The sequence below is a fragment of the Trachurus trachurus genome (assembly GCF_905171665.1).
Source record: "Trachurus trachurus genome assembly, chromosome: 19".
Classification (NCBI taxonomy): Eukaryota; Metazoa; Chordata; class Actinopteri; order Carangiformes; family Carangidae; genus Trachurus; species Trachurus trachurus.
Window position 1 is genome coordinate 24501355 of NC_139913.1, and position 72089 is coordinate 24573443.

General features: G+C 40.3%; 2 protein-coding genes across 2 annotated transcripts in view; one reads left to right on the forward strand and one right to left on the reverse strand.

Moving 5' to 3' along the window:
* Positions 1–11698: 11698 nt before the first annotated feature.
* Positions 11699–33675, forward strand: gfra1b (gdnf family receptor alpha 1b; the record flags this gene model as incomplete). The annotated part of the gene is made up of 10 exons (XM_083993937.1): positions 11699–11738; positions 12045–12353; positions 13277–13360; positions 26507–26685; positions 27131–27303; positions 27615–27724; positions 29202–29336; positions 30340–30539; positions 33074–33121; positions 33532–33675. The coding sequence occupies 10 exons, from the start codon at positions 11699–11701 to the stop codon at positions 33673–33675; spliced, it is 1422 nt and encodes a 473-aa protein (XP_083850063.1).
* Positions 33676–43972: 10297 nt separating this feature from the next.
* atrnl1b (attractin-like 1b) overlaps positions 43973–72089 on the reverse strand; it is a 63708-nt gene continuing 35591 nt past the window's right edge. Inside the window, exons 24-29 of the mRNA XM_083994731.1 lie at positions 70398–70555; positions 67364–67425; positions 63100–63178; positions 52536–52643; positions 46332–46446; positions 43973–46032 (exon numbers count right to left, since the gene is read on the reverse strand). Coding sequence (XP_083850857.1) covers positions 45908–46032; positions 46332–46446; positions 52536–52643; positions 63100–63178; positions 67364–67425; positions 70398–70555 — 647 coding nt within the window. The 3' untranslated portion in view covers positions 43973–45907. The remainder of the gene's footprint in view (positions 46033–46331; positions 46447–52535; positions 52644–63099; positions 63179–67363; positions 67426–70397; positions 70556–72089) is intronic.

Sequence of the window (72089 nt, forward strand, 5' to 3'; positions counted from 1 at the left end):
TGCACTGCCGAAAACACCACATAAGCATATAGCAGTGAATCTGTTCTGCTCAGCTGGTAAGATCACAGCATTATCCCCCATTAGGGTTCAGAGTTCACATCCCTACAACGTGTTAGTAAATTAAATACCCCATTAAAGTCCATTTAGAGGTAGAAAACCAGGAAAAGTAAGATACAATAGAGCTGTCGCTTGCTAATGCTCATTGTTCTAAGGTTAGTGAATACACTCAGCCACTCAGCAAACAATAAAACATAGGCTACCTTCCAATCTGCAGGCTTTCTGAAATGGACAAATAGCCCACAGTGAGTTGGGTGTGTCATCTGAAGTTAATTCAAATTACTGTTTCTGATCTGTGCAAACACTTGTCACAAGTAGTACACAAACACCCTTAAATTAAGATTTTACTTAGTCTCACTTAAAGGGATAGTTCAACATTTTAGCAAATTGGCCCAACTCTGTCTGCAGTAGAGTTGAAATTGTTCCTCTATTGTGTGTCCATAAAACACCCCTTATATAACTACTATATCTTCCAAAATAAGAATCAAAAATGTTTTAAAAAAGACATTATCATTCAATGTAGTCTGCTCAGGTTTATGTCATTTTAAGTGAAGACTCCAGTCCTTTAGTATTACTGTTCGGAAGGTCCAAACACATAGACTTTTCCATTCAACCATACTTTATTTTGCAGAAATACAGATGAAATACATTCTTGAAATATTTCCAGCAGAAGTACAGTAGAGCTGTAAGAGATGGAGTGCATAGTGGAAACTGGATGCTGGAGCGGGTACCAAAGCCAACAACTCTACCAGGTAAATCAGTGTGTTTGTTCATTTGTGGACATAGCTTAGAGCAAGCAGTAAAGGTTTGTCCAGCAGTTCGAACAGCAAGTCCCTGCGATTGTGTGCAGAAAAGCTGGCTGATACAGATCCAATATGTCATTGATATAAAAGATGTTTTTATTTCAATGTTAACTGCCATACATACGTATGATCTATCTTCAAGTTAGAGTCCTGACTGCCGTCTTGAATGTGCAGTGATTTAGTGGTTTCTTGCAGTACAGAACAGTCACTGTTATTTGTCTTTAGTTAGTATGCAGGTGGGGTGGTTTGCTTCACTTTTCTGCCTTTCAATGGCATCAAATAGTCTGCCATAGGTTATTTTCAGAACTGCAGAAGCAGTCACTTTCTTGCTGTCCTGCAAAATACTTAATGAATGGTATTTCAGTATTGTAGTGTGTTGTGTGTAGACAATAATGATGCAGATATTGGAAGATCTTCTGGCTTAATGACAACTCGGACAGACTTTCAAGATACTTTCTTTTACCCAATAAGCAGAGGGAAGAGTTGGTCCGGGGGAGATCGTTTTCTAGACAGAGTAGCCGTTTGCCCTTGTGTGTCACATTATAGTGTGTTATCACGTCAAGGATAATTGGAAGTGTAGGAGGGAATACCAAGCGGGGATGCTGAGGACAAAATGATGGCGAAGGAAAATAGTGAAAGCCAAGAACAATATTCAAGCTGCCTCCACAGAAGTGACACAATGTGTTACATGATCACAATTCTAAATGCAGTATAATGCCAATATGTGATGCAATGTGTATTTCTATGACTGCTTGGAAGTGTTTTAACACTGAATTCATCTCAACATTAGAGAGGTACACTGGAGAAAAAGAACAGACTATATTGAGGGATTTATGGACACCCATAGCTTTCTCTGGAGCATTTTTACAGTATAGCCATCTAACTCCGCCTACATTCTGCCTGATCCAAAAATGGGTGGGGTTTGGTTCCACCCGTTACTCAAAGCAGCATGTACACTAAATGAGTGCCTCATATACAGTAAAAACTCATCTAATTTGCCAAGAAGGGGATTAATTGGCTATTTAGTCCAAAACTATTTTTTGCAGGCCCCAGCCTGTAAAAATGTTCATTTCTGCTAATTTGGAGACAGCAAATGGACAGTGACATCAGACATCAGACTAATGGAGTAAATTAAATAAATAAATAAAATACAATTAAATTAAATTAAATTAAATTAAATTAAAGGCAGGATCATTTCATAACCTGTTATTCAGACAGTGTTATCTGTTTCATTGGTCAGGAATGACATAAATGATTCCCAAATACAAGCAAACTCCTCCTGTTTACCTTTAACAATGTATGTCAATCGCTCCAGTCCAAGACAAGTTATCAACTCCTTCTTCCATATTGCCAGTGATGGTGGTTCTACATTTTTCCAACAAAGTGCAATCACTCTCCTTGATGGAGAAGTCCAAAGTCAATCATTTTCGATCGTTTCGTTGTTCTGATGAAGTCCTTGGGGTATATTCCAAGTAGGCTATACAGATTGTTGACGTCAAAGGAATGTTACACTTAACCTTCCATGATAAACATTTAACTACATTTTCCCAAAATACCAATATTTTAGAGCATTCCCATAGGCAGTGAATCAGAGTCCCCTTTTCAGTCAGACATTTAACACAAACATCAGGGATGTTAGGGGAGATATGGTGAAGTTTTGCAGGGGTTATATAAACTCTCATTAAAGCAGAAGTAAGCGATCCGGTCGTTTTGGGTAATGCTGCGTTCCAGGCAGGCTTTTGAAACCGTAAATTACAGCTTCAAGTCACAACTTACGACTTTGTAGCGTTCCAGGCAACCCACTCGTGTTTTTCCGACCTGTTTTACCTGTGAAAGTCACTATAACGGCCACTCGTAACTTCTGACCCGTGAACACGTACCAGATCGAACTGGTACGACTTCACAGGTCGGAAAAACATGAGTTACGAGTTGCCTTGAACGCACCATAACAGTCCTCGTCCCTACGTTACCACATTCACGGCGTCCCTTGGCTGCACACACAGCCCTGCATGCCGTTCTCTCTCCTCATTGGATAAAAACTGTAGGATACGATAAATGTTTTCTCCTCGGCTCAGAGCAGAGCAGAGGGACTGAGAGACCCGTGTTTCGGTCCAAACACTCTATGTAAGTGATTGCTGTCGGAAGATATAACTATTTAAGACTTATATTAACACAAATATATCACTTACTTCTGCTTTAACCATTTATACTGAATTAATTTTAATCTTGTGTTAATTGAATTATTTTGCGCTTTTAAACATGCCAGTCTTCTTCACTAATATCTACTTGTGTGTCTGTTCTCCAAATTTATCTGATGCTGATTCTGTTGAGTACTCCACTAAAAGGTTATAGAATCTAGATATGTGTTTTTTACCATTCAAATTATTAATCACCGTTTCCTCTATAATCAATAGCGGAGGTGTGACCATGGGGTCTCTATATTCTTGACATTTTTATATTTCCCAGAGATTGTAATTTTGCAGTCACCAATAAAACCACAACTGGTCAGAAAGATTTGAATAACAATGAATGTCAACATGAAAGGACCCAGACTCATGTTAAGGTCGGGTTGAACTTATTAAGTGCTGACACTAAGTTTAATGTTTAAAATCTGCACTGCTCAGTGCTCACTGATTTTCACCAACAAACAGCTGCATCTTTAATCAGTCCCCACTAAGAAAATTAATGTATTCTGATATGTAATTACTACAGTATACTCTTGCTGTGCTTTTGGTGGCTGTTAAGCATCGTTATACATAAATTATTGTTTAAATGATGTGACCCAGCTCTTTAAATATTGCACTATCCTTGTGAAATTGTATGCAATCCCCAGAAAATACCATCTTATATAACCGCTTTGGAAGCATCCCAAATGGGAGCAACTGCTAGCAGCTTGTTATAATTGCTCTACAAGAACGAAGCAAGTTTATAATGAACCTAAATATGTCTCACTCACTTAAAAGCTACTGGAGGCCAACACACCCAAGGCAACAGATAGGGAGGTAAAGCAGTGTTAGAAGCTCCTGTCCAAAGCCTCACACTGTAGATACAGACTCTGGCTCTGCCAGGATAAGACTGCAGGATATTTGTGGAGCATTAAAACAATAGCAGCATGGCTATGGTGCAGGAGCCACCTGGAACTGGACCATCTAAAATTAACATATACAGTCTGACAAAACTGAAATACCACTGAAGGCCTGTTCTACAATCATGAAGCTTGGTAGTGGTATTCCTCCAGGACTGTGACTCTGCCCACACACTGTCTCTGCGCATATGTGCTGAGTTAAAAAGGAATCCATAAATACGGAGCTTAGGTGGTTTATAAAAGGAGAGAGAGAAAGAGAATCAACTGTACCACAGGATCGACTGTTCTGACACCTCCACTGTTAATTTAGCTCAGTGTAACTCGGCAAGAGACAGCGCAGCTCAGAAAATGAAGCATGCAAGATGGTGGCGTGATGGCTAAATTCTCCCAGAGCGTTTGAGGCAATGACACAATGGCAGTGCAACACTCAGCACTATTTTTAAGATCATCTCCACCACGGTGTTATGAAATACAATGCTGTCTTCACTTCAAGTCTTTGCATTGTTCCTACCAGTGTTACACCACTGCCCCCTGTTGGTTATGACTGTTTATAGCAGATCCCCTACAGCATCCATGCATGCTATGCTCGCTGAGCGAACAGATCCCTTTGCCTCATGAAAGTAATAAATAATAGAATGCACTTTATAACCAGCTGACACATGAGTAATTGCCAAAGCAGCATGGCCGTGCAATGAAGCTAGTTACTCAACATCCTCGCCTGTTGGATCTGTTTAATGCCAGCTGGCTGTACATACACTTTTGGGCGTCTTTGTGTGTGCACCCATATGTTGACTGCTCATATGGTAATTTGCTGTAAATCACAGACAATACTGCAACACTTCTCAAGAAAAAAGCGAAACAGCCTGACATCTTAAACAGATGCTGCAAAGCTGCATGTAATCAATGTCACGTGTTCAGCAAATTATTTAATGTGAGCATTTCATTTTTTTTTGCCTGAATAAAATATTATCAAACATGTGGGGTCGATAAGACAAAGGTCTACAAAGTGAATCGTGGCTTGAAAAACTCAGTGACTTTACACAGAATTTTTTTTGTGTGTGTGTGTGTGATCAATTTTTTATTACCGATTTTATAAATAGAATTTCTCAATCTGGATTTTGGTCACATTTCCTTTCGATGTATGAAACAATAGGATATTCACATCAATATTTATTCTTTCCGCCTCTCACCATGAGTGGAACAATAAATCTCTGGACAAAGGAGACCATGGTTGCGTCATCCTGAAGTTTTTATCACTACTCCTCTTTTGCTGCCTTCCTTAAGAGCCACTCTTCTTCAAGCTGAAAGTAACAAATGCAGGTGAAGAGGCAGGTAGCGAGGGAGAGTGGAGGCTGTTTTAGGTAGGCTACAGTAGTTTATTTACCACTTCATCAAAAATTGATGTGTGCTACTGAGGAGATGGGCTTGTGTCCTGTGACACTATCCCAGAGTATGCTTTATAGGAGATCTAAACTTGGATTAAGGCCAAAATAAACACAGATTAACCTAAAACTGCTGACTGTAATGTCAACTATACTTACAAACTGACAGTTCTCTTGCCTGTGTTTTTTTCCAAGTTTTACCACTCATGTCATATTCTCCTTTTAGTCGGAAGTAACTGACACAAGTGCAACTTCTTCCATATCCTCCATTACCAGCTCAGCAAGAAACGTGGCAGCACAAACATGTTTTTTCTGGGTCACAGAGGAAGCGCAAGATAAGTTTTAGAGCTCTACTACGCACGTCTTGTCTGATTTTGTCCAGACAGTTGCTTCCACTGTTGCCGAACACCGGCCCCACTGCAAGTCTGTTGTTCCCATTACTTTGGCCTAATCAAAGTAACCTTTCCCCGGTGCTAATCACAACTAAACTGACCTTGTTCTTGCCTCCGGGAAGCTGCGAGTTACACATGAGGCATTTGAGCTGCTTAATGACCTGCCTTTTTTTTCCTGTGTGTATCTCTGATATGCAAATTAATGCAGCAAGGTGCTCCTAAAATCTAATCAGATCGTCAGTTCTCCAGGGGAAACCTGTGGTGAAGGTATGGAGTTTCTATTCTGAACCATACTTGAGTTATTTTGCATCTACAGTTGTAGAGAGTAATAATGAAATATGGAAATATTGTATCAGTTCTTAGACATTTTCTTTCCATATTTCTGTATGTGCAACAGTAATGTATATTTTATGCGATTCTAAATTTATTTTCTATCAGGTCTGGAGAAGAACATTGGAAATACGGCAACTTCTTGTTAGGCAATGTGATGTGTTCATCTCTGAGTAGGAAGACAGGAGGGTAGGAAGGGTTCAGTGGGGTCACTGCACAGCAAGTGACCCACTACAGGCAGATGTAGTGGGTCAGAGAAATGATCAGTGACACAGACAATACAGATCAGAGCAGGAACAAGTAAAGAAGAAGATGATTTTGACAGCGAAGAGTGAGTGAGTGTTTCATAGTCTAAAGAATTTATATGTTGTAGGTGAGCTGTGGGACAGGACTGGGGGTGTCCAGCATACATTTTTGGTAACTTAATAATGTCCACTGTAATTCCATCATTTGATTTCACTGAAGTTATACAACATTTCTGTGGCCAGGTCTGTTTAATTGTCTCTTACCAGATGTCTCGAGCATAAAATGTACTGGCTTTATTTTGATAAAGAAAGAATTCCTGACAGTAGTGATACAAACCGTGGGGACACGCTCATTGTGCCTCAACCCAAAGAAAAGAGATTCAAATTCTTTGAGGATGTATTTGAAAAGTACCAACATGAGCTAAAACTGACATTTTTCAGTCATGTCAAGTCTTTAAAGAGCAGATTATGATTCAGTACTGTTGTACAGGGTTCTATTTTCCACTAGATGGTACTGTAGTCTCTTTATTTGACCAGGGGCTATCACACCTTCTCTTTCCAAAGTGATCAGGCAACAGGGCTGTTTACAATGGAATCCCTGCTTCACAAATCGATGCTCGTCTAGTATCATTTTCAAGGCGAAGCACAAACTATCTGTTGGTCCGTTTACCGATTGCTTTTAAATTGATTCTTATGTCACAGTATGAGGGGAAATATTATCACCAGGAATTTATGAACCAAAAACACATGAGGACAATACGAAAGACAGTGAATATAGAGCTATAGAGCAATTGCCGTATTGGGGTTGTGGGATAATACTGAGGGGGTGCAAGACAATAATAAAAATAGGAAATACAAAAATCATTGTGCTACAAAAACTCAAGGTGTCCTCGCTTTTTTCTTCTTTTTTTCTCAATTTTCTGCCATTTTATTGTGAAATACAAGACAGGTGTTCTTGCCCAGGCATCTAAAAACCATTCAAATGACACAATCTGAGGAGTGAAAGTGACTTCGGTTGAACTGCTGAATTCTATAGACAGAGACGTATAAGGCTGAACAACAGAAGTATGATGGCTGAGCTATATGGTAGAAGACAATATTGCAATATTAAAATGGATGTTTTTTGCTATATTGCATATAATAGTGGTCACATTAAATGCTTGATGGTGAAAGGGCAAATGTTCATACAAAGTTCTTAAACTGCTTGTGCAGCCTCTCTCCTGCCCATCTTTTTAGTTTGGCATATTTTGGCAAAACTGAATGAACACACATATTGTCCTACCATATGCTCAGTGTGTTCACAACAAGCATACTGGATATTTGGCACAAAAAAACAGCAGTTTGGACCATACTGTGCTGAAAACATGGCTAAATACACAGCTTCCACACTTCCATTTTTGTGTTTCTCATGCACATCCATGCCACTCACATATTTGGCATATGACAGCAGTGTATTTAACCATATTTTGGCACAACTGTGGGTGTTTGGAACATAGCGAGCGTACAGATGGACAGTGTAGTAGTGGGATATGCTGCTTGAGTGCTCTGAGAAGTTTATACTGAGGTTTCCGTGTTTCTAGAACTCTTGCCAATCTGTTGTAATCAAGGTGACACACAGTTGTTCTCAGTGACAGTGTCAACAACCAGCTTGTACTGTACCAACTACTGCAAGTTTAAAGGGGTAATTGATTGAAGTAATTGATGCTAGAAAGATAAAAATTTGTTTTGCACAAAGATGAACAATCGTGCTCATTTGAGAAACACAATGCAATTTTTTTTATGTACTTTATAGAAATGATGTACAACATATTTTCACACACCTGCCAGTAATAAAGGAACAAAATGACTGACTGGGCCTTTAACAAGAAATTAATCCTTTTAACATGAAGTGAGTTATAACTTCCTGTCAGAGGTGCAGAGACTGGCCTAGGGACCCGGTAATTGGTTAGTGTTGATCTTGCGATATACACAGAACAATGATATCGATTACCCGCTAATAAATTTTATCCTGCAAGTGTTCTCGTGCAGTGAAGGCTTCAGTGTGCTTAGGGGACACATCAAATGAATGATCACCATAAAGGGGCGGAGATGGATAACGCTGAGAGGGAGCTTTTGCAAGGTAATAAAGAGTCCTGATGTGGATATGAGCGAGGTGCCTGGCAGCTTGATCCTCTTCCTGTTGCTGATTCTTTATAGATTTTCCATTTGTTTAAATAGGACGTATCATATGCAGGAAATACAACCGTAGCCACTGCCACTGGAAACTGATGCTGTCCTCACTCTTCTGTCTGGGCTTTAACCAACAGCAATCAATCACATGGTGAAGCTAGAACACCCTTCCATGTTATGGTTATTTAGATCCGTTATCAAACAGATTTGCTTTGACTGGGTGGTAACGGCATGAGCTGGTGATACTGCAACACTAAATGAATAGACCTATTGTTTGTATAATATTATATAAAAGATGTTGTTGACCTCAACTGCTTAAACAAGCGCAATCCTGTGTGTAGTAAATACATATCTAATAATTAGCCCTGTCTATGAGCTGAGGCTCTCGCACCGTGGAGCCCACACACAGAGATATTGACTTATTGGTCGACCAGCCCAGTGCATTTACAAGCGTCATTCAATAGATAGCAAACACTTAATTAGAGATGGCAAATTGCCATGTTGTTAACAATACAACTGAAAATAAACTGCAGAAGAAAACATTCTATTATAACAAGCAGCATGAGAGCTGGTCAATGTACACTGCTGACACAGAATCCTTCTCATCTTTGCATTAGTTTTTACACAGTACTGTAAATAGACAAATCAATGTCTTTAATGCATGCCTTAAACTTAATGTGACATGAGTTTTTATTATGATACTAATGTAATCTACTGGGCACTCACAACTGATTAATCAGTCCTGCTCCAATCGATTCAATTTGCTGGCAAACTCTCTCTACTTGCTATTCATATACAATATTAGATGTTTACATTTTTACTAAGCTAAAGGGGAAGAGATAAATCAATGATACACTTGTAACAATAATGACAGCAATAATGTTCTTTTTTTCCTTTTAAAACCTTTCACTGAGATGAATAAAACAATCACTATCAATAAAGATCACTTATAAATTATTTTGAACCTAATTATCAATTTGGTAAATAGGAAGTTCCCACAATCAGCCGGCTATATGTTTGTCTTTGTGCCTATGCAGGCTCAGCAGTGTGGTGGTGATCCCTCCACAAGCTTATCCTGACTCTCTGTCTGTCTGTTTCCTTTTACATTCAAACAAGTTAAAGATGCTGCTGATCTTTAGTGTTTCTAAGCTAAAACAAATGAAACAGTGAACTCGTTTTATTATTTCCACAGTTCCACATGTAAAAGAAAATGTGAGCACTGCTTTAGGGCACCAGTGGCCGAGAACAAATAGGATAATGAACAAATGAGAGTGGTTTGGAACTGAAGGGGATTTGCTCTGTAAATTTGACAGAAGGCATGACATTGTTGTAGCAACTATTTTTTAAAGCATGTTTTGCAGCCTCTAGTGGAATTGTTCAGCGGACTTTGTAAGCCACACAGACCCTGATGGGCATCAGTAAACCCTGACAGGTGGCCAAGTTAATGTTTTATTTGTTTTGATGTTAGCAGGTGGAGGGGTTTTATTTCCACTGTAAAATACAGTGTGAAACAGCTGCAGAGGTGCCCTTAAGCAAGGCAGCATACATTATAGATGTCCTCCATGCTGTGCAGTGTCTGGGCTTAAAGTCCAGTGGCATCTGGAGCGTGCAGGCTGCAGTCTCACAGATGGACATGTCCCTCTTCACTTGATTTTGTCCATGCATTAATGGGATTTCTATTACAGTAATGAGTTTTCATTGTTTCTTGCAAATCTTTTCCTACATTTTCCTATATATTTAATGGACCCAAGGAACACAAGATATTCCAAAGTGGACAAAGCACTCATTTAGATTATCTTGTATGTAACATTTCAATGTAGCAATCAAACAATATATATTCCACTGTGTGCAATCTGGGAACTGCCAATCAAGCAGCAAGATCCAAAAGCTGTCTACCAGTAAAATCCTGTGAGTGCCACCGCCTCATTTTTCATTCATTCTCTAAATCTAATGTTTTCTTTCCACTGCAGAAAAACAAACTTTGATAGAAAAAGCTCTGTCGAGTTATCACACTTTATATGGTAACTGCAATTTCAGATAAAGAAGCAATATGATTTTTGTCCCACCACATTCCACTCACCATTTGTGCTATTCAATTTCAGGAACTGAAATACCATGAAACGTCTAAACATCCTAGAAAAACAAAGAAAAGAAAACCCTGTTAAGGCTACCTACTGCTTTAAAGTTAAGAGGTAGAAATGACTGTTGGCTGAAGCAGCTGAAGAGCTGAGAGGACGAGTGAGGACTTAAACAGCCTTGAGTGAGATGTTAGGACACTTAAAAATGCTCTCATTTAGCTTTTCCATATAGGACATTTTAATCTGCTGGGCTCTCCTGTTCTGCCGGGCCTGCAGGTTACATAAATACATAATGAGCTATTATAAATGTTGATTTTCTTCATAGTTAATGAGAGCTGAAATGTTCTTACAGATGTAACCTGCTCGCCGCTGGCCATCAATTTGTTCCGACTGTCTTAGCAGTGAGATGGGAAAGTGAGGATGTTAATGACTTTATTAAGCTTATTGTGCGCATAGTCGCATGACGTCACGCCCTCACGCGCTGCATCCCCCTGCCTCAGTGTTTCATCAGAGTGGAGAGAGTCCGGATCAAACGACGTTGTTGTGTCTTTGCACCAGCTAAGACGGAGTCTATACTTTTTTGTGTCCAGCTTTTTTCTTTCTTTTGGGATGTACAGTTTAATTCCAACACGCTGCCAGTTTGTCTGGTCTGTGATGGACAATTAAAGTCATTTCCTTTTTCTTTCTTTTTTTTTAAGTTGAACAGAAAGGTGCAAAGCTGGACTCTGATTTCTACTGAGTCTTTCCGCTCTTAAAGTTTTCTCCTGACAGCTCCTGTGTCAGATCAAACACACCGCGCTGTCTCTGTGTTTTAAGTGTGTGTCAGAGAGTGCCCGCGCGCGCGCCTGTGTGTGTGACTTGGCAGCGGGCGAACAGCGGAGTGTGAGTGGGAACTGGGAAAAGCTCCATCGGCGCTTCTCCGTGTGTCACTTGTGGTTTTTCAAAACGTCCGAGAGAAGTCCGGCAGGTTCTCCTGATGTGGGTTTAGCTGGACTCAGACCAAGAGTTGGGATTCTCGCTGTTGGATCTACAGGATGCACCATCACTTGAAACCACATTATGTGCAACCAGAAGAAAAGTGGATCTGTCTGACAAGTTCTCTTGACATTTTATTTTAATCTGAGACGCATCTGTTTGGAGCCTCATACACAAGCGCGATGATTTTAACAACTTTAGTCATTATACTGACCTTCTCGGGTAAGTCACCAATTCATCTGTTGATTTTTGTAGTTTGAGGCTGTAAAATGTTAAATCTGCTCCCTAAGAGTTCACTTTAATACAGGCAGTGGGCGCATATGGAAAAGTAGATGTTTGAACATGCAGGATTGAGAAAGTTTGTCCAATGATCAGCGCTTCTTTGTTTATTAGCGAGGAAGAAAAACAAATGTACTCGACATGTTGACTATTGAGAGATGGAGGTGTTGTGTGTTCAGGGCTGTGTGTCTACAGATGAGTGGTGATGGTGGAGACAGATGTGTCCTGACTAACTTGTTGTGACTCCAGACTCAGTGTTCACCTTGAAGGGTGACAGCGGCGCAGCCTCCCGCTCCGCGCGCCTGGACTGCGTAAAGGCCAGTGAACAGTGTTTAAAGGAGTATTCCTGCAGCACCAAGTACCGGACCATGAGGCAGTGTGTGGCGGGGAGGGAGAGCAACTTCACCGCGGTCACCGGTCCGGAGGCGCAGGGCGAGTGCCGCAACGCCATCGACTCCATGAAGCAGAGCCCGCTGTACTACTGCAGGTGTAGGAGAGGCATGAAGAAGGAGAAGAACTGTCTCAGGATCTTCTGGAGCATCTTTCAGAGCTTGCAGGGTACGCAACCACCCACAGCAAAGTCAACTACTGCTCATTATGTGACTTCAGACGCTGTGCTCACTGCAACTTGAGACAACACATGCAGATAAAACACGCTGCAAATCAGCAAACATCTTCATCAATTTGACAACACACGGGATGCAAAAATTACACAACACAACTTGTGTTTTGGGGACACTAAAAGCATGAAGCGGTCTGCAACTTAACTGTGACTTTAGAACTTAAAAGTATTGACTAACAACTGTGTTCCAGATGGTTTATCTTTTTTAAGTTTTTCTTTTCTCCCGAGAGAGACAGAGAGATGGACAGAGAGACAGACAGAGACAGAGAGAGACAGACAGAGAAGGGCCAATGGTGAGACTGTCCACACCCAGGGTTGTGTGGTAGGATTTTGCATGTGTTTTCTTAAAATGCATTGTGTGGTTAAAAAAAAAAAAAAAAATTGTGGACAGATTATTATTATTACAACAGTGAACTCAGGAAGTAAAAGCTTAAAGTGAAATAAGGGGAAAAGAGGGGAAATAGTCAAGGAAAGGACATCAAATATGATTTTTTGTACATTGTTACTTTCTACCGTTTTAAACCTGAACACATCTATATTATTGCAAATCTAAGTCACATTGCAATAAACAAGTGTACTTTACAGAACCGAGTTTGAAACTCAAGCTCCACAAATGTCATTGTCGTGCCTCAGATACATTATACTGACAGATGCCATGACACCTATTCTCAGGTGTGTTAAACCCACGCAGCAGAGATAATAGTATCTTTTACGTGAACCAGTGGTCAACCCTTTTCACAGGTTCTATGCATAACATATCAATATCTGCAAGATTAGTGCTCATACTATCAATAAAAGTAAAAAGGCATTACTCATTCATATTTACTTTTCATGAAAAATCATTGTTTTTCCCATGCAGGAAATGATTTGCTGGAATACTCTCCATATGAACCAGTCAACAGCCGGCTGTCAGATATCTTCCGCCTGGCCCCCATCATAGCTGGTAAGAAGCAGCCTTTGTATTTCTGACATTCCTCGGGTTTAAGTTTGGACAGTGTGCAAAGTTAAATCACTGTAGATACGACCATTAGCGCTCTGTTATGCTTTGAACCCAGTTGAAGTCACTACACCACTACAGTTCTGTCACTATTTAACAACCACTCTTTTCTACTGCTGTCTGGTTTCAGGCTGCAGCTTTCAACGCCCATTATCCATCACAAAAGCTTTTATTTGCCACTGTGCCCCACCATACACAAAGCAGAGTCATTTAGTATATTTCAGCTCTCAAAGCGACGAGTGGTCTGCTTGTTTTTTTCCACTGTCACAGTACTAATGCTGGAAGTAGCATTTATGTGCTAGTTTTGAATAAATCATCCTTTTAGAGCGGGGCCTGTCTTGTTTAAGATCCAGTGGCTTTCTGACGCCGAGGAGAGAAAGAAAAGAAAAACATTAACAGTCCGTTGTTAACATAAATGCCTACACATCGTCCTAAATGTCAATGGAGAGTTGGACTTGGGAGCAAACACCTAGACAAAGCCATATTTAGCTTTGCTGGGATCAGACACACATCCACAGAGGAGCAATTAACCATCTGTCTGTGTTCAATGGCACTGATAAAACAAGAGCCGCATGAGTGTGTGTGTATGAGTGTGTGTACGCGCGTGTGTGTGTCAAGCGCAGCACTCGCATTGGCATTCTTCAGTGCTGAGCTTTCTGGCTGGAGGAGGGCGTCTCCTGCGCTGGCCAGCTCCACTTCAGTAAAGAAATGGTTATTTGATTCTCTCTCTCTCCCTCTCTCTCTGGCTTTTGCTGTGATTGAATCCACTTAGCGTACCACCGTGGCTCTGCTCCATATGCGATGACATAATGGTGAACTGTATTTCAAATAGAAAGTAAAGAAACATTTGGATTTTCCCTCCTACGCCGGAATGGTGCAAATGTAAGGTGAGGTGGTCTGATGGACACATCATCGCTGGTGTTTCTGAGCTCATCAAGAGTTTCAGATCTTGCTCTATACAGTCCTCTGGCTCCCAGGCAGCCCAGCAGAGGCTGGTCAGTCCCTGCTTGTGTGTTGCTGGCAACAGCTACAGTAGCCAAGAAGTTCTTCATACTTGCCCTGCTCTCCCATGAGCCTCGTGGATTTCCCTCCACAGCACCACCAGCTTCAATAGGATGTCCTGCTTAGTGGAGTTTAACCAGACAACCATGTCAAAATGGAGGGTGGTGTATATACTATAGGTGATGTGCTGCAGGAACCCGAGGGACACACACAGCCATTTCAAGTCTTTTGCTGAGGATTCCTGAAGGTTTCCTATAGTACAAGGTGTCATTTCTTAAAGCTCTGACAAAGTTGCAGCTAAGTGCAGAAGTGGCCATGCCATGTTATCTCCCTTTGGTAATGGTTTGAGCAGTGACTTTCTTAAAATGTTAATGGCACCAGTGATGCCTCCTCTCTGCTGGGGTTTCTGGAAAGTAAATCTTTATGTGCTTGAGCGTTTCACATCTTAAAGGACAATTCCAGGCAAATTCAACCTGGAGCTATAGTTTCCTAATATTTTAGGTCTAAAAGAATGAATTTTAGATTTTCTTTTTAATTGCTCCTGTTTTGTAGTAGTTCTGTCTGTCCCCACATGGCCACAGCCTATAATGGAAGCAGACCGATCTTACGCTGTGTAGGCTGTTTACATCCCACAAAACCACATTTTTTCCCACAGACAACGTCAGAAAACACACGCCGAGGGGTTTGTTTACTTCAAGAAAGCCGACATGTTTATAAACTGAGCTGTAATACAAAGTCTCACGCAAACTCGCTATGAGCGAAAGAGCGCACAAAGGGCCACTGGTTAGACTGCCCACACTAGAGTCCTGCGCGGGACTGTTTTCTTCATCCCGCTCCTGCCCACTCCCGCTGAATTTCTGACCATTACCGCCCGCGCCCGCAACGTGTGTGTTACATTCCCGCCCGCTCCCGCAATGTGCATGTCCACTCCCGCCCGCACCTGCAAAACTCTGAGAATTTATGTCCGCACAATAATAGAGATGCATTGATTTTGTGTCTTCTCCTGTCCCGCAGGAGAAAACACGTAATTCTATAGGCTATTAAAAAGAGACTCATGGGCTGCGTGTCTTTTGACGCACTGGTCTAGCGCTCCTATTTCGTTGTTTTCATTTTTCAATTCAATAAGGGCTGTTTCATATTCTATTCTCCTCTTCTGTATTTAATTTATTTTTCTACCTTTATATCTTTGTCACAAACAATTGAGAATCTTTTCCAAATATCAGACTTGCCTTGCTTATTTTTTGTGTTGTAGAGACCTTGTTTTAGCTTTTTTTCTATTTCATTTGTTGACTCTGTCATCCTGTCGCTCCCGCAGTGTTTTGTTTTACCTGCACGTTCCCGCCTGTTCCCGCCCGCAGCAAAGTTCAAACCGCCCACTCCCGCGAGATTTGGGTTGGGTCCCGCGGGACCCGGCGGGACCCAATCCCAATGCAGCCCTCTAGCCCACACCCAAGGTTGTGTAGTGGGATTTTGCATGTGTTTTCTTAAAACGCATTGTGTGGTAAATATTTTGTAGACAGATTATTACTGACCCATGAATGTGCATTAAGCAGCATTTCCATGTCATAGTTGGTCAAAATGGAGTTATTTTAGTAGTTTAGATGGTAAAGTTTTATAGATTATTTTATTAACTTGTTTTGTTTTGTTGGAAAAACTAAAAAAAAAAAAGTAAGAGCTAATACAACAGTCAAATCAAAAAGTAAAAGCTTTAAGTGACTTTAAGGGGAAATAGTAATGTACAAAAATCCATATTTGATGTCCTCTCCTTGACTGAGTAAATATAAGGTTACTTTCTACCAGTCACGAGAGTCAAGTTGACACGCTCAGTATGTTTACAGGCTGAATAAACAATATCCAGACTTACTCTTACTGCTACGAAGCAGACATTGTGGCTCTGAGTTGATGAAACAAACAGGATCACTGCAGACGACCTGTAAACGTAGTTAGCCATCAACTTGACTCTTTATTACAGCTCCGTTTACACACATGTCCGCTTGCTTGAAGTAAACTAATCCCTTGGTGTGTGTTTAGCCATCTGACGCTGTCTGTGGAGAAAAAATGCGGTTATGAGGGATGTAAACAGCCTAAACAGCGTAAGATTGGTCCACTCCCATTCATCGCTGGCATGGTGATGTGGGGACAGACAGAACTACTGCAAAACAGGAGCATTAAAAATATATATATGTATTATAATAATTAAAATAATTAAAAATAAAATCTTCAGAATCCTTCTTTTAGACCTAAAATATTAGGAAACTATAACCCCTGGTTGAATTTGCCCAGAATTGTCCTTTAATTTGGTGAGTCTATGCTGTCTGGATGAGGAACTTGGTCCACATAAAAGTGGAGATGAGTGCTGGATCTGGTCCATCGTGTCTTGTGCTGACAGCAACATGGCACATGAAGAGGTTCTGGCCAGGATTGGTTGCTGCACCTTGTAGCTCTACTGCCGATTGGCACTTCATTTAAGATTGATGGCTCTTGAGACCTGGTTGGTTCTTGCTTTAAAAAAAAAATGGTTAAGGTTTCATGGCACTTCCAGATATTGGGACTTCCAGTAAAACAAAATAGACCATATTAAAAGGAAAAAAAGAAAAAGAAAAGACATCTTAAAATGTTCTGGTTATTTTTTTTAAATGAAAAGAAAAAAAAAATCCTCAAATGTATTTTGAGGCATCAGACCCCTGGAAATCTAAGGAATCCCACTGAACAAATGGGAAATGATGATTAAGATATAATAAAAATGGCATCTGCTGATAATGTTCTCTTCCATCAAAATCAGAGACCTGGCAGCTGAAATTGTGTCTTCTTTTTTTTAATCATTATTATTAGGTGCTATTACAAGAAATCACTTGGATTAGGCAAGGAAAATAAATTGGGTGCATAGATGGAGCTGGAGCTGAGTAGCCAGTTTAATGTATAGTAGTGTGTAAACAGCCAAAGGGGCATGTAAAAAAAAATCCACTTAATGGGTTAGATATCAGTAATCCATTTGCCATAAGCAGTGTTGTGCCTGAACGCGTTCAATGAACGATCGTTCATGAACTCGTTCATATTTTGGGCGAACGTGAACTGAACGTAGGTATTTCTGCTTGATGAACGTTATTGTGAACGCGTTCATTCTGGCGTTTGTGAACGCAGCTCTCGACTTCGTTCAGGAGTGTGCCAGATTTCCATAGAAAACCCAGCTAAAACACACTGTAAACAGGCGTTAATAAGTAGCGGAAAGACCACCCAATCTGGCAACACCTATCAGCTGTTTGGATCAGCGGCGCATGGAAGAGGCGGAGTGATACAGCGTGTCGCGGAGCCTGTCTGTGTGGAGGAATACTGACCCAGTTGGTTAGTAAAAGCAAAGATACTCTATTTATCTTATAAACCGTCTTTGGTAAAAGATGACGGGGGTTACGCTGGGGCCACACCGGACGCGCGAGCCGCGGCCCTCCTGTTCACATCAGACGCTTCTCCTCGCGGTCGAGAAGCGCTTCTGCCCCTCAGCTGTGTGTGTGTGTGTGTGTGTGTGTAGCCTGTGTGTAGGTGTATGTGTGTGTGTGTGTGTGTGTGTGTGTGTGTGTGTGTGTGTGTGTGTGTGTGTGTGTGTGTCTGTGTTTCTCTCTCACGCTCTGTTTGGATTAATAAACACAAATAGGCTACAAACGTACACACATTGGACACATCTAACTCAGTTACTTTTTGGGTAAAGTAAAGTAGTAACTATAACTAATACTGGTTAAAACTGCTAAAATAATAGCTGTCTGTGGTTCGATATGGGCTGAGGCAATAATTTTGAAAAATAATAGCTTGTAGAAACATATTGGAGAAAAAAAAGAACTATGAACTAGTTCAGTTTTTGAACCGTGAACTTAGTTCAAAATTTTGAATTATGAACTATGAACTGAACTAGTTCATTTTAAAATTTGTGAACTGAACTTTGAACTAGTTCATGTAGAAAGTGAACTTTCCCAACACTGGCCATAAGTGACCTCATTCCTGTCTGCAACTAAGCCAGGCCTGAGGCAATCTACTGTGTAAAATAATGCACATGTGAGTGAGTCAGTATGGAACACTCCATAATGTATCCCATAGGTCAGCTGCTATAAGGCTGCTCACTACTGATTAGCTGAAAACAATTACATTGTTATGTACATTTAATCAAAATGAGTTTTTAGCTCATTATATTTTAAACAGATGAGGCGTTCTCATGACTAAAATAAAAAACTAAACTAAAAATAAATCTAGCAACAAGAAATCAATCAGCATCTGCTACTGTATGTTAGTAGTGTTGAGACTGTAGCAGTGTTAGCGATGTCAGCTAACCTGCTCACATTGAATGCTAATATGGGGATGTTAAAAAAGTTGTAATATTTCTCATGTTGAAAGTCTTAATTATTCTCACATTTGCGAGTATTGGACATGTTAATTGGTTTGTTTGGAGACAGAATAAGATGATAAAGCAGGGGATCACTACAGCGATTACAAATTCATCCTAAGAGACAAATAAATGTCCATCAGAGTGATATTGTTATGGACCGGTTTCCTGTTCCTCCTGCTGGAGACGTCTGTTTTGAGGACTTCATTAATTGGCTTTTCCAATTTGTGGCTACAGTAAAGCTAAAGCAATCTGTATTTATAACACTATCAATTTAAACAACATGGCGAGCAAATAACTACTATAATAGTTACTAGAAACAGCTGAAATTAAATGCTACACAATTTATTTTAAAAAATCAATGAACACGTGCCTTTTAAAGATGTAACACAATGCTGCTGTGCAGCAATAATGATTCGACAACAGGGTTGCTCTTAACAAGGAAAAAAACTGAGCTTCTGCACCACACCCCATTTTTATATATAAAGTAATTCACTGCCGTACGGACATCGACAAATAAAACTCAAGTCATTACTAAATTATTCTCTTTTTTGGATTTTGGACAATTTTGGATTATTAGAAATGTATTTGCAGCTTCTTGCTTCTACGTCTTTGCAATCCCACTGCTGCAGTTCAGATAGCAGAGTGTTGCAGTCTATCTGCTTGTACAATCACATTCTCAACTCATTACAAGTAAGATTCTTTTTAGAGACAAGATGTACCGATTCTCCTTATCCAAAGCAACTCTGACACCACTGGTATAAGAAATGATTAGATTCCAAGAGGATTATTGAAGCAGCACATACTGTACATAAGAATGAGCAAGAGAATGAATTCAGCTACTTCATTCTGCCCTTCACTATGTTCTCAATACTTACCTTTGAAAAAGAAAAACAGCCAAAATCAATTCTATATACATTTGCATTTAATCCTTGTTTGAAAGTTAGGAATGTGTCAGTGGGAATCAGTGATGCTTCTTTGCAGATACAGCACTTTAAGATACAGAGCTGGAGATGTACTGTTTTTACCTGTCCATCTGACACCTTGAGGGAACTTGGATTCAATGTTAAACAGATTAGACTTTGGTGGTTCCAGGTCACAATCATGGTGACCTCAAAAAACATGTTTTTTGGCCTTTGGAAATTTCTCCAGTTTCGGTACAAACATTGACTTGGACTCAATTTTGGTAGTCAAAGATAAAGATAACAGCGATCTTGGAAAAAAATAACACTTTTTAGCCATTCTTCAAGACTTCACTCCGCAATTTTGACAAAATCTCACACAAATGGTTAATATCTTAGATGATGCTGATGTAACCTGAAACCAGTCTGAGTGGCGGAAGCATGGCGGTAACTTAAGTTTAATCAATAAACTCCTATACCTCTCATGTTTCCATGCAATAACCACTATAACTGGGGGCACATGCTCTGAACTGCATTTACTTTCAGTTTCAAGGTGAAAAACCCTCCAGCCACTTACTCAGTTTACACCTCAGCAGCCACATTCTCAAAGGAAATGGCTCACTAGTGCTGGTCTCACCACTGAGCCCAGTATTTTTGGTTTCTCTTCCCAGTCTAGCTCATCAGTAGTCATACAGAGAACTGAGTCAGTCAACAAGACATGGGCCTTGGCATGATGATTTTCCATTGCAAAGATCTCAAGAATAATTCAGTGTGTGTCGGTGCCTGAAGCAACAGATGAATCCTCAGTAGTCTTTGTGGTCTGCCGCCGGCCCAGCCGTCCTGTAAACTTAATACATGAGCAGACTGCTCCGTCTGAACATCAGAGTAGCCATCAGTAGACTCAACACTTGAACTCTGCTGATCCTTCCTACACACAAGAGTGCTTTCGGCCATATCAGCGAATCATCTGACGGCGTTTCCTTTCACACGCTTTTCCTTTGTTTTCTTTCTGCCCCTCTGTAACCGCAGAATAATACAATTTATTCCAAATGAGTTAACCAGAGGGAGTTTAAAACTCAATAATAAACACAATTGTGGACTGTATAAATTTGAAATATGCTGAGAAATCAAATATTAAAACATAGGCATTCAGTGGCAGGAAGTAAAGCAAACAAAATGTAACTATGTTTATTAGCGAGCATACCGTATTTCAGAGTTTGGCCATTTTCATAAAAGAATGCATAATAGGTTTGTTTCATATAACATGAGATTTCTGAACAGCATAAAGCACTTGTAGTCGTGTACACAGGGGAAACTACAGGGACTGACACAATAATACCAGCAGCACATTACTCACACAGTTATATGTGGCGTACATTTACAGTGTTACTGTGTGAGGGCTCAGGTGTGTCTAGTCCCTGTGGAACACAACAGCAAAATCACTTTAATGAATGAGAAGTCCTTTTCCTGATATTAACATGCAACATGAGACTTGTTTACCTTTGATAATCTCAAGTAAATAGCTCACGCCCATGCTGGACTGCATTACAATTGGAAGCCAATGATACTTTTCAACAGGGACTCTAAAGTTTCTAAAAATCTATTAAAAAAAGGGAGAAATCTGATCTGAATCTGTTTTGCTGTAATAGTGTGCCACAGCATTAAATCTATATGGTCAGAACAATCTATGATTTGAATAAAGTCCAGCTTTATGTTGAGTCTACACGGAAAGTGGAAACTAAGTGGAAAAAGGCTTGTTTACTTTGCTACAGCGCTCTGACACTTTGAATTAGCCACATCATGCAAATCATAAATATGATGAATCATGCCCAGAATCTCATTAAGTAAATACTATCAGACACACAGAATCAGTGGCACAAACACACCATCTTTTTACTATATTCATGGAGACCCATCATGGAATAATGCATTCTAACCTTAACCTTCACAACTGAATTCCAGACCCTGGCTTAAACCAAACTTTAACCCACAAATAGCCATTCAAACTTCAGGGGTGCATCATTTTGGTCCACGTAAAGCTTTTAGACTCCACAAGCACAGTGGGCTCACAGTTTTCAGACCTCAAGAATATAGTTTAACAAGGCCAAACACACACAGTCACAGTCAATCCACATACTGTCTAAACCACTCCCAGCATTTTCTGCCACTCTGACACAAATGTTACTCTAAGACGAAGGCTCAGTAAAGCAGCTTGGGGAGTAGAAATTCTTCGCCAAGATGAGTGTACCTGATGGCTTAGCCATGGCACGTTGTGTGCAGGGAGCCAAGTGGATATGCGACCATGAGTGATGCAGGCAATGGCTAATCGTGGCTTTGAGATAAGAAATAAAACGCTGTAGGCTGCAGGTGACACAGGATCATGTTTTTGGTCGGGAATTAAATTATTTGATGCAAGTTAACCACATCCTGCACTCAAATATGCAAACAAACATATGTACGCATTGACTTGTAGTCACTCAAAATGTGATGTGACTCGTGCGCATCACTGCTGGAGACCCACATCTACATACAAATCAGCAGCACACATTCCCATACTGTGGCAGTGACGTACACATCTTCAAAATTCAAACATATCTGAGTGCCTCAGGCTTTTCCCTACACCTCAACTCAACAACTGATACACAGGTGCATAGATACTGTATATAGATCATGGTTTTACTTGCTAATGTTTGAAAGTAGGAAGCTAGAAGGAACAACAAATAAGAAAGTCTTCAACAGTGACTACATTGAAGTGCTTATCATGAGACAGCAAATTTGCATCTTATGAGAAACCTATATTTCTGATTGATTGGTCAAGTGGAATCTCCTTTGATCTGAGTGGATAGCTGACTTTTTGAAAAACAGAAAGCACAAGTGCCCCTGGGCATCCACATCTCTGACTCCCGCACTGCACTGACAGGTGCAACCACAGAGATTTGCACCCTCTTCTCCTGCTCTCTCTCCCATATCCTGCACTCACAGTAGCACCATATGTCCACTCATCTTACTTTACCTCATCTCCACAACCAGTGAGTCAGAGCTGGAGATGTCACGTAGCAAGATGTGCCCACAAAACTTTGTAGGATAGTTTGGCTTCCACGGGGTGTTGTTTGTTTGTCACCATGAGGATGAATATTTCATTAGAATTTTTAAGTAACTTTCTCAACATCTTGTAATCTCCATCATCATTACCTCATCTGTAGGGATTTCCATTCTAAGCAGAATATTTGGCACCATGAACTGAGGTTTTATGGTCCACAAAGTCTCAGGTTCCACATTAGCATCCTCGTGAGTTTATACCAGAATAATGCTGGCAACCACCAGCAATGCTCTGCTACTTTTTAAATCAATGCAGGATGAATGTCTTTCTAGAGGATTAAAATGGAGGAATGGGATGGCTGGCACAGTGGGAGCTAAGTGAGATTTTGCTAATTACATGGGTGCACTTAATAAATGGTTCTTGGGTCTGGCCATAAATACCAAGACACTGGCGTGGATTTATTGCTGCTGGAAGAAAGGCTGATAGGCGGCAGGGTGCCATGAAGGAGAGCGCCCTGACCACTGCTGTTTTCTTTCCATTACAGGAGATGACAAAGAGGCCACTAAGTGGAGGGATATGTTTAGAAGGATTGCTGTAAATAAAGCAGTGATGCATTGTGAAGAACGTTGATTTGGGATCATTATGTAGACAGCAAAGAGACTCTGTAATGTAATTATCTTATGGCTTGGAGTTTTTTGGGCTAGAGAGATGTTAGCAAGAAAAACTGATGAAACATGATGCTGAATATTCATTATACACACGTTTGGATGCACTTCAATGTGTATCTCAAATTCTATACAGCCCACTGTTTGAGGTCACTCTGATACTTTGAAGCCATACAATCTGCATGTCTTAGGCATTTTCATGTCATATACAGACCAAAAGGTCAATTACATAACTACATGTTCATGCCCCTACAGTTGAAATACATTCACAGAAAAACAAAAAGAGCAGGTTGAGCCATTTCCGGCAGAACAGTTATCCAGAACTGCTACACTAACCATGCGTTCTTTGCAACCAGCACCGCTGATTCTGACCTCACTGCCCCTGTGTTGACTGCTGGCACCAGTCCAGGAAATTTTTAGAGCTTTTATTTAATCCATGTGTCTTGTAGAAAGAGATGATTAATTTGTCTAGGTCTTGGACTGCAGAATCTGAAGCATGAGGTTCTTCTCCTGGATACTAGTGCATCCATATTGCCACAACCTAACACAGCCCGGCCCACATGGTCAGTATTGCCTTCTATGGTGACATCAGAGACCAGAACAATTGAATGAATAAATTGGCTGGTTGACAAGAAAATTAAATAGTCACTATTCTGATTAATTATTCATGTAATCTGCAACAAAACTGATGCTCAATCATCAATAATAATTTCTAAGAAAACCACCAACTGGTTCACTGATTCCTGCTTCTTAAATGTGTGTCTTCAGTGTATACTTCATTTTTGGGAAATTGTGATGGATACGACATGTTGTTTTAATTTATGCAAAGCTTAGCAGACAATACTTCAGCCACATCTCCAACACAGATAGACGTCATGACTAGTCTTTTACCAGAACTAACCCATAAATTAGACTTTGCACAAAACTTGTGGCTCCACTGTGAGTGCAGCAGCCCCCCAGGACACACAACTGACCTCCTATGAGATCCCTATTGAACCCACCTGGCAGCCGCTCCTTCTACAGGTCTTTTGTATCAGCCTGTTAGAGGTCACAGGGTCGGATTCCAGCCTTTTCTACCTTGGTTCTACAACAATGTCAACATGGTGGCCTTGCTCAGGGGGTGAAAGTTAAGAAGGCTAAGTGAGATTTGTTTTTCTTAAGATGTCCTTTTAACAAAATATGATGTTATGATTCACAAATCACATTTCTGTACCTCGTGGGCTTTGTCTGCAAATCGAATGGAATAAGACATTTCACAGTATTTTAGAGAGAATCAGACATTAAGAGGATTACAGAAACAAGCAAAGATTGTTTTCAGATGATTACCATTGTTGTGCAGCACACAAAAATGAAGCAGCACAGAACAAAGCACAAACAACTATTACCAATGATCCTCACTACGGAGGTGTTAAAATAGCTTCATAAAACTGTGGCTGGAAAAACTAATTGAGAAACAGAATCACGTTTCTGAATAACAACGCTGTTTTATGACATGATGAGGTACTCTAGGGGAGACACCAGTGAAGTAATTGTTGAACCTAATGTCATGATTCTCCTTTTAATTTGAATGTAGTCTTGGAAAAATGGTTTGTCCTGAAATTGTTCCTGAAAGCGACAATATATGACCCCAGAATGAGCTTATTAAATGCAGAAGTGCTCTTGATAGAAAAGGTTTTTCACCGCCGTGGGGTGTTACGTCTTTATGAAGTCATACTGTGACCTATACCCTCCTAACTCACTTAGCTACACGCAGACACACATACACACACACTGCCATGTTTTAACCCAACTCCTGAAAGTAATATTTTCATTTTTCTAAGTTTGCTTTTAGGGTAAATATTTTGAATGTGAAAACTGTCACACCTACTGTATGGTCCAAGAGCCACAAATGGCCACTACAGGATCACAGCCCACATCTCTGGGCACTTGTCAGATGTAAGTAATGGGTTTTGTAATATGTGATTAACCTAAGGTTCAAGAATGTATTCAGATTTAATCATGGCTCATTCTGTGGTGCATGAAAGAGTGCACTGAACTTCAATTCCACCTCAAAAGACAGAATTACAGAATTCATTCTTCCATGCCGAGACTGAGGACTCAGTTTGTGTTTCTGTGCAGGAGTCAGTGGAGCAGGAAGGACTTTAACTACAACAAATGAGAAAAATGAGATGTGAGAGTCATTATGTTGGCCACAGAGTGATTTTTCTGTGATGGGAGGAAAGGCATACTGGGTTGGCTTGGTTCATGCAAAGGAAAATTCACTGTCTGAGCAGGTGCAAACACACACCAGGACATCCTGATAGGACATGAATATTTTGGGGGAATTCTCTGAATATTAGTTTGAGCTTTTGTCTGAATCAAAGAGATGAGTCACCTTCAAGGGTTTGATCAGAGAGGCCAGACCTAATGAGGTCTGAGAGGAATCTGATAAGAACCTCAAGTACAACGTTCAGCCAGAGAATTTAGAGTTCAAATGTGTAACCAAGCTATTGCAACAAATGGAGCAACAAGGGCGACAGATTGGTGCAATACCCTACTTTATGATGAATCCACTGTGAAAGATTTTTGCATTGTGTTTGTAAAGCATGACTGTATTCAGCAGAGCTCAGATCTCTCATTCGGTTGATTTTTTGGTGTTTCAGATGCAGTAAATGATGGAATTCATGTATAATGCAGTGAGAAATTAGTTTTAAATACAATGAAAACCACAGATACCCAGGGGACAATTAGGAGTTAAGTTTTCTCCTGACCATGACTCATCATTTAGAAAGTCCATGTCCATATTGGCACAATAGCTTCTTTTTTCCCCCCAATTTTACTTTGTGTAAAGTGAAGTTGTGAGATTTCTCAGGTGTGATGGAGTCAAATATTTTACAAATAATTATATTAATCAAAATAACATTCAGAGGTAATAGAACTGTGTGTGAGACAATGAGAATTAGGAAGCGCAATGCTACAACACTTCTCCATGTTGCCATCCTTTAACTTCTTAAAAATAAAAACCAGCTCAAACATTACTGAATTATGATGCTGCAACAACAATATAACCTGCACAAGAAAGCAATAATCCTTTTATTACAAAGTATGAAATTGTGTTTCTCCCCTCTCTCTTAGTTGAGCCTCCATCAACAAAGGAGAATAACTGTCTGAATGCTGCCAAAGCCTGCAACCTGAATGACACCTGCAAGAAATACCGCTCATCTTACATCAACCCCTGCACTAGCAGGGTATCTGCCTCCGAGGTGTGCAACAAGCGCAAATGCCACAAAGCTCTGAGACAGTTCTTTGACAAGGTAATTAAACATGTTTGTTCTCAGAGATATTTGCATTTTTCTTGTATTTGATTTTGTTGTTTTGGCACTCCACCTAACACCCTACCAGGTGTCAAATGTCAAAAAGGAAAAATATTATTTTCAGTGGAGTTTTAACATTAAGCTGTTTTTTCTATCCAATTTCTATCTAGTGCTCTCATTAACCCAAAGCATAGCACTTAACTCAGTGTATTATAATACATCACAAAAGGCTAGTCACACTGGGGCGGCAGCTCAATTTGATACGTGCCCTCTATCGTCACATTTTGTCTGCAGTATATATTATAAACTGGGTAAAGATAAGTTATTCAGCCACTCTGCATATCACTGGATACCTGGGAGAAAGTGGAGGTTTTTTCTTTCCCTCATGGCTATCACACACCACCTGGGTCAACATGTGTCCTTTCTTTTGTTCCACAAAATGAAGGTTCCAGCTAAATACAGCTATGGGATGCTGTTCTGCTCCTGTCCAACGGGGGATCAGACAGCATGTGCAGAACGCAGGCGACAGACTATTGTACCCATTTGCTCCTACGAGGATAAGGACAAACCAAACTGCCTGTCCCTTCAGAGCGCATGCAAGACCAACTACATCTGCAGGTAAGATACACAGAGCCATCACCTGCAGTGGTAGTGTCATAGTCTAATAGCTTAGTATGCTGTAGGTAGAGAAAAGAACAAGTCAGTGAAGGAGTGATGCTAACAGGACTATTCATTTTACTATCATGCAGGTAATGGAAATGAAGCTGAGAGGAGTAAAGAAAAGGGAATAGTTACTATAGTCCTTGGTTCTCAATCACCTAACCGTTGTTTAAACATGACAAAGCACTTTGGTCCCAATCGGCTTTATATCCAATAAAGGCATTAGAAAAATCAGCAGCACTAACTTCTAATTTCTCCTTTGTTTGTAGGTCAAGGTTGGCCGACTTCATCAGCAACTGTCAGCCAGAAGCTCGATCCATATCCGGCTGTCTCAGAGAGAACTACGCTGATTGCCTTCTGTCTTATTCAGGTCTTATTGGTAAGTTGTTCTCTCAAAATATATTAATAGCTTTAAAATTTGCCCGATTTGTGATGTGACTAGACTCATAACCATTACTGCAATTCTAATAGCGCTTCTTTTGATTTGCTCTGTCGCTGTGTTTTTTGCTGAACAAATCAATGAAATCTATTCACATGAGCTTGCAGCATAAAAATGGAATTTATTCAAATCAATAGCATTATTTGTCAGCCAGTCTTTAAGCTATCAAACCTTGATTGTATTGGTTTGTAATCTTTTCCATTTATAGAGAAGGTGCATGAAGCTTTTGTCAGCTTGATTAGACGTGATAAAGTTTTAAATTTTGTTTTTTTCCGATACCAAAAGCAAAGAGACACCCATTCAAAGGGTTGGAGCAGCTGCACAGCGAAGCTAATGGCCTGAGACAACAAGTAGAGTGATGAGTTATACGTATGGCCACTATACAGCCATGTAGCTCTTCAGTCATGCATGTCAGAGGTTAGGGCATCTGATCAACTTGGCAGACAGGCAACCAAGCTCACAGTCAATAAAGTGCTAATCTGTACATGCCATCACAGTTCAGAGATCACAGCGCGGTGCTCATTTCCTTTTGATCAGCCTTTCCTCCATCAGCAGGTTTCATTATGTAGAAAGGAAAGATGATGTCCCACTGAGCTCTCGTAATGGGATTTAAGCGCGGGGCAACGCTGACCAATTTCAAACTCAACAGGCAGACATTTTAATCGACACCATTCATATTCTACTTCACACAGGTTACACCCTAATGGGTCCTCCCTGGGTTAACCACTCATCTCCGACTCTGCACACAATAAACTGCATGTACTTGCATGGCTAATAAGTATGGGCCTACTTAACCCCATGCTCCCTTCAGAAAGGCAACAGCTTTGTTTAGTTACATCAGGATGACACAATAGCCGAGCCTTACTGGACTCTGTGCCCCCAGCTTCTCCACCACGCTGCCTCCCAGTGGGTGGTAAGCAGCAGCAGCCCTCACAACACTTTGAACACACTGTGGGGCTGTGGTGTGCCACCTTTGTTGACATGAGCACTTCTTTGAATAATGTGTATATAGTGGAACAGACATGACCACTGGCAATGCCACATAATTAGAGGGAAGCTGTACAAGTCAGCGAGGATTATAATCAGTAGGTTGTTGTGTCACTGTCAAGGGAGAGGGTAGAGTCAATAAGCGTCAGTGAAGCCTTATTAAACATTAGAGCATTTGTGAAATAGTGTGATAGTAGCACAGCTCTTCATTGAGCCGGCCTGCAATAGCCTGCAAGGTCTATAGGCTTTGTAAAAGGGGGTAATGGCTTCCTACAATAGTGAATAAGCTTACCCTGATTGGCTGACCTGAACATTCAAATTTCAGTGTGCAGAGCGACTAAATTAAGAGCGTGCTGTTGGAGGGCTTTAACTATGATAATGGGATTACATTTATAAAGCCTCAGTGGTTTTCTTCTCTTTTATGCTGCAGGTACGGTGATGACTCCCAATTATGTGCGATCTCTGGGTATTAGCCTGTCACCGTGGTGCGACTGCAGCAGCAGTGGCAACAGCAAGCCAGACTGTGAGAAATTTGCAGAGTTTTTCACCAACAATCGATGCCTACGTGAGTTCCCATATTCAGGCATTCTGCAGAAATGAATTTCTACTGTTCTTCACCACCTGAGGTCAGATTGACCAGTTGTTCTGTCTAGACTAGAAATTGGAAGATAAAAGAATAAAGAATAGCATCAGGTTTTGACATGTTCTCCTATCAAATGTTGGATAAGCAACAGTCTCATGAGTACGAGTGGCATTCACTGGCATTTCAATAGTCTAAAGTACTCACTCAAAGTCTAGACCTCCTCAATTGCTTTGACTGTACTTAGGGCTTTTTGGTGTACATTTGTCAGAACAAAGAATAGTTTTTTCCCACGTATTTTTTTTATTAATATATATATATCTTTGGGGGCTTTTTTGCCTTTAATGGACAGGATAATTCAGAGAGAGACAGGGGGGGGGGTGACACGCAGGATAGAGCTGCTTGACACGGGATTCGAACCGGGTCCGGGGACTTTAGCCTCAACACATGGGGCAGGTGCTCTACCAACTGAGCTAAACACTGCCCCATGTTGTATGTAACTAAAGGAATGTTTTCTTCAATTAAAGATATTTTCAGAAGGAGGAAAATTAAATGATCTAAGTTATTCTTAAAGTTTCCTTGTTTCAGGCATTTAAGAAGCTCGTTTAAAACAGTTTTCTCGTAGCTATTAAAAGGCAGACGGCTTTTTTTTTTTTAAAGGCGCTTGAGAAAGGTCATGTCATTTTTTTCCTACCCAATTATCTCAAGTATCAATTATGAGAAGCTTTTAGTTGGACATTAACAAAATGTCCAACTAAAAGCAATACAAGGAGGGAAGAACCATACTAACCAATGCAGACTACATTTTTTTTAAACAGGACTTAGGGGACATTAGAGGTGAATAATGCTTCTTACATGAATTTATAACATTTTACAATTACACTGTGTCATGATATTGGATCTATATTGTCCAATACATCTGTACAGTATGTTTTCCACGTCATTCCTCCTGTTACATTCCATTGAACTAGACTTTTTCTTCATATAGGTAATGCCATCCAGGCATTTGGCAATGGTACTGATGTTGGAGTTTGGCAACCTCAACCCCCAATTCAGCCGACTGCAGCTGAGCCCAGCATCACCCGGAGGGGCAAAGAGAGAACCAGTAATGCTCTGGATGCTCTGACACACATGACCAAACTGGATCTTGATGGAGATTCACTCTATCACGTCTGTGGGACCTTACAGGTGAAGTTAGAAATGTAAAGTGTTTTAAAAGTTGGCTTTCTGTGGCTACAAGCTGCATTTTCTCTTGACTTGTCAAAATAGGTTATATTCCAAAATAGTAGAAAGGGAAGTGGATATGAAATTACTGCATAATTTTTGATAAAGTTAAAATGTCAGCCACTAAATGTGTCTTGGAAAAAAACTACTCTGAATCCAAATTTTCATAATGGATATTTACCTGAGTACATTTGAGGCAATTTTACTGAAGCCATTTAAAGGTAAAATAAAATAACAAATATGAAATCATTATGCACAATGCTGCTTTGTGGCCCTAATTCCCCTCAAACCTCAGCAAACAAGGAGTCTGAGTCCAGACTGAGATGTAAACATCAGGTAGAGATCCAGAGATTCAGACGTCTGGCTCTGTCACCTTGATGAAGCAGAGATGGTTTTATGATGGCATGCGCACAATCCCCCCTCCTGGGCAGAAAGATGAGACGTCAGTGTGGAGTCAGAGTCTCCAAAGCTGTCATGTCAAAGCTAATTGGTTGTCACAGTAACATCAGAGATGGCCCACAGGGTTGGTGTGTGTGTGTGTCTGTCTGTGCGAGTGTGCCTGAAAGTGTTTTTGTTAGCACTTTGCAACCTTTTCCGATAAAAATCACAGATCTTGTCGGGATCAGTAGATTGTATGAGGACCAAAGTCCATCCTGATGTGGCAAAACCGCATTTCTGAGGAAAGACTGAGGTTAAGGTTTACCCTCCAACTAATATTGCTGCTGATTGTTAAAGGGACAACGAGGAGTTTCTCCATCCGCAGAACGAAAAATTCCGTGACAATAAAAAAGTCTCATATTAATGTGGATGAATCTACGTTACCACTTGTTAATGGGCCCATTTTCGATAAATATATCGTTTTGTCTCTATCGTTATTTTGTTATTATTAGTGGTGGCGGAAATGCTGGGCGAGTCGACCAGCGTTTCTTTACTTTCGGTTTCGTGGCGAGTCATGAGAATAACGCCGCCGAATCTCCGTTTATGGTGGGAACTACGACGGTATGTGATCGTCTTCCAACCTCTGACTTTAATTCTTGATGAATGAAAACATGAGTCTGTCTTGCGCCGGTCAAAGAATTTCACGGTGCGCGGAGGCTCATAAATGTAGTGTGAAAACACTTTGCTTTTCCAAAACTCCTTGTTGTCCCTTTAAATAATAAATGTAGAAATCCTGACTAGTATGATACACCAACTTTAATATCCACCTCCTGCATTTATACTCAACATAATTCACTACTTTAAAAAAGTAACTTACTTAAAGTACCTGCAAACTCAGCTGCTCTAACTGAAGCATTTGAAAACTAGAAGATGTCAAAAGTTCATTGTAGACTATATATTATACACCATTGTTGATAAAAACTCACTGAAGGTGAGGTCATTTCTGCAAACCAGCTCATTTAATTCAACATTTGTCCACCTGTAAAATATTCTACCATCTGACTTTAAAAAAGTAGTGACAGATGATACGCAAATGGAGATGAGTTTTGAAAAATCAAATGCAGTTGTAGGGCATCTGTTCATTTTGCTGATTTGGAAATTCACATCATAAATTGCATGTTTTTTTAAATGTGCTTTTAGATCCTGCAGCTGCTTTGGTGTTTTTTGGCCTCACCAACACACACTTCAAACCTGTGCTATTCCCCACTGATAAATACTATAGGGCTATATTTTCAAATGAGATCATATCACGTTACTTTAAGCAAGACGATCTATCATATTGGCTTTTAATAGCGATAATATGATTTATCACCTGTGAAAACATCCTCCAGGAGGAAAGACCTCCTATAGAGCAATTAATCATTCTTCTCAGAAACCTGCCTCATACAATTCTTTCTACTTAAGAACCAATGCATGGAGTGTTTATTATGTTCCCAAACCACTGTAGAGTCACTTTATCATTTTCTGTATGCCATCTCTGTATCTGTGAGTGTGTATTTGTTTGTGTGGCTGTGTGTGTGAAAATGTATGTGGGGATTTTTTTGTGTGGCTCAAGAGGTTTGGAGTGGTCTGAGAAAAGTTCTCTGCCTGCACAAACAGAAGATCTCACAAAGACAAACAGATGCACTTGAACCTTCCACCAGTTCATTGGGGATGATTCTACAAAAGGCTTTCTGTAGGTCTACACTGAGGGAATAGGTGGGAACTGGAAGCCTATTCAAAAATTCAATTACTGTAGTGGGATTGTTTTGGCCTCACAATCGTGAGTTGGGAGTTACAGTAATGCAATAATGATTACGCTTGACCTCATCATACTTAAAAGACTCCATCCTTATTTTAACAACAGTTGAACTTCCAGGTCAAGACAATTTCTTCATCCCATCACACTGGGATTAGCTAATGACTGATAGGGTCAAAGAAGTGGTGGTCAGATTTGTATATTTCATAGAATCCTGACACGACCATGAGCCAGTGTGAGATCTTGAAATACAGGGAAACCAAATTGAAAAACAATAACAGTTAATGTTTCATTGTCATCTTTCTCTTTTTCTTCCTTCCAGGCCCAAAAGCTGGTGTCAAACCAAACTGTGGATACAACTGCATGTGTGGTAAGTACCAGGTATTCTATACATTCCTTACAAGGTTTCTACTGAAGCTCAAACAATAGTATTTGTACTGACATTTCAGAATCAAAAAAAGAAAAATATGTGCAATAAGTCTGTATGTCAATACAGAGAACATCATTAAACTGGTGTAATTCAATATAATAATATTTTACCTTTACCAATCCAATTTAATATCCAGTTTTAAAAAATAGTCACAAAAGGAAACTGACAAGAATGAAAATGAAAATAGATGAGAAATGGATTTAAATACAGGCAAAGAAGTAAAGCCAGCCAATATATACATCACTTGTCCCAATCTCAGATTAATGGCTAAACCCACAGAAAAAAATAAATGATCCATTTCAAAGCATTTCTTTCCACTCAATATAACACTCTGTGGTCTTTTCCCCCAGAACCATCAACTGGACGAGTCCAGTGATTCCAATGCGATTGCTCGAAGCTCACCAGCTGAACGCACCTGCTTACTCCCCTCAAGTCTTCTTCTTGCACTAGTCATTGGTTTCACACCCACAGTCTCACCACTACAAGGCTTCTAGCTTTTGTAGGATGCAAGGCCCATGGATCGACGCTCTTATCCCCGGAAGTGATTCAAGTCATGTACTTTAATTTAGACATTTGCCAGAGTGTGACACCTACATTTTTCTTAAAGTGGAAGAGAGCAGCGCAGTGTGGTAGAAGCTCTGAGATCATAAACAACAGTGGATTATATCTGAGGAATCCATGTTTACTGTTGCTGTGTTAAAAACAGACGTGAAGCTGGCGCTGAGATATCAGCTCATTTGCCTCCCATGCCTTGTGGGGGCAATTTGGTGACTTCAAAAATCAGATCCACACATAGAGACACAATTTTTTTGGGGAGTTAAACCCTGTGATCTGATAAGCATGTGAATAAATCCACCTGTCTGGAATGTGTGCAATCGCTGCACATCTCACCGAATGGACTGCCAACGTGCTGAACAGTGTTTTGACGATAAAATGGATCAGTCTCTGCATAACTGTGCTTTGAGTCATTCTGTTAATAAACTTGCTTTAGTTGAACAAAAAGGAAAACTAGGTGTTGATCTGTTACATGTTACTATGGACAACTAAACCACATTCAAGCCCATCACAATTTGTTGGAGTTTCCTCAAAGGACACAAGACATATCAACCTGGACATTTTCTCTGCTCCATGTTCAGTACTAGGTATAGATCAGTTTTGTTGATTGATTTGGTTGTTATGGTGTATAGTGGTTCACCTCTCAAAAGAACATTTTGTACATATGATACATGAAATGTGCACTCTGTTACAGTTTGCTGCTGTTAGCTTGTAACATATTGTTGTAATGTTTTTGAGAGTGTATGTTTTTGGTGATTGAGGCCTCAGCTTCATCTAGTGTAGCTATGATTTAGAAAATGTGCTGGGGTATGGTTCTTGCCTCATGTGGCTGCAGATATGACTTCATTGTGTAATTATATTTTGATGGCAAAGTGCATATTGTTATCTTAAACAGTATTTTTCTTGGAGGAATATCAAACTATCTGCAACAGCAATGAGAACATAAAGAATTTACAGAAGTGTCTTTCATGGATAAAAAGACAAATGTTTTCTTAGTTTGATCAACATTCTTCGTACTGCCATGATTTTGTTAAATTGTTTCACTTGTGGCCATGGCATAGAGCTGGAGGACAGGATGGTGAATAAGGAATGTGTATATACCCACATGGAGAGCAAATGCCAAAAGACAAAAGCCAGTGAACATTAATTGCTAGCAATTATTGCTGATGCAAATGGTGAAAAGATGAAAACACTTACATAGTTATTATATATTTAATGACAGCTAATTATTGAAGCCATTCAAAGAATGTACAACATAATGACAATGAACTACAAAGACTTGTTTTTAAACATCCTCATCATTTCTATTAAAAAAAATGTCAAAATTGTCTGTTAATATCAGTCCCATGTATGATCCTGTTGGCATCTTGACTAAAGCTGGTTATAATGAACTTTTTATAGATTGTCTAACATTGTTTTGTCGATTTTTGAAAAGGGTCAAAGGAAGTTTTGGTAAAACAAAGAAATACTACAGTACATACAGTACTACACTGTTCATCTCATTTGACTTATTGATATTACCAGCATTAACTTAAGACATCTGTAGGTGGACACGTTCGTGTACAAGTAGCCATGAAGAAAACTTTAAATTTTGGCTTATCTGTTCAGTGTTTGCCAAAGAGCTGAAATAAAAATAGTGAACATTGACTCATGCTGGTTTCAATCAGTAGCAAATGATATATTCTGTTTTTGGCTCATATCATTCCTTCTTCACAATGCTAGTTTATCTGCTGTTTTAGCAACTGGGAAAGATTCCTGTAAAGCAGGATTAGAAGATAGCACCTGCCAGACAGACGGCCATTGTCAGTCAGATCACATCAGTCCCGGTGCGGAGTGACACAGGCAGACAAGGACGCAGCCTACAGAGGACAGACTGTTTTGGCACAGTGATGGAATACTTGACCTAGACACAGAGCCTAAGATTTATTAGACGTGTCACAGAACCAAAAGGGCCAAAATATCCTCCTCGTGTTATGCATTAAATGGAAATGACAAGTGCCCAGTCTCACTGATATAAGAGGATAATATAGTGAATGAATGGAGGTACTCTAACACATGTTGGGTCTAACAGATTATCAGAACTTGTAGCAATATAAAACATGGAAAGTGGTCATTTCAAAGGAATTGTTTGACATTTTGGGAAATGGTCTTTATTCTCAGTGTAGTAAAGACTGAAAGACAAGAGCTGAGCTACTTAAAGAATGGATGTTATGAATCCATATCTATGGATCATGAGCTATTCTTCTATTGTCTTGTCAACAAATTTCATTTCCTACTGCATGTGCGGACAATATAACATATTATCATTATCATTATTATTATTGGGTGTCAATGACATATTTAAAGAATAGAATCTCCAAAAGCAATGGGGAAGTCAAAGTACAGAGAGACAGACATATGTAAGTAACACATACGCTGACTGTGTATCACCAGCCTTACTCTTTTATAAAAAATTTAAAAAAGGGATATGGTCACAACTTTACATTTGACACTTCTCGGAAATAAAAGTCCATGTGATCATTAATTGAATACTGTATTAGCTATCACAAAAATAATGTTTAATGAGCCATTTGTTTCTTGTTTGTCCAGTGTCCTTGTGCTTGTTTGTCTTAGTCAATGTCAAAAGTCTTGTACCTGGCATCTGATTGGAGGGTGTGAATGACATTACATTAAACTGCTCAAAATGCCAAACACATAGTTGACTGAAGCCTGGAAACAAGAATAGTTGTCATTAAACCTATGATAAATATTATTGCTCGCCAAGTTTACCGTTCCCCTGCCATAAAGCCCCAAGGCCGAGGAGATAGTGTTTAGAGACTCCCCCTCCCACAACTATAAAACCACAGCAGCTCTACTCAATCCAAATGTTCACCCTTGGCATAGATAAAAGAGAATACTGATAAAAACGGTGCAATCACAGCAGCACTGCCTGGTAGGATCACATCTAATTACTGCAACTTTGACCTCTCCTGCAACATTGTTTCACCACTTTGAAACTACAATGTCGATTTCACCTTTTCCATTAACCAGGAGAGAAGCAGCAATTCCATTTTATTACTTTCTCTTTTTTTTGTTGTGCTCAAATGTCAGGCAGTGGGTGTGCCTGAGTTTTCACAGTAAACACTCCATGGCATCAGTTACTTTGAGATGCTTCCCGTCACATCTTCTCCAGAGCAGTGCAGGGGCAAAGATAAGAGATAATAATGCAGGTCCTTGATTGCACCCCGGAGCCAAAACCATAAGCTCTATGCAACTGAAAAGATGGAAGACTTTTTAAATTCCTGGATGGATGAAGAAAACAGCCTAAAGTAAATATGACAGAGCTGAAGAGGATGACCTTTATTTGTCAGCAGGTTTCCTACTTTGTTTAAATAACTCATTAGTCTCAGTCTGTACTGCATTTTCTTAGCCCATACACTCAATCATTTGAGGACTTCTACACAGTAAGCAAGTATGAACCAGATTTGCAGAAGTATTCCAGGTGATGAAATCAAGCCGTCCCTGGCATTATTTAAGTTTGATGTATTCAGACTTCGTGGAACAGCAAACTAATGACTTATCATTTGAGGTTATGGCTACATCATAAGGTAGGACTTTTATTGCTGCCATTTGCAACAAATGAGCTGAGTAAATAGCAAGATTGTAATTGTTCTTATTATTAACTGTTTGCTAATGGGAACTTTAAGCAGGCCCACTAATTTCCTATTATTTTCTTCATTAACTAACTTACCTAAGGTTCAATTGAAGATGCTAAGAAACATCTATTACAATTTTCTAACTGAACAAATCACCCACTGTAATTGTTAATGGCCCTATAAAAGATTGCTCTTAATTTTGCAGTAGCAGTTGCTTGGCACTACATATACCTATGGTTATTCCAGTGGTTGTACATGTCTGCAAGTGAGCCTCTGTCGAGATCAAAAACAAACAGGTCTATGCTAAGACTTGCAGATACTTGTTCTTGGCCTGTGATGAAGAAGTGGCCTCTAAACTTTTCAGAATCAAAGCCCCCTTTGAGGAACCTGGGTCTCAGTCTGGCTAAGAAACAGTGGACTGTGGTGCCACTTAGCCGGTGGATCAGCACCACGGAGAGCACCATCTCCACTAAGGGCAGCCTGGGGTGAGACTGAGAGTACCACACCAGCTGTTCTCAATCAAAGTAATGACTCTCCCCATGAGAATTTGTTCCTGCTTCCTTTTAAATTGCTCAAGTCCCTTCATTTTCAAACTCTGCAGGGTCTCCTTCTGGCCGGTGTAACTGACCTCCTATCCACATGTATCCTGCAATGGTTTTCTTCTCCGTCTCCTCATCAACATCCATTTAGTCAAAAGAAAAAAAAGAAAAACGGTAAATGGCTTTCTAATTGTGCAACTATATTTGACCTTTTATTTGTTCCTTCTGAAAATGGTTATGTTGGTAATGTTCTGTGTTAAGTAGCAAAGTCGTATTATTAAAATCAGTTGCTGTTCCTCTGAGACCTTGAGGTGGTTAAAGTGAGCGTGAGCTAATAGTCAGAGAAACAGAAATATATCATGAACTGCTCTAGTTGAGAAACCTTTGTTTCAGGCTAGTTGATATCAGCAAGTTCAGATAGTCAAATCCCATGGGGCTGATCATTTATCTGAAAACAAAATACCACCTGCAGTGTTATTTTGCAACTATGCTCTGATCTTGTCCTCTTCTGCAAGCACACACACAACTATCAGCAGTGCAGAATTAGGGGGTGGTAATAAAAAGTATCCTTCTCAAAGCCAAATTAGAGTCTGAGCCAGACACCAGCCACGTGGCTCATCTCCTGCCTAAGCAAATCAGACAACAAGCAAGATATAGGCTTCTGTTTAGTTAACTGAAATGAAATCCAAATCCAGCCATCCAGCTGTGCTGTTAAAGCTTAAAATGTCAGATATGAAGCAAGCGATTACTCTTAACTCCAACATATTCAGCCAACAAAACAGACACATAGGCTACACACTGTTTGGAGCAGTCTCTTCTGAAGTGTTATGTAGCAGTGATAAGCAGCAGATGACCATCAGTACAAGCGTAGGAATGGCATTGAGTGCAAATGAGTGCAGCAGGGACATAATCCACAGAACACAGCTCAGCATTATTGATGTAATTATGATATCAGACAGAAACAGCAACTTGTCATAGAAGGACACTGATTTAAGTTGCTCAGCAGTAACAGTGAGTAGGCAAACTGATGACAACCTGATGAGACAACAGCAGTGTTGGGCTTCACCATGAAGCCAGCAGGCCGACACACAGACCAACAACCACAGCACATACAAAACTACATAACACAAGACACTGCCTGACAACCAAAGGAGAATACCAACCAAATACTGCACATACCATCATGTTCATCTAGGTGCCAACATAAAAGAATCATTTAGCAGCCAACACAACTTGAAGAGCAGACTGACAATAAAATCAACAACGTCTTACCTTGCTGAAGAGAAGCAACACAACGACCCTCCACATCTCAGCAGGACAGTCCAGAGTCCAGACGTCCACAGTCCCAGTCCCAGACCCAGACCCAGACCCAGACTCAACTGTTGCTCCTGCCTCCTGGCTTTAAAGGAAAGTTTTTGGTAGCCTAAGGAGATAAAACTTGCAGCCAGTTTATTCCTTCACCAAGTTGTCCGCGAGCGACGAAAACAGGGCTTCATGAAAGCTTCACGTGCTAACATGCTACATGTGAAATGTTGGCAACACTTCAAACAAACGGCAAACATACACAAGATAGTAGGCTAATAAAAAAAAGCCCGCCGTATCGCACATACGTTTTTTACGTGACGTCCTGGTAAAAAACAAAAACTCCACTTGAGCCGGTTGAGGGTTTGTTTTTCTTCATGCTAGCAACAGGTGAAGGTGAGCCTCAGGTGGCCTATAACGTGGCTACGTCACAGCTGTTTTTTTTTTTTTTTTTTGCCACAGCCAGTTTCGTCCTATCTGAACCTACTGTTATTAATAATTATTATTATAATAATTATAATAGCTAATTCATTCACTACAAGTAGCCTACTACAATAAGAATTTATCAATGTTAAAGGAGCATTATCGCAAATCCAAATTCTTAATTCGGCCACTAGATGGAGCCAGGCGGAGCTTATCAGATATAAAGTGGGCAGCTGTCAGAGAGAGAGAGCAGCCTCGTTTAGTCCTCCCCCTCCCCCCCTCCTCCTCCCTCACCAGGCTGAATGAACGTGCAATCGCGGGAAAAAGAAAACTCGCTAGTGGAAGCGGCAGCTCTACATCGCGCACAACCACAACAACGACAACAACAGCAACTGCAACTTCCTCCTCCTTAATAACGCTGAGAGGACAGCTGAAGAAAGACACAGGGACGTGGAGATAAAGTGTTCTACCGAGCGATTCAGTGACTGTAAGCAGCCTAACACTGCTACATTACTATTTACTGTTGCATTTTTCCGGTTCGGAGGTCTGATTTGCGAGTTCCGAGTGCAATTGAACGCAGCAAGCGCCGGGCCGGCTTGGATCATAACAAAGACAAATGCTGCATTTGCCCCACGGACACTATACTGTTGGCAATTTTTTTTGTAAATTTAGTTAAGGCTCCCCCCGACCTATCTTTTGCATATTTCAGCTTATTTTATGCTATTACTGCTGTATTTGCGATAATGCTCCTTTAACCTTAAAGCATGCAGGTTAACGTAAGCGATCCGGTGGTTTTGGCTAACTTCCTGTCAGCAGATGGAGTTAGCAGTCCCCGCCCTCGTCCCTACGTCACCACATTCACGCGCATCCCTTGGCTGCACACACAGAGAGGACCGCCCCTTTATGCCGTTTTCTCTCCTCATTGGATAAAGGTTGTAGGATACAAGGAAAGTTTTCTCCTGGGCTTACAGCAGAGCAGAGTGACTGACAGACCCGTGTTTCAGACCAAACACTCTATAGAAGTGATTGCTGTCGGAAGATAGAACTATTTAAGACTTATATTAACACAAACATTCCGCTTACTTCTGCTTTAATTTTCGTTAGTTTGTTTGCAGTGACATAAACAAATAGGCAGATTCTTACCTTCAAAAAGAAGCTTTAGGCAAAAACACATAGAGCTCTATTCCTCCTAGAAATGTGAAGTTCAGTATCTACCTAGTTAAGATGAGGTGATGGTCGCCAATAACATCACAGTGTCTGACAGAATCATACAGTTCATTTGTTTTACCCCAATGTGAAGTGCATTATAACATTAATAGCTTCTGAAGTTTAGGTCTGGACAGGTTAATTTACAATGTGCACTGAAATCCACAATTCTTCCAGCTAGGGGGATGATCCAATAGGATCATATTGGATGGTTTGGCAGATTTGCCTTCTGACACACCCTCATAATTTATGTCTGAGAGCGACAGATTAATCACCATCACTTGGTCAGACTGGAGTCGCAGCAAGACAAATGGGCATAAAAATCCATACCTCCACATCATAAGTGAATCAAGAGACTCGGGAGGCGTAATTTCTTTGTGTTTGTGAACTATTAACCTGATGTGCAGTGCAGCCTATACCAAAATCATTGATCAAACTGGTAATATTTTATTTATGTGTGTCATCTGTTTAGTGCCATCTAACACACCAACAATAGAGCAAAATGAAGAGGTCAGTGTTTGTAAAGACAGAGCACACACCAACATGGATTCACAGTGATTTGACAAACGTGTTTTTGAGGAGTGTGGTTGCATCTGTGATGATTCCAGTGAAATTGAAGGAAACATTGGCTGATTTGTTTTGTTGTTCAGCACCAACTATAAGGTCCAAACCCTAAAAACACTGGTACAAAAGGATGAAGTGTTAGGCTACTGTCACTACTGTGGTTTCTGTATGAAGCTACAGTATTCATAACAATGCAATGGGGGTAGCCTAATATTTTTATCCTATACTGTAGCTACTGCAACTGGACAGGAAGCTGAAATGAAAAAGGCATGTTCCATTCATAAATATCTTGATTAATTTGGCTAAATGCCCAAACACAATTTTTTTTAAAACAATGCAATGTGTAGCATTTGTGTAATAACTTGACAGTTATGGCTGGACCAGACCAGACATCAGTGGACCAGCAGTGACTCGGGTTCAGCACAGCCGTCACTCTGAATATTTTCAGCACATGCCTCTCCAGTGCTTAGCAGTGACCTCTGTTTGCTGACTGTCATTTTGAAAAATAACAGCCAGTCACACCTTGGAGAATCCGACAGCCTGTTTGGTCAAAGGGCCTCAGATTCCCGTGGCTCCCTGGACAATGCCACTGCATCAACCTGACCATTATTCTCACTGACTAGCTATAAATGATGTGTCCAGAAAATGTATATAAACAACTTTAAAGTTTTCCAGAGTGTGTTGCATTGAATATCTGTACAGTAAGTTCTTCATAAGTAGAGCTAAGCACTCTTGCAACTGCTGGAAAACTCCCTCCTCACTCTGAGAGCAGATCAATAAAACCCCACTGAGTCCCACAGCCACCGTCGGAATATAACATATTCCACCTTTTCCAAAACATTTTTTTTTTGTTGGGAGGGGAATGGACGGACTAGTAATGCATGATATGTCTTGCATTTTATGTTGCTGTTCAAAGGACAAAAGATGACACAGAAAACAAAATGATAGGGAAATACCAATAGGAAGTAGATTCCCAATTCCATATTAAGAAAAAGCACCATTTGAGAGAGACTACCACCCATAACCAATATTGTTAATATTGACTGACAGTGTGGCAGCCTGTTTCCTTTGTGTATTTAAAAAGTGTATGAGCTACATGTCAGCCTGGCAAAAAAAAGCTTCACTCATGTTCCATCTCCATACAATTATAGTAGAGGATTCATTTTCTCTGGCCTGAATATTTCAGTGTGATCTTCTCTTCAACACTTCTAGCAATTTCATTGTACAATGTTTCACTTATTTATCATGCATTAGTTACTTTGTGACGATCACAAAAGGCAGAAAAATTGCACTATTTCAAAAACATTTCACAGTGTTTGTTGTCAGCATCATTGAAACAGCAGGAGAGGATTTATGGGAGTCATACAGAACTTTACGTGTTCAACTGACTGTCACAAACACTGCAAAATTGCAAAGCACAATGATGCTCTAAGACCACCCGTCACCTCCAGAGCTGTCAACCCCCCCTGTTAACACAGAGCACCTATTCTCTTCTCTCAGGCAGGGGTTGAGTACAGGTCAAAAAGCACTGTTTTCAAAGTGTACAGTAGGTATTGGAGAGTTAAAAGCAGCACCTTTTATTGACTAGGCAGTGTGAAATCCCTTTCAAAATAACGGTCTGAGAGAGACATAGTGTAAAATCAGAAATATGAAGAGAAAGTACATTATAAATGTGCCCTTCACATTTAGGGCTACAAAATGGGTTTATCCTGTCAGGTTTCTTGCTATCAACAGCATCATAATAACCCACATAGTTGAGTACTCCTTCAAAGTACTAATGGCTTTTACCCACAAGCGCCTACAGCTAATAAATATACTGTTGAGTATAAGTGAGGATTATCCAGAGTAGCACTTTGGCACGGCATCCCTTTTCTTTACATCCTTGTTCAAACCACTGACGTGAAAGAACTTCACTTCAACTGCATCCTGACAGGCCACACAACAAACCTTTTCATTTCAGGCTGATGCTAATTCTTAGTTGTGAGGTGGTTAGCTTGAGATAAAATAAAATGTTAGTCAGCTTTATGTTTGTTTTATCATTATTATGTTGCACATTATAGTTCCTACGCACTAAGTCACTATAGTGTAATTTCTGAGAAAATAAAGGAAAATCTGGGAATGTATTTATAAAAAATATATAAAAATATCTAATCCAAAAACTCAGTTGTGTGACTCTTGCTTCCATTTCCATTTGACCTCTTCAAAACACAGCTGAAGCAAATGCTTTTCACTATCAATTGCTTGTGTTTACTGTACAGACACAAAATGCGCCAAAATTCATGTCTGTTTTGTTTTTCTCTCTCAGTCACTTTCAGAGGGAATAATTATCTATAGCTGAGGCAATCAACCACTGTTCAACAGTGGGCACCAGACCGCAATTACAAATTGGATGTTTAAGCTTCAGAGGCAGTGAGCAGCAGAAAGAGACAAAAGAAGCAGCAGAGAAGACAAAAAACGTCATGTGGAATTCAGTGTTTGTACTATAAATACTGCGTGTGAAAAGACTCAAGTGCACCAATCATTTTCAGGTCCGTTTTTTTATTTTCTGGCATGTTGTCCATCTTTAAAATACACTGAAGATTACTGATATGCAGTTTCTCATCTTTTTTTTTTTTTCACGGTACAGTGAGACCCTGATTCCTGTGTAATGACACTGTTATAGGATTACTCTACAAACACAAAATAAAAACACATTAGCTGGCTTACTATCCTTATGAAATGCATCAAAGTGACCACTTTGCAACGGAAAAGCAAGACAATGCCCATAAAGTCCTCAAGGATGCACAATTCAAAAAGAGTTGACAATAAAACAGATTTAAATCAAGAATAAGAATCAAGTTAAATGCGCTATTACACAGGAATCTGTTAAATATCAAAACAAAACATATAAACAAAAATGCTCTTTTTCACAAATGTAGCAAAAAGACTCATAGATATAATAGTAACAGGTGACAAGGCCTAAAATAAATGATAATCTCCTGCCATTCAGTCATAAAAACCTGACACACATGAAATCTCAAGAGATAAGAGTGACAAAGACTCACATTTGTTCCAACAAGACACTGTACAGCTCAGGATGGAGTCAGGGCAACAACAAAAAAAAACAATTCTGCAGATCAACAAGCCCCCCCTCCCTCCGTCAGAGTTCATGGAAAGCCAAGGCATTAGAAAAGGTAATGTAACTCCTTGTACTCAAAATGGAAATAAAGTTGTAGCTTCAGAGGACTCTTAAAAAAACCTTACAAAACAAACTAGTAAACAGCCAGAGGAGCACGACGTCCCCGGTCTAATTCTGTTCAGCAGACGTCGTCCTCTCAAAATGACATCCGCCCACCACATCAATCCAAGGGCATCCAAGTTCAAAAGCCTCATGACCAAGTTGCACAGCAAAATGATACACTTACAACCCACAGTAAAGGATTTACCAAAAACTTCAGTGTTTCTGTGTGTTATGCAACTTTTCCAACACACTGGGGGAAAAAATGTATAAATCGCATTTACTTTTTCTTAAAGTTCCCATGCTTTACTTTGACGGCTGATCATTTGTTCGCGCCTCTTCTCCCACGTTGCCGGCGGCGGTAGTAGATCCCGGTCTCATGTCTCTGCAGCATTTTTACATGTACTCCACACAAAATACAGACTTTAGCTTCAGCTGGGTGGATGATACATTATGTACAGGAAATGCTAAAAGAGCTCGTCAATGGGAGTCGGTGGAAGTGGTGTGAGAAAATACTGGAGCTGTCAGAACACTATCATGTGGCATTGGAAGGAGTCCTGGTCTAACAAGCAGGTAGCTTCCTTCACAAAATAAAATACAAAGAAGGCAGAATGAATTCAGTCAATACAGCAAATGCTGACTCAGGCTTATCAGATGTGAATGAAAAGGCTTTAGCACCATAGAATACCACTTGTTGGCAAGCAAAAAGAAAAGAAAAACCTCATAGGCAGCATGTGCTGGATGTCTACCAGTCATTCTCAGTTCAGTCTGTGTGTATGTCCAACACAGCAACATGAGGGAAATCAGTTCAACTTTGATATAACCTAATGTACAGACACCTTTGCTTTATTCCTCATGCTGAGCAAATGATGAGGTGTCAAAAAGATACTTATGACAGAAGCTTCAATAGCTGCAGATCTTAATAATTCATTTGTCTCTGATGTGGCCGATCAGGCAGTTTTTTGCAGACAGCGAGTTTTCTTTTGCTATGACGACTGTCCAAGCTGAAGGGAAGAGGTCAGAGCCAGGAGGTGGAGGATGCTGCTGCAGAGGTTGGAGGTGGAGTTGCTGAGGTCGACTGATGCAGAGGAGAGGAAAGTGGAGGACAGGAAGGTAACGAGGGTTGTGCTCTTGGGACGTTTGAACTTCAGTGGTAGCAGCCAAATGAACTCTCCTACATGTAGCCATCTCTCGTCTCTGGAAAGGTTTCCGACTGGGACCTTCACACGACCTCAGGCGGTGCAAATAAAAAAAAAAGGACCCAATGGGATTGAGGGGTTGAGACTCAGACGCACGTGCCCTGGTGTGCGGGAGGAAGAGCTTTTCGGTTCTTTAAAGCCTGGGACTTGTCCTTAAAATCTGTTGGTTTCTGCTGTGAAATGTCTATCAGTGCACTGGCAACGATGAGTCCTGAAGAAGAGGGAATGAAAAAACAAGAATGTGAAAAAAACAGGCAACTTCCATAAACTGCTTATGATAGATACAGACACAGACAGTATACATATTAGTTAAAAGAGGAGATTACAGACGTCAGATTTAAATGTCAAAAAATTGCAAATTCAAGTCTCTCCAATAAAAATCCAGATGTTGCATAGACATCTTTGTGCTAGCATGAAAAGACTCAATGTGTCTGGATAATAACTGAAATAAGTGTTTCACTCTTCACATTTATGATGGAGAAGTGGTTGTAGTGTGTGCTGTTGTTGTACCTGACTGTCCTGGTGGAGGTAAGCCGAGGGGCCCAGAGGGCAGACGCACCAGGACCGTCAACACAGCAGCTTTCCCTCCTGAACACGGCTCCATGGCAACAGGTTTCGGGACACCCTGAGAGGAGACAGCAGATTTTGTTGTTTTTCGTCCATTATCATAAAAAAATACCCCTAATAATGAGTCATGAGTGAATGTTCAAGACAGAATGCATTAAAAAGTACTTAATTGTCTCAGTTGGTACGAGAACCCAGGACCTTTTAGTATTCAGAACTTTATTTAAGCTCGATTGGAAAAACAGACGTGATGTGACAGTCACACTTGTAAATTCCTGATAGTTGTTTTCTGTAATGTCAATACGATGTTGAATTAGCCTTTTTTTTCTGTTTGTGTGTGTGTGTATGGGGTGGGGGACTAGACCAGCAGACCAGCATTAGCTGCTGGAGTTGCTGCATTTAAGACCAGACGCCCTCCTCCTGAGACAAATGGTTTGATTGGTCACACAACAAAAACACTTGAGTGTGTCCCTGTCAGACGGTCCACGTGTTGACGCAATGACCTACCCTCCGAGTTAATGGCCAAAACTGCTCGTCTCAAGCGTGAAAAACATGTCATCCTGATAATGAATGTCAAGGGTTTCACAGCATGGCCTGGATGAGGGGATAGAAATTGGGGAATAATAAAATGTCTGAATAGAAGTGACTTTTTTTCCCTCCCTTTGTGTCTGCTGAATCTAAAATGGAGATGAAGGAGGCAGTGAAATGGGAGAAAAATGGGGATGCACAAGCACATGCATTAAAACATGAGAGAATCAGGAGCGGGATGTAGTCATTTGTATTAACAAGTTCCACTGGAATTTGTTGTATATTTCACCCTGTGAAAACAGCAAAACACACTGAAGCTCACTTGTGTTTTTTGAATGAGTGCTGCCTCTAAAAGCCTTGATGTACTGAATATATATACACAGCGTGAACTTGAACGTGAGCTGAAGATACAGCGAGCATGTTAGATCTGGATTTGTTTCAGCTGTCAAATGAAAAATGATAGAAAACTCAGATATAAATAAACGTCAAAGGACTGTCTGGCACTTTTTGGGTGTTGCGGTCCTTTAATCAAAAGCAAGGACAATCCTGATACCTGTGCAGCATGCAGTGTGATTCCAATGCAACTGCCCATTAACTTTGCCATTTCAAATGCCATAGTTAACAACTGAAGGGAGCTCCTTGGTTACTCAGTGACATTGAGGGTGTTGTCATATGCATCAGGCTTTAGCGCCGGTATGTAGTGGTGACTGAAAAGCACAAAACTTTTCAACACAATGACCCTCATCATACAGACAAATGTTACAATTATACATGTATCACTTACTGTGTCGGAATTCTTGTAATGCAAAGTCAAAGGCATTTCAAAACAACTCTATGTGTCACCTTTTAATGAACAAAAGTGGCGAAGCTTGATACACATGCCATTGAAAGGTTGATTCTGAGAGGTGGAGGATTTGTTCCTTTCCTCTTCACAGGATTCATATCATTTCCTCAGGTTATGAATGCTGTCAACATTGGCCCAGCCTCTTTCCCATTTGTCTGTAGTATTAATCAGCTGGAACTAATATGGAGGGACAGAAAGATGAGGAGACTGGAGAGCTGGACAAAGGTGAGGAAATTAAAAAATGAAAATGGAGTGGGGAGACCAAAGTACAAAACAGAAGGTCTCCTAAATGTGGCCGACACAAACTCTGATGCTTAATCACTGATTCCAGCGTCCTTTCTCTGTGTTTCATTAAAAAGAAGGGTGGAGCTAAAAAACTACAGCTAAAAGTGAGTTAAAGTTCATGTAAGGAGGTTTCAGACATGATAACCATATTTCTATACTACATGCTTTTACCAAAGCCAATTAGTAGCATGTGATCACAACACATTCTCACGCATCTGCCCAGGTAGACTCAGGATCCAGGGGGACATACAACATCTACAGCCGACATACCAGGGCAATTAAATTCACAGAGATTTCATGACCATTCAAGTGATTCTCCTAATGAGCAGCTTACACGAGCCACATTCGTGCAAAGGGGAGTTAATTTAACCCGAGCTCAACTCTGACTAAAGCAGATTCCAGCGTACGCCATACTCGCATGGATCACTGGCTGAAACATCATTACAGCTGTTCCCAGCAAATTAGTGACGCTGAGGAAAAACTGTGTTTTGTAAGGCAGAAGTTGCAGCACTGCTGTATACTATAATGTGGAAACTTACTCGGTCTTTACATTAGGTCGTCATGAAGGGCCTAATGTTGGTTTACTGGTCCACCGGTCTAAATTTCCAGACTGAAATATCTCGACAACTATGGAACAGTTTGAGACTAAACTCACAGTGCTAGGACTAATCCTACACCATTTGCTTTTCCACTCAGATTCTTCATGTACAGTACATGTACTGTCAAAAACACATCCTGTGCAATATCCCAAATGGTTTTACATTAAAATACCCTTTACCATTCTGTTTGCACTACCAGTCCAAATACAACTACTGTATAAAAAGAGCTTCTACTATCAGCTAAACTTGGCTAACTAGCTAGCCCCTCACTGGTTGGCCATCTCATCATTTTCCGATACCGAGTCAGTCACTTCTTGTCTTATAAATTAGAGCTATTAACGCTAACCTTGGCTATGTAGCTATTGCAAAACCTGCTAAATCCTCCTTTAAATTATATTGTTTTATGCTCCTGTTGGGTTCTTTACACTGCCTAACTACACATTTTTATTCACTGGTATCATATAAATAGTGTTATTTCAAGTTATTTGGTTGTATTGCTGACTTTCGACAACATGTCCAAAAGACGTGACCTTCGGGCACACAATTATATTACATTACATTGTTCATTGTGCATAGGACTATATAAGCGCTGTCACAATACTGCTGTGATTTTATTTGTGATTAACAGCATAAATAACACGTTTTTGGTTGTGTGAAAGGCAGTAATAATAACAAAGATAAACCCCGTCCTTTCTTCCAGCTCTCTCTCATTTTCTCTGTGAAATGCTTTTATTAGTCTGGCATCACAGAACTATTCCGAATATGCGGAGGGAAATAAAAACATTAATAACTCATTCCATTTCATTTCAATCATGCTGTTGCTTTTCTCTGTCAAGGCTTTCTAGAAACCAGTGTGTCAATTTTCATATCTCCCAAAGAAGGTTTATTCGGCCTGCATTTCTACTATGCATTAATCAAGCGCGAGGACTGTATTATGGTCATTCATAACCATCCAAGCGTATACACACACATACAATGACACGCATGCACACATACACACACAGCACATCTCCTTTCCTTTCCCTCTGCTGACAGGTGTCATCCATCATACTGGCTGTCTGTTAGTGGTTCCATATGTTGAACGCCTGCCACAGTGAATAGAGACATCTGTGACATGGAGGCCTAGGCCCGCTGTGCTGGGGCCCGGCTGGCTCTCTGTCCAACAGCTGCTGACATGTTGGTCACTAAAAGCAATGTCCATCTCCTGGGGGCTTTAAACAAACCCCAAAAAACAAACCAGAGAAAAGGCAGGAACGGGCACAAAGGCTGTCACAATCTTCTCTCAGACCAGCTGGAGTTTCTGCAAAGATCGAGTGACGGCAAGCTGGTACTAACCAATGCAGTGTTGACAGTACAGTCAGAAAATTTGATCTGAAATGTTTTTCATGTGTCAGAGAGGGCATGAGGGGTAAATCTGGCACCGTCGCCCCTCTGTATCTGGTTTTCTGCACAGGCTGCGTCACGCACTGAAGCAAACCTCAGACTTGCGCTGCATGCGTTAAATCAGTGAATGAGCTGGGTCTGACTTCAGAACAGTACAAACAGAGCTGATGAGACAAACAGGAAACCATCGATGCTTGTATGGCATCAGTGTCCTCTTTGACATCAACAAATACTTCCAGCAGCTAAGTGGTGCCAGATGCCGACCAATTAACCTCTATAAAAGGAAATTGCGCTTGTATCATATTGGTTCACCTTCAGCTGGTAGCAGGGCATGTGATGGAGCTGTATTTGGTCCAAGATATGCATTTGCACATTTGAAACCATGTAGATTTGGCTTTTTTTCCCTTAAGGAATGAGCCCAAAATAAACTGGCATTTTTTAAAGTCTGCTATGGCAGAATATAATATGATAATGTGCTTCCATATATCAAAATATATAACATTATATTAGTTATAGAGTAGGTAGGCCTCTGTGGGTTTACCAAGTGGAGATAAAGATAGATAAAGGATAGATTTATGATTACTATATGTGTGGTGAAATATACTGAAGCAATGAATTCAACAGGAAAGTTGCTTGCACCACTTCTAACAATTCATGTTAACTGCCTCTGCCTGCACGTCAACATGTGTGGAGTGAAAGGACACAGGCATGTCAACTATTTCCTAAATTCTCAGGTGCTTTCTGCAAATATACTTGTATACATAGTAACTCTTTCTTTAGAGGTTGTATAGCCAAACTGAAAAGTTGAGCACACCAAGGTTCACTCTGCATCTTGAAAGGGTCGAGAAACAGCAGGCTGATGATGAGTGTGTTGTTTTGTTTTTTTGTTTTTTTTACTTCAGTTATCATTTCCAAAACAGCTTGGGAGATTTTTCAAAGCAATAAACTCTAGTGGTTGCAAAGTCACTCCCTTAATACACTTAAATAAAGAGAACACCGTCTGCTTTTTCTTTTCTTTTTTTTGTGCAGGAAAGGGAGGACTGGGAAAAATAATTAAATAAGACGTCTCCCACTGACAAGTATGTAATTAACAGTTTCCTTTAATCAAGGCAAAGCTGTTGTTCCCAGCTCTATTTAGGTGCAGCTACACCTCAGTGCTTTAAAGGTACACCAAATCAAGAGCACTCAGATGGCTAAGAAACCTTGTTTTTCCTCTCTTTACGTTGCTCTTTAACATTGCCCTTCACAATACCATAATGTACAGTGAGTACCACTCAGCACAACACTAATAGCTAATGTAGTGCCTCTCTGCTGGTTGCTACAGTGATTTTATTTTCCTCAGCTGCAGGTGAACTAAGAGATGGCCCTGGCTGAGAAAACACCGCTGGTTGTCCGATGTCAATTTGAGGATGTGGCTCTCCACACGGGTTTAAACCAGGCTTTTATCCCATGCGGCACTGAGCTCCAGACTGTAATTATTGCCAATCCTCTTCCCTTCTTTCTGTTTACGTGGGAGGCTTTCACATTTTAGGAATAACACTAAAACACATGATAAAAAAAATTCCTAGATAAAAACATTTTTAAAAAAAAATCAAATGAGTCTTGACATCAAGACACAGATTCACATAAAATATATTTTTCTCAACAGTCACTGAGAGGTATCAGCAAGTGATCAACCCCAAATACAGAGGGGGATTCATATAAACAAGGCCCTTCTTAATAGGGGTGGGAGAAAAAAATCGATTCACATAAATATCGCAATATCTTTTTTGACGATTTTTAAATCGATTTTTTTTTTCAAAAATCGATTTCTTTTTTTAAATTTGTTTTGAAATTTTTTTTTTTGAATTTTTTGAAATATTGTGCAATGTGCATTTGTTAGCCTTTTTCACATACAGAGAATACAGGTTTTGAAAAGGGTTTAAGTTCACTTTATAATGGAGTATGTTAATTTATAGGCTCCTACAGTATTTGTGTGCAGATAAATGTTAAAAATGCAGACTAGAAATCGAGAGAATCGGCAATATCGTAGAATCACAATTTAAATCGAATCGCCATCCAAAAAATCGTAGAAGAATCGAATCGGGAGAAAAGTGTATCGTCCCAGCACTACTTCTTAATAATGTGTGGAGTGGATAAGAGGCTGACACATGGTGAGTAGAGGCCATGAGCTGCTTGAATGCGTCACAATAAGGCTTAATTATGTTGCACTACAAAACTATGTGATATTGTGCACATCAGTAGCTGGTATCAGATGGCAGCACAAAGATTTCATGATGGGGGTTAGATGGTCACAGCGCTTCGGTGCTTTGATGATGGACTTTGGAAACACAACATCACAGCGACCAAAATGAAAGGCGTGTATATATTAATGTTCCTGTGCATCAGCGAGGAAGACTCTGCAGGATGCAGCAACTTCCTTTTGTTTCATACAACTGTGATTCCATGAATATGATAGAATAAATAATCTGTGTATGTGCATGTGTATGTAAGCAAGCAGGCGACACTCACATCCACCACAGGCTGCAACACTTCTGTTTGTTCTCCCCTGGCATCCAGTGCAACAGCAACGGAGGCAAACGGACGACTGGCCATCTGCTGACGCTCCCTCATCAGTTGCTGTAAAATCAAACACAGATGACAGACGAGTGAAATATTGGACGCCGTCTAATCGAATAATAGATAAATATAGAAAGGAGTTTGGGAAATATGTTCTACAGCAATTAGAATGTAGAAATACAAACACATTTGGTCTAATGTGCACCATAGACAAAAACACATCGCATTTCTGACACTGCAGGAAAAAATAAACAAACAAAAAACACATTTTGAATATCAGCAGTTAATAATGAAGAACCTAATGGAAGTCACCATCATTCAAAGCTTCCCATTAATGCACACAAACACAACAAAACACTGACTGACAGTGGGTCATTACATGAAATCCAACCCTGTAAAATTAACTTATTATGGCTAGAAATATGTAGATGTTGTAGCAGTTGTAATCCAACAGAAAATAGATTCATTAAAAAAAATAAGAGCCGCCATTGCTCCCTTAGTAATCAGTGCTCAAGTATAAATCTTTGTATTTGTTAGACAATACTAGAACTGTAGCGGGAGCTTGTGTTTGTCAGAAGATGCCGTGAACAATCCTATGATCTACTTCAGTGAGAAAGAATGAACGATAGAAACAACAGTGTTCATGCACAGTAATCTACACCCCCACAGCTATTATAGTATGATGCTAAAAATCAATAGCAGATATCAAAGAGGAAACAGTGAGAGACTATCTATAAACATCCATGCCCTGTGGACCTGGGGAAGCTTTCTGTGTCCACAGTGCTCACTGCAGCCCAGCATCATCTGAGGAGTTTTGTTTTCGTTTTGATTTTTGATGAAGTATAATAGAAGGAATTTCTGAAAACTTTAATGTGTCTTTATGCAATGTAAAATATCTCATCCATCAAAATATTCCTCACATGTGCTGTCATTTGGTTTCCATGGCACCTTGTCGCTACGTCTCATGCAGAAATGATGTGCTTACGTTCAGAGTGACACCATTTGTGCAGGGGGGGGAAAAAAAGCTTGTTCCCCTCTAATCAATATTGTAAAACAACTTGCGCCACACTTTCATCAGCAACGCAGCGTCTGATCAATATCTTAAACCAGCCGCCATTTTAGCACCAAGGACATCACTGATTGTTATTGGATTTGTGATGAGCTTAAGTGCGCTGCATTACGATCTAATTGTACTTGAGATTACTAAGCACATCATGCGGGCGTGATGATCGGCCCCATAACCTGCCCTTTGTCTCTGTGCCTCTCTGAACTTCAATAAATATGACCCCACACCATGCAAACCTAAGAGCTTTACAAACACTTGTAAATTCAAACAGCCAAACGGTAATACTTGAAATGAATTGAACATGCATTACGTCCATCCATGACTACATATAGAGACACAGATTCCTCCACATGAAGTCTCTGGGTGTCCCAGTCAGAGTGAGTAAGAGTGAGGGTGGCATCTTTTTCGAAGCCTTTCCAAAAACAAACACAAGAACAAACGTGGGAGAACTGCCCTAAACACTGTTGGTGTGTTCACACAGAAGTTGCTAATATTAGCATGTCTGCTTACTTGCGGGCAGAATTATGATTGAAATAAAATATCCTAATGAAATAATATTAAAAAAATGTCCTAGTCATATTCCCCCTGGCGACAGTAACTAAGGAGATTACAGCTTTGCAAATGGCCAGCTGTTCAGAAAACAACAAAGCTCAAATAGCCTACAACAAGTTCAGTTCAATTATATAATAGTAGAAAGTAAAGTTCAGACAAAAACACTCCTTAGCTCTTCCAGCAAAAGGTGTTTTCAAGCCTACTTGACTGTTATACTTGACTTTCCAATTATCTCCCATTATCCCTTTAATAAAACTCTGTGCCTGTTTGGGTCAACTGTATGACATCATTGAATTTTCTGTTGGTTTCTTCCTGAATAGGAATTTGTCCTTGGTGTAGCAATGAACCCTGAAATGCTTGTATCCAGACCCCTCCGCCCCCCACACTCCCTCTGAATATAATTAATATTCATTAGTCTGGCTATTAATTGGCAAAATTCAGATGAGGTCTGGAGAGGTTGATAGCATTGTGAAACCGAACAAGAGGGGAGAAAAAAAATCTGTAAAAATGCTTTAATCAACATCTTTGGACCTTCTCTGTGGGACAGGTATAGAAACGTACATCAGAGCACTGTACGCTGAAGTGGGAAACAATGAAGACTGTTGGAAATGGTAGTGTTCATGTCAAAAAACCTCGATATTTGGAAGCCAACAGAGACTCATTATGACTGGAACAGGCAGTTCTTCAGCCAAAGTCTTAATCTTCTTGGAATTTTTTAGAGGTTGAAAAAACACAAACATTGTGTCAATATGAAACATTTTTTTCATATTGATGTTTTCTAACCAGTTCGAGTTAAATATTAACGTCATAAAATGAATCTTCTTTTAATCGTTAATGTGAAAAGTGTGATATTTAATATGCTGATTATAAACTTCATTCATTCCTCATTGATTGTGACTTGGGGTTGGTCAGATGCAAACAATTTGCATAGATTGTATAACATATTCAATACACCAAATGTCTGTGTCTTCCCCCTCTCTAATGTGTCAGAATCAGATAAAAGCAACAACAACAAAAAAGGTTAAAAATACAACACATTGTGAAATAACGTCAGGGCATTTTATAGGCTCTGTGATATAAATAATATGTCATTTGTGTTGACGCAGCCCACTCTGTAGCGTTACTTTACTGACAAGCCTTCACCGTTGTGCAGACGCGCTGATGGAGAGTGACTGAGAGGAAAGTTCAGTCCTGTGTAAGTGGCGCTCTGTTGAATCACTCTGAAAACATTCCCTGGGGGAGGAAAAAAACCAACAACAGCCATACAAAATTGAGATTGATCAACCGATTGATTTTTTTCTTTTTGTGGCTCAGATTTTTAAACTTTAAATCTGAGGGACCATGTCAGATTGTTGTACATCTCTTCTATTAAACATCAAACCGGCACCAGAACCTATAAACTCTGAGCTGCCGGGCCACCACAGGTCAAAACGAGAAGTTTTGCCCTTTTCGAAAAGATAAAAGCCGAATGGAGGGCCTGGTGGGGTTGTTGCAAAACAAGAAAACAGCTCACGGCTTATTACGGTTTCCACCACAACAGCTTCAAATCCAACACCATACATCCTAAATGTCAGATAGCAGTAATGTTATTTATCATGTTGCAGAATTCATTTAAAGCAACAAAAGCATAGGGGGAGAGCAAAAAGCATAGACGGGGAATGCTCTGTGTTTCGCTCTGTGTCCAGCATCTAAAATGTGCTGGGAATACAATCATCAAACACTGGCACAATACCAGAGAGATTCTAGAAATGAATACCTAGTTAATGACAAAAGGCAAGAGTGAACTCTGTAAAACCAATTAACGTTTGTGCAATGACAGACTGATTTTGTCAAGAATACAAGCTGGAGCCATTCACGGTGATGATAAGGGTGGGCATGGGGCGCGTTGCTTTGCAACTTGATTAATTTTGCAAGTGAGTGCGTGAATACTCTGTCCTGTGAATACAGCATTCTGTTCCCTTCATTGGCTTCTATGAAAGGGCAGGTGTCATCCCGCCTCTGAGCATACCTACACCTAAGCAGGTCACTTTGTCCTTTTCAAAGATCACTGGCTCTACCTGAAGGCACCGTCCAGCACATTCTACAGAAATAAATAAACACAAGACGAGATGAACAATAAAATATTGAACTGCGGATTCAAACAGGACAAAGTAAGAAATGTCTTAGTAACAGTTTCTCTCTCTCTCTTTTTTTTGGACAGTTTCAATTTTACATTGCTTTCACAATATGCACACATACTGTGATTAATGGACTGAGAACCACCGAATGAAGATAACCCGTCTGGTAGACTGCCAGTGAATACATACAGCAGCACAGTGATATGATGTCTGTGTGGCTGAGTGCTTGTGCGTAGGCTCAAGTACCAAGAACTCATTACAGAATTTGAACAATAGCTATTATTTTTGATTGTGTAAAGTAATAAGGTTAAATTCTGACATAAAATATTCATTAAATATCACCTTGTCAGATTTCAAAAATTCTCTTTTACTCATTAGCGGGACACCTTCCAAGGGTAAGCTACAACCTGACCTGAACTCCTAATCACTGTTACACTCCGTCATCTGTAGCTTTAGAGGAAATTATTAGAGTCCAAACTTTCAACAGAACGCGGGACAATCAAGGTGACCAGGGGCTTTGCAGTAGGATAATCTTATTATAGCAATCGATGACTGCTGATTGAGCTCTTCAAGGGAAGAGCAGAGTGTGAGGCTGAGCCAAGCCTGCAGAGGACATGTGAGAGTTATGTGGTTAGTAATGTGTTCCCTTCAAACTCTGTCAGCACAAACAACAGTTGCCTTAATCACAACGCGTGTTTACAGTGGTTGATGGCTGAGCTTTTCCGTAAAGGCTCATGCTGCCAGAAAATACAAATAGCATCTTTGACAGTAAATAAGAATTAAGGCTGCAGTCAGAGGGACTTAGGCAAAGTGACCCTTTAATTCATTTAAATGGGGTCAGTCTGGCAAAGCAGGGCAGAGACAAAATACAGAGGGCTCTGACAAGAAATAAAATAGAAACATAGGTTTTCCAGAAAACAGCTGGCACAATGTGAAACTGACACTAACACAACGTGATCCAGCAAACACCTGCTGCACTGCTCAGACAGACACCTGGAAACACACAATCCCTGTAAATGACACTGTAACGCAAGCGGAACCTATGACTTTCACAAGAAAAGTCTAAATGACAGTTGTTGTTTTTTTACTTTTACAATTACAGCAACAATCCCAAACATGAAGCTTTTTTGGTGTGCACTTCCTCGACCACACTCATAACTACGGTAAATATCCTCTAGCAGTTTGCCCCTTGCTGCTATCTGCCCCACTAGCAGCTCTGTGAGTCTACACTCACAGACACTGTCAATCTTTGAGCTAAATGCCTGTAGCGAAATCCTACCATGCTCAAAAGAAAAGGCTAACACACTGATGAAGTGTTAACCATGTTAACAATCTAAGTTTCGAGTGTTACTTTTAGGATACATCACCAAGAACCGTGAGTGAACACATTTAATGGTGCAATATTTTTGCTTTTCAGATCTGTTAGTGGAACTAAAGCTAAATTACAGGATCAATGAAATTAATAAGATTCATCCACTTGGAACAATGATTATCTACACAAAATGTAATGGCGATTAATACGTAGAATAGAATAGAAAGACTTTATTGTCCACTGTAGTGGAAATTTGTCTTCAGCCTCTCCAAGACAACAAAGCATAAAACAATCAAAGCACTCCACAGCATACACATAAAAGACATAGAAACAAGAAACAAACTGAAATGTTGTGCAAAACAGACATAGACAACAACAGCAGCAGATACAACGGCCCTCTAACAGCCTGGTCGCACTGCACGCGGAACCGAAGCGCAGCGCCCTGGAGCGGAGGCAGTTTCAGATCGGCGCACATGTTAACCGGTCTGCCTGGTCGCACATCTGGCGCTCTGAGGCGCAGTGCGCGCGCCTGCAGCGCTTCAGATCGGTGCAGTTCTATTTTTCACGCGAGCCGCGAGCGCCGAGAGCACCGTCTGTCAAGCTGGATAGACCAGATGGTACCAGACAGGAAGTCGGGCACAGAAAAGGCGAGAGAATCCGGTCAATTTTCAAAATAAAATAATTAAATGATGATTAACTAAGTTGTTGCTTGTCTGTCTATAGCCTAAATATTTGTCAGTTACGTCTGCACATGAGACACATACACACACACGTTTAAAATGACTTGGAAAACCGAGTGAATACGAGTATGGACGACTGCAGTCGGCGCGGAGAGAGGAGGAGAAGTACGCTCCCAGTGCGACCACCCAAGGTGCAGTCAAACAATCATAACATATTCAGAGCTTGTATGGCCTGTGGAATAAAGGATTTCTTAAAAATTTCCTGGGAACTCTGAATCTTGGGCCGGATGGGAGCAGTTCAAACTCTTGAGTTAAGGGATGTGTAACATCCTCAGATCTCTGTCTGGCCATCCTGACAACTGCGGTGTTGAACAGCTCACCGAGTTGACGCTGTTGCTTACCGACCAGCTTTCCAGCAATATTTACTATAGAGGAAACCACTCTATGTTTTTCATCTCTTTGTGGTGATAGAGGAAATATCACCAAAGTAGAATGCATCCTCTGGAAACCATGAATATTTATACAAAACTTTAAAGCGATAAATCTAGTAGATGTTGCAATATTTGGCTAGAAAAACGGTCACCAAAGTAATGGGATTCACTTTCTGGAAACCATGAATGTCTATACAAAATATCACGGTGATCCAATAGTTGTTGGGATGCTTTAGTCTGGACCGAAGAGGTGGACCAATCAGACGCTGAGCATTTCCATCACTATCTTGTCCTGAGCTGACACAGCAGGCAGGTTTAAGGCATCAGTTACAACCTGCTCACAGCTATTAACGGTGTCATGGTCAACGAGCTGATGATGGCTTTTAATAAACACATGCTAATTAGTTACTGGTGGACTTCATAAATGGTACACTTAAACATGCTGGAAAAACATAATGGTGCTTTTTATGGTTACCACTGCTCACTAACAGTCTGAAGTGCTTTAAGAGCGCCAGTAAAACATTACGGCTCCACACAACGGTCAGTGTATACCTCCCCAGTGTGTATGAGGGGTGTGTTTGTGCGAGTGTGCGAGAGAGATAAAGAGAGAATAACACACAGACACATGTTTGTGAGCAAAACATCTTCATGCTGCAGTTGTGTGAAATGTCACTGCCCCCTCCCTCCTGTTCCCCCCATAGGTAGCTTCAAAGAGGTCAACCTCGTCCTCCTCTGTGGCATTTACAGCCGTTGTCGTTTCACTGCTACACCCCCCACCCCCACCCCACCCCTCACTCGGAACCAAACCTCGTCACCTGTCCTCATCTGGAATGATTCACATACAACGGCTCCACTTTGAAACGCACTTCCTTTCACCACATTGCCTCAGCAGAAAGCCCTGATCCAATTAGTGCTGTTTGTGATTATTATTAAAAACTCTACATCATGAAGCCCATACAGACACACTGCTTGCTCTCTAACACAATCCAGAAGTGCCAACTCAGAAAGCCAATAAAAAAAATTCAAAAAAAATTCAAAAGTTCAATCAGTATCAGACATCCATATGCCACTTGGCTGGATCAGTGACTCATAATTGTAAGCCTCATTAAGAGCCATTCAGCCCCGTGTCCTTATGTCAGATGGGGGCTTGTGAGCATTAGATGGACCCCAGCCCAAACCCTTCCTAAGTGCAGGCCTATTGACAAGCTCTTTCAAATTAAATGGACATGGCGTTTCAGTGAAGAGCCAATCAGCTCACCAATGAGACATGAAGTGAATCAGTTTATCTAATGTCATAGAAGACTTGATCCTGTCTCAGCCACAAGAAAGCAATAATGAATTTCTAACTTCACATTAGTTACTATATAACTACATAAAACCGTTAAACTTCAGTAATTTAAACAGGGAAAATGACATGAGCAACAGAACAATAACAGCATCTAATCAAATGCTAAATGTACAGCGACGTATGTATGTAAACATTAGCGCCTACTCTAAAGAGACTAACAATAATACAATACACAGGCTCTTCTTGATAATTGAATATGCTCATTAAATGAAAGCAATGAGAGGATGCAAGTTAAAAGTTGCTGAAAGGATTTTTAAATACCTTTCCGCAGCTGTACTTTTGACCCTTCGAGTATAGCTATGTGTAATAAGAAATTAAATTATATACTTGGACTACATGTGTCTAATCCTAAATAGGTAAAATATATAAATATATATCACAATATAAAGTGCAAACAGGAGGAGATGACAGGTCTGGGTTGGTGCAAAAAGCTCTGACTTAGTTGTTCATTGCAGTTGTTCCACTGTAAAACTACAAAAAACACCCTCAGACATCACTTCAGTACTTACCTAAGTGGTGCGCTGCATTCCCACTAGCATACATAAAACCCCTTTACTCTGACAGGAAATAAAAACAGACCTTAACTACCTCAGTAATAATCTCTACAAATAATTCCACTGAAAGTCGACTTGCACCCTCCAGGCAGTTACAGCTTTCAGGAAAAGGTTACCAACACACAGCTTCTCTTTACAATCTTTCTTCAAAAGTAGGGCGCCTGAAAATGGCACAACAGGAACCTAAAGGTTTGATTTTCTTTTCTTTTTTTCCCCTGAGGATTGTATGTGTTTTATCTTAAATTGGTGGAGTTAATAGAAGGCCATGAAACACGAAGAGTAAAAGATGATGATCAGAGTGCACAACAATACATTGTATCAACAGGGTTTAACTGAGTAACTGGAGGAATGTGACCAAAATTCATCTGTTTCAATCTGTTTCACCAAGTTTTTATCATTATTAAACCAATACAAACAGATTCAGGTCATTACAAAATCATTTCTCAGTGGTCTTGGTTTTTACTTTGATTTAAATTCAGTGTGGAATATAAAATCCACTGTTGTGTAGTATCAAGTTTTCTAAGACAAAACCTAATACTATTATAAAAAAAGAAAAGAGAAAAGAAGTTACTTACAGCTCTGACTTCCACTTAACTCCACACCAGAAATAATTATCACACAGCAATATAAATACACAGCAGATGAACACGCCAATCAGCCACAACAATGAAACAGATCGCTAGTTTTGTGGCCGACCTGTGTTTAAACTAACTGAGAGCATCAATGATTCAGATATTTTACATAAGCATTGATCTGCAAAGCAAAACTTTTCATGACTTGTAAAAAAAAAAAAAAGAAAGAAAAAAAAGCTGCCAGTCATGCTTCTCATGGGATGACGGAAGTTTCACCTAAAATTAAGAAATGAAGATTTATCATTTTACTATTTATTTATCTTTCATCCTGTGGCTGAAGGGCAGCAACAAACAGATGACGGCAACGCCAAGAGCAGACGGAAAAAAGTGAGCAGAATGTTAATGACGCGAGCCCATCTGTCTGCATTAATTTTTATTGACTTTAATTCTTTGGATAGGCATGATTCGAAGTCACGGTAGCTATCACTCTTGTTTATTTTCATATATCAATTAGTGGATATAAAATTCAGATCCTATGATTATCAATGTCATTCCCAAGGGTCGGGGGTGTGTGTGTGTGTGGGGGGGGGGGGTACATTCTGAGAGCATTATTAGTAAAACTGCAGGTCATGAGGCTGGATGTGCACCATATAAAACTTCCTGCCATTGAGTATCACACAGCATCTACCAGCATATAGGATTCAGTCTGAAGACATGGAAATGATGGCGACTCTTAGAGAAACCAGTGACCACCCTGAACGGTTTAGGCTGAGGGCAGAGACTTGAATTTGCATACATTTACCTCCCCTCCTCAATCCCCTTGTGCAGCATCTTTCTCACCCTCCTCTTTAATTTCTACTGCCAATCTTCTCATCTTTCACCCCTTTTCATCCCCATTTTTCACACCAACGCTGGATATTAACATTTCTTTCTATCTCCCTTTTCCTTAACCTATTCACCGTAACTCTACCTGCTTCCATCAAACCTTTTCCACCTGTCCACTTAGCTTAAATCCACAATTTATCTGAATTGCCATCATTACTTTTATCCTTATTCGCTGTCTGTCAAATGAGATGAGTGATTGGAGCCTTGAGACGTCGTGCTACTGAGGAGAGGCCGATCCAGCCTCTTCTCTGAAGAGTGGTCTAAAAGCTTCTGAGAACGTCGAGTTGTTTACACAGCGCAGGGAACATTGGCTGATGTGTATTTATGTCCTGGCTTCTATTTTGGGACTGTGACATCAACAGCCTAATTGATGTCTCTGAGTAATCAGCTGGCATACCTGATGTTCATTATGATGATGTTTTTCAATTAGAAAGTTGAATGAAAGGGCTGAAACTTCAAGTCCATCTCTATGATGTGATGCCCCTCTTATAGAGAATTCATATGATGTATTTCCACTCATCTATCAATATCTCCTTCTTCCCTGTGGCACTTGTGCTTGTGATGAAGATGGGATGAGGATATTCAAATATTCAAATGCAGCTTGCTTTGAGGCTTGTGTTTACACTGTGCAGCATCGGTCTGAGATGTGAGCTGACAAGCGTGGCGAGCGTGAGAGAAACGTGGTAAAAGGCAGAGCTCCTAGATCTGTGAGACGTGCCCATCGCCTGATGAGTTAGAGCTTTGGCGACCACAGACAGCCCGCGGCAGAAATCTGGCAGTGTCAGAAATTTTAAGACCTAATTCATGACCCACGCCTCCTGAATCAAGCAGTCAGAGCACAACACGAACCGAGCGGGGTGGTGCGACATATCGTAAGCACTGATTTTGAATGAAGTTTTGAGGGAAGAATACACAACAGTTCAAGTGTAATAAGTGTTCAGCAAGGAAAGGAAAAAAAAACTGTTTTTAAACATCTCGTGTGTAAATACATGGACTTACTTCTCTCCGTCGTGACGCCCAGCAGGTCTGTTTGATCTTCCACACCACTGCTGCCACCAGGAGCAGCGACAGAAAGCAACTGAAATGAAAGACAAAGAGCAACATCAAGCAAAAGATGATGTTAGCAGGTGACAGACATCACTGAAAGCTGCAGCGACCGGTTGATCCTCTAGGACAGAGCCCGACCTTTACATTGATCCTGCAGCAGCTGCAGCTCAATAACTGTGGTTCAAACTCTATCACTTATCAAAACCACTGGCTGAAACAGAGTAGACCGAAATATTCAAAGTTTCCTTCCAACTAAAAAAAAAAAAGAGACAAAAACAGGGGGTTGATATTAAGAGGTAGAACATTCATTTATCAGCAGACTGAATATGTTGGCCGATTACTTCAATTAATAACCCGACAGCAAAAGCATTAGTCAAGGGAAATTCAGCAAGGCCTGAGCGCTACTGGGATAGAAAACTATGACTGATTGAGAGCTTCCACTTCATTATCCTGGTGACAGATGAGAATGTAAAGATTATTATTCAGAGACATTCTGTAATTTTTAAAAGCTTGTCAGAAAAACATGTGGGAAGTGAAAAAGGCTGATGTTTCCTCTGTGCAGTATGAAAAAAAAAGCGTATAAATTCTTACTTTAGACATCGGCTGTATTGTTAGTGACTCAAAATAAAAACTTTGCAATTCAGTTGATTAAGAAATAATAGTTTAAAACAAGCAGGAAACAAGATGCAAAGAGGACGATTCGTCAGTAATAATGCATTTCATCTTTTGGCTCTTATTGTCCCTCAGAAGGCAACATGACTCTGTTCTGGATGTGCAGGAACACAGTCTTGGATCTGTAACTCACACTGTAACATGACCAATGAGCCCTTGTCCTTTGGGACGTGTCCCGCTCTAAAATGGGCAGTCTGGGCCAATAAGCACATTTCACCAGGGACAGATGACTGGCTCTGATTTCATGTGCCCAGTTGTTTTTGATCTATTTAAACTCGAGCAGGCTTTCAGTTCGCCTGCCACACCTGGTAGATCCATTGGCTGGGATCTAAGAGGAGTGTGATAACGCCTGTGAGGAAGGTGATAACAGCTAGAAAATAAAGCTTCTCATATATGATTGAAGCAAAATGGAGGTGACAAGGCAAAAAAAGGGAGAAAATATAAGACAAAGTGAGATTAAAACGTTGAGGGATGGGAACCTCCTGTACTTCAAATGACAATTTACTGAAGAGGTGCAGAGGCAGAAGCAGGGAAACCCTTTTTTCTGAATGTGATTTTCATGTGACAGAAGTGACAAAAATCCCTAGACAGATGTTTGGCTTTCATCATGTGTATTTTGGAAAGTAAAGAGGCTTAAATCCCCCTTTGCTGTTCCTTCTGCTTCTCCTGTTAATAAAAGAAGCTCTGCAGGGGGTGAAGGACAAAAATAAAAACAACATCGCATAAATCAACTTTTCTACGAGAAGTTAAAAATATGAGATCTGTAGGAAGGGTGAAAACTTTTTGACAACCAAACAGCGTACTGTCACTTTAAGAAAGTGAAAGTAGTCATGTGGAAATCTTACATGAAGCTGCTACACATTCTAATTAATTTCCTGACTTTACTGATCTCAGACAAGCGCCACTTCTCTTTTTCATGCAGTTACATTATTATTACTGTGTTTAGATATAAGGAAATTGGCCTTTGACAGACTGGAAACTGCACTATCTTGTATTTACATACTCATTTCTGCGATCAAAATGCCACAATTACCACCAGGGAAAACAACACTCTCTGCAAACACTCTGCATATTTCACAGGCTGCTAAAAAGAAGAAAACATGCTACAAGAAGGTTTAAAATCTCAAATCTCAAATCATCCTCCTTGTTATTATAGGAGAAGTAATAGAAAGGAAGGACAGTGTGCTAACTACTTATTAGAGGATCAACAATAAAGGAAATTGTGGAAACAGAAGCCTGAACCCATTTTACTGTAAGTATTTAGACTTGTAAATGGAGAAAGAATCATTGATACATTTTATACACAAAAGCTCTGTATGATTAAAAAGTGGAGCTAAATAAATACAGTGTGCATGGATGATTCCTAAAAGCTTATGCAACATATACAGTAAGTGGTGTAAACACATAGTGATACATGCACACACTCACACAAACACATAGAAACAGACATAATCATAGTCACGACTGGAATGAAACTGATTTTGGTAATTTGTATAAATTAGACCCTGGGGTTTGTCTGCAAGTAAAGCACAGTTTCCCATTAAAGAGTTTCTACAGTATCTTATTAGAACGCATGAGACAATCATAATCTAACTAGATTATGATTTAGGCAGCAGAGCTGTGCAATTACATAGTGTTTATGAAGTCACTAAGATGAAGAAGCAGTGTGGAGAGTGAGGAAAAGCACTGAAAGGCTTCCAGTGAAAAAGGTGAACTGATATTTGAACAAGTTCCAGAGAGAAAACGGAGAACGGAGTGTGTTCAGTCATGTCGTCATTTCTTACCCCCCCCCCTTTTCTCTCTCATACAAGGAGGTCCAGAGACCCTGTGGGGTGATTTGACATTTCATCATCAGGCTGATTATGTTTCCTGCAGGTTCATCCCTCTTCAAACATACACACATACACACACACACACACAACTGCACCAGGGCCAGAGTTTATGGGTCAGTGAGAACCGGACAACAAGGATGCAGACAAAGACTCCATTAAATTTGTATAACCTGTATGACAAAGGAAAAAAACAATGCATACTAATGGAAACAGATGCACAAAATCAGGTGGGAAGGAGAAAAAATATAATAATATAAGAGGTATGTTACAAAAAGATAGGATTCATTTCCTTTGGATTTAGAAAGTATTAAATCAAATACACTGAAGGAAGCAGTGTTTGGCAAATGTCATTCATACAATTACCAAGAGAAAAACAAACATTTTCTCTTGGGTTTTCCTGTGCCTGTGTTATGACCCTGTGCAAACAGATGTGAGCAGCTGCCTCACACATTTTAGATAAAATAAGCCCCATCCTTCTCCCCTTTCCGTCCAAGAATTCCTGAATTTGGCTATTCAACTGTAATTTGATCCGATGGAGGCAGACGATAACCGATTGTGTGACAGCTTCTCTGGAAAAGTTATTGTGGACTGGGCAATGATGGGCAGGTGCCTTGGGCAAACGCTGTCTTCAATTCCCTCCCTGACACCTACACAGATAATATGTTAGTCCATCAGCTACTCTGGGCAGCACACCTTGAAATGAGACGAATCCACACATACACACACACACACACACACACACACACACACCATGGCTTATGTCTGAAAATGATTGTCTCCACCACCGACTTAATGATTATAAACAACTCAGAGACAAAAAAAATGGTGTGTTCATGTGTCTCCTTCCTGAATCAGACAAGTCAGCTCAGCTTAGCTTTAGCATCATATATAAACACTGCTACTTCATTACAGTCCTACTCATACATCACAGTCCTATTCATTCATCATTCAATTATAATGATGCCAAATCGTTAATTTCTCATTTTTGGGGGTTATTTCTTTTCGATGTGAGAATAAAGAACAGACAGAAAATAAAGAATCAGGCATTTTTAAACTCCAGCCTGCAGTCCATCACACTGCTATGGATGAGAGATGCTAACAGCCGAGCGGGCACAGCTACACTATCTCCAGCTTTGTGAGGCGGCTCCTTTCAGAGGCTTGGCAACCTTTTGAAGCTTTTCAACCGCGCTAATATCTATGTTAAAGCATAAACTTATAACAATTATACTCACATCCTCTTAATTTACTCAGGTTTTGCTGTGCTTTTGAGACAACTCAAGTGACTCACTTGAAACATTTCAATGAGAAAAGATTTCCATCAGTGCTCGCCAGATGAAGAAAAAAAAAATCATTAAAAGTCCTCATATCTTGATCGCCCACGCCTTCTCTTTAGATGGTATTTGCAAAGCAATGTGCACCTATTTAAACGGTTACTGGCAGTTCATTTGCCACTTGAGAGAAGAAAAAAAAAAAAGTGAGAGGGAAATCACTGCCTTGAAGACACAAGAAGCATTTACATGTACTCTAGTTAACAGAACTGGTCCAACAGGCTCAAGTAAGAAAGTCAATAAGCCCTGAGAGACCAGAGAGGAGACTGAAGAGGTGGTGGCTCAATTTCAGGATAATGCTTCTTGACTGCTGAACACTTAGAGCAGCTCAAACAAACGACTGAGTGTGTGTATGTCAGTGGTGTAAATATTTTACTCGCTTACCTGAAAAATGTCACAAAGAATTGGACAAGGTCCATGATGCTGTTGTGTTGGGAGAAGGCAATCTATTAAAGAGAAAGAGACTTACAATCAGTCACATACCAGGAGAGCAGCATTAATGTGAATGTAACAACGTCACAGCCGACATGATGTGAACAAGTGAGGCTTTTAAAGCATAAAAACATATTATATGCAATTAACAATCATTTCATTTCGAGCTCTGTGAACTTTCACTTCATCCTGACTGAGCTCTGTGACGGCGTGGCAGGGTTAATACCAGACGCTGTCGACGGGTCAAGTCTGCACTAAGAGCCCAGTGGACGTGCTGAAAGGTCACTGACAAGATTCTCTGGAGGATCGTCCATTAGAGCTTCTACCGGTCGGAGGAAAAAAAAAAAGTTTGAATGCGGTGAAACAGGAGAGGGGCCGACGTGGCAGAAAGCTTTCTGTTAGTTAGACAATACACAAGTTAAAGTGTATCTTTCTTTTTCTAAATCACAGCTTTAGACTTTCCTAAATGAACCTGAATTCAGAGTAAAAAGAAAAGATAAAAACAAATGGCTGAAAGTCCAATATTATTTTAAAATAGTGATCAAACTACACACTTCATTTAGATTCAATAGGAAGGTACCACTGCTTAGCTTAAATGTTGTCATACACAGGTTCTAACAGCTGATTCATAGTGTGAGACTGAATGATTCAGAGTCTAAAAACACAACAGGGCTTTGTGAGTAGTTTTACCTTCATTAAAAAAAGGAATACACATGAAATCACATCTGATAGGCCACATCATAGTGACATGTCATTATCTGCCGTGGAAGCTTTGAAGGCATTCGGCCCCGAGAGCGTTTCCACACACAAACAACGACGTCATCGGTGGCAAGGATCGAGTCTCCTCTGGTTGATATCACACAGGGCTGGCTAACAGGGCACAGACTGTGCTTTTTTGGAGGTGGATTGTTTGCATCATTCTTTGTTGCTTCGAATGCTGATGAGACGCAGGTTTTAAACAGCGGAGATTCGGCCAATCACGAAGCAGAGTCACTGATTTATTATGCAGATAATAAAAAGGCATTCCTGACAGGCTACATATAGATGAGTTTTGGGCTTTAGTGGTGATGACATGAGAGCGCACGCTCAAGGTTATGCAGCTGGACCCAGTCTGAGCTGGACTGATCTTTATGGACAACTCCCATTAACTTCACCAACTTCTGCCGCCGCCGCCGTCCACTTTCTCAAGCAGCGGAGCGAGAGCCGCTGATCTGAAAGGAAATGCTCGCTGACATGGCTAACATGGCTCAGAAAGCACATTGCACAGATGTTTTGCTGCTGTTATAATATGTGGGACAGTTCTATTAAGTGCCAGCACTCCTGCTTTTTTCACATAGTGCAGAGGGGGGTCAAGGCAATACCGTTGGGGTCAATTTAATTTCAATTCATCAATCTCAGCCGATCAATGGCATCACTGGAGAATGTTGGACTATTGTTGGACTTTTATTACGTTGAATTTCTTGGATAATACTGGATGTCACATGGCTCCTAACCATCGTTATCCACATTCGAAGGTTTATTCTAGAGGCACATTTAAGACTGAGGCTTGTAAAGAGCCTTCTGCTTTATCTCATCTGTGTAAACACTCTCTCCTCCTGCATGATGCAGGCGAGCGGGGAAACAGAGACCTTATCCTGTTACAGAGGCTGTTTCCTTTAACAGCTCACGGCAGTCCATAATAAATAAGTGACTGTTGGCCAGCAAACCTAATAGAAAACTATTACCGGGCCACCTCCATAGATGGACTGACCCCTAAGACGTTATTACCCCCACTGTGGTCCACTCATCCACCACGTGAAAGGGAGGGAGCGCGCAAATAAGAAAAATCAATAAATAGGAGCGGGCTAATTAGCAAAGAGGGGAATGTGAGCTATTGTTAGAAATGATGAACGTTTTCTGAGTTAAAGGTTTTCGCTTTCCACTTGAATGTTAAGCTTTATAAAAAATACAGAACATGCAAAAATCAGCAACACAAATTAACGCTGGAGCTTGTTTTTTTTTTTAAATACATCCCCAGGAATATGGTGTAAATTAAAGTTAGTGCATTACTTTGGACTGATAATTTCACAAAGCATTAAATACCTACAACACTTAGCGGAAACATTAATTCACAATTCGTCTACCTCACGTTGCTAGACGGAGAAACTGATTGGATTCAAATACATTCTGGAGCGTATCCAAAGGAATTTGTCAAAGTTAAAGAGGCATAATTTCACATCTTTAAACATTTGGAGACAATCATTATTATTTAACTTTTGACTGAATATGAAGTAAAATGAAGTTGACTTAGTTGCAGCCAGTTATAGTCATTAGTCAACACTGGGGAGAGAATGAACACATCCACTTTGCTTCGTCAAACACGTGACTGCATCTGAAAGAGTAGAAGCCTGCCTCAAGTTTTCCATTACAGTCAAATCACTGCACATCATTCCTTGTTTTTATCATTTTGCAGCCACATTTACACCATGTGGCCTCAGGCTCCATTTGTTGTAATTGCATGTACGACTAGCGCGAGTCTTAATTGTTGTTCTCTTAGAAAAAGCGAAAATAACAAACAAATGGCATCTATTTTCATTTTTCATTGCATTACATCCACGGCCTGCCCGCTGCACCGACGTCTCCATCCCCTCCGCTCAGAGGAAGGTCTAGAAGAGGTTAAACAGTGCGCGCTTAAAAACAGGTGTGCACCTATGCTCGCTAACCATCGGCCATTAAACCTGTAATTAGAATAAAGTGCACTTGAAATCACCCTGAGCAACAATGGAGCTCTGCATCTGCAGAGATGACTGCTGCTCCCACTGCTGCTCTGCTTATGCTCATATGAATGGGGCCTATTGTTGGTAAACAGGATCTTTTTAGATGACTACACACACATTGTACAAGTAGTGAGAAATCTGGGACGTTACACACAAGAGAGAAGATTAGATTAGATTAGATTAGATTGCTGTGTTATCTGCTTCATGTGAGTTTGATAACACGTCCTTACCTGGATCTTGATGGGCCATGAGAAGTTACTGACGTAGACGTAGAAGGTGATGTTGGGGTTGCTTCTGAAGGTGAACTTCTCGCAGGAGAAACTATCTCTGTATTCCTTGATGTTGGTTTTGGACACGATGGGCACCTCCTCCCCGGAGATGGTTCCAGCTGTTGGGGCACAGAGTTCATGTTCAGCACACTGCTATTTGGTGCTCGCTGAGCTCACCTTCATAGACAGATGACGCAGGAGCGGCCGCAACACATTATTACCAATCCATTAATGGGTTTATCAAGCCATTTAGGACAACAGCAAAGCTCTCATGACCAATTATTATTATGTCTGAAGTGCATTATATCTTTTTGGTTGACCTAAACCAGAGTGGAGTTTTATTGTGTAATTATACACGTCGTCCGTATTTTATTGTTAAATGGACATAGCCGTGGGAGAAAAGCGGAGCTTAAAAGAGGGACTGAAGCAGTGCTGCTCATAGGTCAGAACTGAGTCATTCTAGCACATATTCATCATTTGAATTCAGATCAGCACCATCTGCTAATGCATTTAGTATATTTGACACCTAGAATTGAGCGTTTTCTGACCTTGGGGCCGATGCAGTCTGCATGAGGGCAACAAATGTCTGCAAAATCAACTGTTTATTATAGTGTTTGTTTGTGTCCATTTATGACCGTTATTCATGAGTGGAGTGTTTTTTGTGTTATTTCTTGGTGAAATGTTGCAACAGCCTACAACTGGCAGTTTGATGAGAGGATGATGGGAATTTCTTTCAATAAAAATTCAATACGGTTAAATTTAAGAGCATCTTGTAAATTTACACTTCCTAATAATCAACCCTAAAATAAAAAGAAATAGTGCAATTCCAAGCAAAGCCCTTTCAAAAGAAAAGTCTACTTTCCATCTATCTTAATGTTCCAAATCATTTCTTATTCTTCCTCATGTCAGTGACTCCTCAACATTGACATTCCAACCCACAACTCTGAAACAAAAGAACTGAAAATGACAGCTTGAGTGTGGCTACGTGAGCACGTTTATCTTAATTGAAATCATCCCCAACCCCACACACACACACCCTCCCCCCTCTCCTCCTCCCTCCCCCCAAAAAAGCGCTTCACGCTCTTGTCGATTGTGAAGAGGCTCCGGCTCCTTCTGAGACACAATATCTCTCCTTTTTTTTTTTGCTTCTTCTTCGTCTTCTAGTGGGGAGGACCCGGCTTCAAATATTAATGGTGGCGCAACAGAAAAGGTTAAGGTGGGCGACGGGCGAAGCAGGGGAGGCTGAACGTATTTTAGTGGTTGGAAAATGTCAGTGTTGTGGTGGATTGGAGAAAAGTGGCAGATGACTTGAGAGGAGGGGAGGGCGTGAGATAAACAGTGGCGCTGGACGACTGCAGTGTCCTTGGGTGTCTTTCCTCAGGGGACCTATAATATCCACTCAACGGTGACACAGTGCTCACAACCCAGAGAGGGTGCATTATTGTTCCTGTTTTATCTGGAAGACCTACTGAGTCGATGGTTACTTGAGAAAAGGAAAAAGAAATCTGAAAAACTAAAAGCATTTTCTTTTTATCTGAATTACAAAATGTGTCCATGTAGGAAGGAGGTGGTTACATTTACAACCTTGGCATTGACATGACAGTAAATTCTGATATGTGTATCTACTGTAATGATCCAGTGTGTGTTTGACCT